The sequence below is a fragment of the Panthera pardus genome, unplaced genomic scaffold, assembly GCF_024362965.1.
Source record: "Panthera pardus isolate Hobbes unplaced genomic scaffold, ASM2436296v1 HiC_scaffold_16, whole genome shotgun sequence".
Taxonomy (NCBI): domain Eukaryota; kingdom Metazoa; phylum Chordata; class Mammalia; order Carnivora; family Felidae; genus Panthera; species Panthera pardus.
The window spans coordinates 146048013-146120101 of NW_026526721.1; the positions used below are offsets into that span (position 1 = coordinate 146048013).

General features: G+C 42.2%; 1 long non-coding RNA gene across 1 annotated transcript; it reads right to left on the minus strand.

Annotated features, from left to right (window-relative positions):
- Positions 1-1838: 1838 nt before the first annotated feature.
- On the minus strand, positions 1839-39530 carry LOC128777340 (uncharacterized). Its single transcript, XR_008422623.1, has 3 exons — positions 39475-39530; positions 18168-18464; positions 1839-2030 (listed from the first exon to the last, which is right to left on the minus strand). It is a non-coding gene; the product is annotated as an uncharacterized LOC128777340 (long non-coding RNA).
- Between the last annotated feature and the right edge of the window lie 32559 nt (positions 39531-72089).

Here is a 72089-nt window from a genome sequence, read left to right on the forward strand (position 1 = left end):
TGCCTTCCCTTGAGAGGATCCGAATTCCATAAATCTCCCTGGCAGGTTCCCTGGGGGCACGGGCAATTCCTACTTCCCCACCTACGATAACCATCCCACCTTCCAGTTCATGACTCCCTGCCGTGAGCATTTCATCCTGGCTTCTCGGGTCTCCTCGTTCACACCTGTTCGAATATTGCATGGCTGTCTCGGTCCTCGAGGGGTACACACCCAATTGTTCTTGTCAGGGAATATCTATCCGCAGTTCCATAGAGCTGCATTCCCACAACCGTTTCCAAACTTCAGGAAACCCTGGGGAACCTATTCCCATCTCCTCCCTGAGATCACTTACCTTTTCTGGTCTTAGGGCAGTTATATAGCAATCCCTTCATCCAGAAGGGGTAGCTAAATGGATGTGCTTCTCCTATCCATTCTTAGATACATTTAATCTGGCCTCCAAAGTCTCATGCTCCATTTCCTCTGTGCCTACACTACGTGCTAAGATCTTAGTCATTCTACTAAAGAAAATTTTCCCCTCTTCACCTTAATCAACTATCTTCCTTTTTTTCCCTTTTATTCTTCTACTGGCTCTTAATTTGAGAGTATGATCAATGCATGATTTAAATAATGTCCTTCATTTCCCGAGCAAACTTAATCTCTAAAACCAAAGTGCCATGGACACAGACCTTTGTGATTGCCTTTTCTTTGGAAATATAATAATTCAGTTATATTTTTTCTTCAACCAAAAGATTTCCCATCCCTATTCAGTAAAGACCCCCATTTAAGTTTGTGATGTGATTCTGTAGCCTGGCTCTCTAAAATCTAAAATGAGATCCCACACATGTATTTAATAAAACAGAACCTCTCCTATAAATTCCTACTCTGACCATGACCCTACCCTGGGGTTAAAAGGAAAACAGGTGGACATAAGTTTTGATCCAGTTCTGCCAGTTTATTATCTGACCTTGCAGCTAGAAGATGTCCTCCCTAGCCTGGAAGCGGGCCATCACCAGGAACTGAATCAGCCAACACCCTTTTCCAGCTGGCATGCCCATCCATCCCCCAGCTGCAGCAAATGTTGCCATTAATAGCTTACCTGAATAACCTTTGCCAGAGAATTGCACTTGGCTAAAGAGGGCCAGCTGGCCAGGAGCTGCCTATAAGTTGACACAACCAAAGGGGGAGGGGAATGATGGCAGAGAACTGACTAACAAGGGGTAAATGATACTACTACTACTAATAATAATCCCCAGCCCCTCCCCTGTCTCAGGGTGAGACAACCTTCTGGCACTCTTTATGCCCCAAAGCCTACATGAATCAAGGCCAAGCTACACTTTTTCCTGAAATGATGGCTTTGTTTGAATCCTTCCCCTTCCCAGCCCTGCTTCTTCCCCTCCCTTAGAGGTTATTCCTGAAGAGCACTCCCTCAATAAGTCACACGCACCCAAATCTCTGTCTTGAGTTCTGTTTCTAGGGACCCCAACCTAAGACACCTGCCAACAAATTACCTATTTTAAAGGGTTCCTGGTTGGCTCAGTCAGTTAAGCATCCGACTCTTGATTTCGGCTCAGGTCATGATCTCAGTCCGTGATATCGAACCCCATGTCGACAGCAGGGAACCTGCTTAGGATTCTCTCTTTCTCTCTCTCTCTCTCTCTCTCTCTCTCTCTCTCTCTCTCTCTCTCTTTCTCTCTCTCTCTCTCTCTCTCTTTGCCCCTTCCTTGCCCCTCCCTCACCCTTCCCCACCTTCCTCTGCCCTTGCTCACCCGCCCCTGCTCATGTGCCCTCCCCCACTGGCTCACGTATGCTTTCTCTCTCAAGATAAATAAATATTTTAAAAATATATTTATGTATTTAAAAATTACCTGTTTTAAGAGTACTCTTTCCTGAAAGGACAAGCAGGTATTCCAATACCAACACCACAATCTGGAATTTTAAGCTGTTCATGCTCCAGGATCACTCATGCTCCCACTGGAGATGCCTTTGTCTTCCTGCATATTATTGCTGTATATCAGTTAGAAGCTTCCGTGAGGCCACATGGTCTGGTAGCACTAACAGAAACCGGAGGCAGAAATTGATTAATTTCTCACTCCATCGAAGTTTAACCCATCAGGGATCTCAGCACATACCTAAGGGATTTTAAGATTAGGTTGCATTCTGTGAGCAAACATGATAGGAAAATACTGATCTGCCTGGCGTCTAACAAAAGGTATCTCTTCTGGTCCCCAAGTTTTGCCCATGTAGAACTGAACTACTGAAAGTATGAAAAACTCCAGATTTCTCCAAGAAGTGGGAATTTGGAGAAAATCAGCACAAGTCTTCAGATCTTAATGTCATAAAAGAAGCCCAGTTTCTGTTATAAATGAATGTCCCATCAAGAATAAGTAATTGTAGGAAAAGCAAAACCTTGGTAAATGGTGTGTGACAAATAGCCCATTTCTTCAGGTGTGCATGCAAGCGTCATTTTATATAAATTAAGAATAGAACAACAAATAAAAAAAAAAAGAATAGAAGGAGGTAGTATAGATATTATGTTCAAAATGTCAGAAACGGACAGAAAACAGCAAAATGGGGAAGTCAGGCAGTAGAGGAAAGAATATGAACAAAAGAAAGTAAACAACATACAAAAACATGCCTGTATTTTAGCTAATCAGAATGGGAACTAGGGAAACTAATTTGTGGAAATTACCAAGGCTGGACACCAGGGAGAGAAATTAGGAGAAGGAGATATTCAAGTGCAGGAACCTAAAAGGATAGAGTACCATCATAGGGCCCGAGAGACTTCCTAGAAGAGCCACTTCTGGCCCAAAGATATGCCAAGAAAATGGCCCACCACATCCTTGATCTTTATGTTCTAGGAGGCAAAGAAACACCACAAAGTGAGGATGAAGTTCATAAATACAGTTCTTTTCAGTGGCCCAAAAAGAGCAGACTAAAAGTACTTTGAGAAATGAACTTTATCTTTAAGTGTGACAAAGCAAGGTTCCATGATTGTTTTGGGGATATCTGAAATTTGTGACTTCAAGGAGTTCTCATGCTGAGATTTCTCATCCTACAGCTAAATCATGCAAATGTAAAAACACAAATTCTGGATTAGACTGCCTGAGTCAAGTCCTCTGCTACTAATTAGTTGCACAAAGTAAAGGGGTTTAACCACTCCTAACTCATTTTCTTCATCTATTAATGAGAATATTTGTAGTAGGGATGTTGGAAAAATGAAACAAGTAAATACATATCAAGCAGTTAGACCAGTATCTGGCTCATGGTGAGTTCTCGGCTTATTATCCCTTGACACACAACTCCACCAGATAGCAGAGGGGACACAACAGCATTAAAGAGCTGAACTTTGGTTCTAGGCTTGGGAACCTTCCAGAAAAAGCAAGGCTTTGTCTCCTCACATGGTAGCAGGAAGGTAAAGAGACTTCTGTGAGCAGTCTTTAAGTTTGTTATGGGTTGACCCATGAGCTATAAACTGGTCAACTCAGTTGGTTTTTCATGTTCATATAGGCTAGGCTCCCATCTGATCTTATGTGTTTTTTTGCAGGTTTTATAGCATTTCTTCGAGGCCACAGACTTCATCCAATTCCTTAGCAGCCATGGCTCACATAACCATATTTAGTCTAAGGGAATTGGGCATTCTATAACCATACTACTTAAAGAATAATTCAGAAAGCCATTAGTCTCCAAGTAATTACTTGGGAAATGCAGCTCACATTTTTATACCCCTATTAACTATCAGGCATGCAGCAAGCACCAGGCAAGGCACATAATGTATATAAGTTCATTTAAGTCTCATATCAACCCTATGATGCCATGAGCTCCATTTTGCATTTGAATGTCTTTTCTAATTATGAGGACACGGAATACATGCTCATTGTAGTAAAACTGGCATAGCATCACTTCTGCTGCATTCTTTTGGTTAAAACCAAGGTTCACAGGGAGGGGAGTGCACAAGGGTGAGGATACTTACCCCGCTTATTTAGGATGTAATGTACATTGGAGGCCACTAAGTAACACACAACCACCCCCTGTGTCTGTGGCAATTGGTTCGATTTCTCCAGAGAATCAAATCAGCTCAGATCCTGGGCCTGGGATCCATTTCAACCCAATCAGTTTTGGTCAGAGAGGGAAATGGTCATAACACACACACATGGCCTCAGAAGCCATTCTTTCATCTGAAACTTCAGAGAGGGACAGTTCTCAGAAATGAGGGGAAGGACTAAAAGGATACCACAAAATAGATCGGTTACATTAACACCAATGAAACACAATAACTAAGTGCTTTACTCTATGATTCTGACTGTGAATAGAGTAAGAGACCAAAAAAGAATATGATCAATGCAGTACAAAATATCCAAAGAAATTTCACCGCACTGTTGTTATTCTTGTTACTGTTTTTATGGAGCTCACAACCTGGAATCATTAGTGGCATTTAGGTAGGACAAGGGGAGAAAGACATTCTATGTGGAACAGTGATGTTGGCAAAGTGGAAATAAGCAGTGCCTATAAGGGATGAAACTGGGACCGCAAAGCGCCCTACTGAGCAAATACCTGACATGATTCAGGACAATTTTTGATACATGGAGAACCCTCTCCTCCTTAAAGTCTCATTGCATTAAAGTATAGATGCCAAGAAGGTAGGAATCTGTATTTCCGGAGCGTAAGTCCTCCAGTTTTGTTCTTAAGATCACCTTTGGTATTGCATTAGTTTTCTATTGCTGCCATAACAATTTATCACAGACTCAGCAGCTTAAAACAATACAAATTCCTTGTCTCACAGTTCTGTAGATCAGAGGTCTGAACAGGCTCAGGTGGTTCCTCTACTCTTGGCCTCATGAGGCCAAAGACCAAGACATCAGTCAGCTTGGGCTTCTATTTGGAATCTCTCAGGGATAACCTCCTTTCAATTTGATTCACGTTCTTAGCTGAATTCAGTCCTTTTTGGCTATAATGCTGAGGTCTCTGTTTCCTTGCTCACTGTCAGCTGGGAGCCTCTGTCAACCCTTTAAGGCCACTTTCATTCCTTATCATGTAGCCTCCTCCACATTTAAATCAGCAATGGCACATCGACGCCTTCTTATATTTCAAATTCTCCAGTTTTCATGCTGCCTCTCTTCTGTCTCCAGCCAAAAAAAATTCTTTGCTTTCAAAGCTCATATAATTGAATCGGGCCCATCCGTATAATCCAGGATAACCACCCTATTTTAAATTCCATAGCCCTAATTATACCTACGTTTGCTATGTAACATGACATTCACAGATTCCAGAGATCAAGGTGCAGTCATATTTGGGGCTCCATTTGCTTATGACAGCCCTTCTAAGTTTCTTGCATTTCCATATAAATTTTAGGATCAGCTGATCAATTTTCACCCCCCAAAAAAGTTTCTAATGCAATTGTTTACATACAAAAAGCTATAGATATTTTAATCTATACAACTTGATGACTTTGCAACTAACATAATTTTTATTGAGACTGCATAAAACTGAGATCAATTTGGTGACTATTGACATCTTAACAATACTGATGCCTCCAATCCATGAATATAGTATATCTTTCCACTCATTCAGTCCTTTTTAGTTTCTGTCCACAATGTTTGTGAAGATATTTCATGCTGTTTGTTAGATTTACTAACAGGTATTTGATACTTTGGCTGCTTTTATAAATGATACTTTTTTTTTTTTTCATTTTCTAAAATTTTGTTGGTAGGCATCTTGTTGTATCACTTTGTATCACCAACACTTAACACAATACCTGGCAATACTAGGCACTAAATAAATGGTTGTTAAATGAATAAATGAATTGCCCTTTATCTGGACTCTTTTTATGGCCCTTGAAATTTAGTATCTCATAGATGTTTGTGTACAAATTTTGGTTCCCTTTGAGACTATGAGCATTGTGGGGTAGAGTTATATCTGATCCACCTCTCTATACCAACTTCCTAGTACAGTGTTTGATACATTGCAGAGGCTATTAAAGTATCCTTACACTGTAAATTAGTGACATAGAATATCTACACTCATCATGAAGTATACTCTAAAACCACCCTGCTACCCTATTCTTTTTTTTTTTTTTTAATGTTTATTTTTGAGAGAGAGAGAGAGACAGAGCAGGAGCAGGGGAGGGCAGAGAGAGGGAGACAAAGAATCTGAAGCAGGCTCCAGGCTCTGAGCTGTCTGCACAGAGCCTGACGTGGGGCCCAAACCCATGAACCATGAGATCCTGACCTGAGTTGAATCGGATGCTTAACCAACTGAGCCACTCAGGCACCCTAGCTGCTAACCCAATTCTTACAGAAAGTTCTGTTGTACAAGATATTATTGTTAATGGAGGATTCCAGGAAACATGTGTGGTCAATATATTCTTCTAGATTCTGAAATCTCATCTGTAGACCCTCTAAATTATGTCATTAGGTTAAGTCAGAAAGCCTGATGCACAAGATACATACTCCTTAGAGAACTCATTTTTCTGAATTGTGTTTGGCATTAGGTCATTGATCTGTTTTGAAAAACATAATAGAAAACAGCACTATGGAATTCAGTTTGTGCTAATGAGATAATGTTGAGAACACTGCTCTCTATATCATAAGGTATCTCTTTAATGAAGACCCACAGGAAATATTCTCTCCATTCCTACAACTGTGAATAACTGCATTTCCTCAGCAACTGTAACTTATGTATCTCATTAATTTTCCCACTTTGTGTTCGCTACTAGGAAGATCGCTATTAATTAATGGCCAAACTTTTGGGTTTAAGTATTAAACTTGAGAAGACAAAGTAGAACGTGAAAGAGAACTCCACTAGGGTGGAAACTCCAGCGAGCAGATGCAATTTTTTCTTTTTAATTCAAGCCTATATATGCAGTATCTATGTATTAAATAAATGAATGCTACATGGCACAACATGGTACCCTGAAAATAACGTACAATACAAAATACAATAATAAAGAAAGAGGGAGGAAGGAAAAAAGAGACTACAATGTTTGTAAAATCAATCAATTAATTAGTTATGAGAAATTTAATGTGACTTTTTCCCTAATGTTGAATTTTTAATGTATATTATCGTTTTTATTGCAAGATATTGGAACATTCATTAAGGCAGAACTTGTGTTGATATGGAAAGATACAACAAAGTGAATACGAGTATGTACTATATAAACATATTTTTGTTTTTTCAAAACAAAATCCACACGGACATTCGTGTATTTTTTCCCAAAGAGAATAGTCATAGGTACAAAGGGAAAACCGGAAGTTATGAGTACTATCCTACTTTCTGTATTATATTCTTTTGACCTTGACTTGTGACATCTCATAAGGGTAGTGACAGTTCAATGAAATTTGGCATGAAATTGATTTTTTCCTATGTTGCTAGTGGCAGTTTATGTTGGCAAACATATGGGTTGTCAATTTAACAATTGCTTATCTGAAACCATAATGATGTTCATAGCCTTTGACCAATTACTCCACATCTGGGCATTCATCTTAAGGAAACTGCTCCAACGAAGAATAAAAATTCATGCCCAAGGATATTCATCATTATCATAATGAAGATATTTAACAGTCCAAACCTAGTGGGAGTAAAATATTGAAATATCTTCCTTCTTTTAACATTTGTTTCTTTGTTGGATGGTATTTGAAGTAGAGCCTACAGCTTTTCAATCACTTTAAAGTATTAAAAATAAAAAAAAAACTGTCTTATTTAGGGGTATTAAAATGTTTAATAAAATCTGAATCAAAACTTTAATCTCATTTAATTTAAAACTCTTGGTCTGATCTAAACTTAGAAACCTGTGATAAAGATTGGGAGGCAGTGGTGGGCAGGGAGGTAGGGAGACAGCCTTTTCTACTTTTTGTTTTATTTCCCTTATCAGATCGCTGTTTAGGATGGGGGCTGGGGAAGAGAGGTAGAGGGGAGTGAAAAGTCTTACTTGACTAATATAAATCTGGGGTCAGAGCTGTGGGGGCAGGGAGGGGGGAGATACCTAAATATTAGTCACCCTGTCTCTTTATCCCTTTTGGAGGGTAACTCCCCACTCAGTGGCCTCCCACTACATTGTCCCAGTTGAGCACAAACTCTTGCTTTTGGGTTAGGACTTGGCACAGGCAGACCTCTTGGGCAGGATGCTTCAAAACAAGCTCAGTGGCTTCCAAGAGCCACCCTTCTCCAACCACCACTGAGAGTGCCTTTTGCTCCTGTGGCCACCCTCCCCGTGCTCTGACCTCAAGGGAAGATATAACTTGCCTCTCACCTTTAGATATTTTTAGGTATGGACCAGACACGGGACATGGCTCCAGGAGTTCCGTTGAGGCCCCCCTCATTTGGCTTAAGGTGTTGGGAGAGAGGAATGGGAAGAAAGAGCCCTCCTTCATCTCTCCACAGTCTCACTAGGAAAATCCCCAGTTCCTCTGCCTTCCCATACGTATAGAATAGAGGTGAGTGATGCCTTCCCAAACACATAGACTAGAGCTACCTATGGGGGACAGAGTTAGTCTTTTGGATCTCCCTTTAGGAAGCACCACGTGGGTGATATGGCACCTTCTTTAGACACATGGGCACTTCACGCTCTTTCACCCCAGCTGCAACCCTGAAACAAAAAGCATTCTTTGATACAATTTTATTCGTTTATCTACTACTCTTTTAAACCACTGAAAATTTATTCAGGAAACTTGAAACAACTTTCACAACGTTCTCAATACTTTATAACAGAAAACATAGTTCTCAGCAAAGAAAACTGGCCTTCAATGTTTTAAATGCGTGCAAAATGCCTATTATAGTTGGTGTTGTGGCGGACTGATTAATCAAGTCAAAATGCAAATCTGCTACTACCTAGAGAGTACAATAAAATGGAAATAATTCATTCATAAGATTCTAATTTATAAAACAACTCTACTACTTACAAAATACAACCCTAAGTATTATAATTCTTTCAAGCTTCAATTTGAACAAATGTACAATCACTTAAACAACAGCTGTTAAACTAAATAAGAATTCAAAACGTCTCTAAGAAAGTGACAGAAACATTATTAATATGATTGTCCTGGTTTAGACCTTCAGAAGGAGGTTCTTTGGAAGGCTGACTCATCCTTAGGGAACTCATCCCTTTGCGGCAGGGGTAAAATCCAGCTCTTGTTAAAAGTTACAGAGAAGGGGCCCCCGAGGGGCTCAGTCAGTTAAGCATCCAACCTCAGCTCTGGTCACAATCTCACGGTTCATGAGTTCAAGCCCCGCGTCGAGCTTACTGGTGTCAGCACAGAGCCTGCTTTGGATCCTCTGCACCCCCCTCTCTACCCCTCCCCTACTCACACATTCACTCTGTCAAAAATGAATAAACATTTATATATATATATATATATGTATATATATATATACACACACATATATATATACATATATGTGTGTATATATATATGTGTGTATATATATATATATATGTGTGTGTGTGTATATATATATATATATATATAAATATATATATATATATATATATATATAAGAATCACAGGAAACTTCTTGGCAGGCAGATGTTCCTCGGCACTAGCGGAGGTTATGAAGCACCAGGAAAATCCCCTGTGGGAAGTAGTTTGGGGACTTCATACAAGTTTCTTGGAGGAGACAGCTATTCTTCTCTCATAATATACTCCCATGGGTCCATTCCCAGTATGGGACCTTCAACTGGATGATGTGATTTGGGGAAAAAGCCTGCACCAACTTCACGTGCAGGTGGTAAAGAGGAATCAGGACGACCTACATTACCCAAAGCATCTTCAGGATGGGTCCCATCAGGCCCTACTTTTATTTTTTTTTTTTTCAACGTTTTTTGTTTTTTTTTTTTTTTTTTTTTTAATTTATTTTTGGGACAGAGAGAGACAGAGCATGAACGGGGGAGGGGCAGAGAGAGGAAGACACAGAATCGGAAACAGGCTCCAGGCTCTGAGCCATCAGCCCAGAGCCTGACGCGGGGCTCGAACTCACGGACCGCGAGATCGTGACCTGGCTGAAGTCGGACGCTTAACCGACTGCGCCACCCAGGCGCCCCAGGCCCTACTTTTAAAGATGTGGACCAGGGGCACCCGAGAGGCTTGGCTGAGCATCTGACTCTTGATTTCAGCTCAGGTCATGATCCCAGGGTCGCAGGATCAAGCCCCGTGTCAGGCTCCATGCTGAGTGTGGAGCCTGCTTAAGATTCTTCTCTCACCCTCTCCCCCTGTTCTCACTCTCCCAATCTCTCTCTCTTTCTCTCAAAAAAAAAAAAAAAAAAAGAGTTTTTTTTTTCCAATTAAAAAAAATTAAAGATGTGGACAGTTTCCTCAAAGCTCATATTAACCTAAGTGGTGTCCAATTTTTGACTCTGTCCTTATGTCCATTTCCTGGTGACCTTCATCCATGCTATCTTTTCCAAGGACAGCAGCCCAAGCTGCCATTTTCAGCAGCCATTTAGTCAGTGTTGATCTGACATTCCCTCTCCTGTAGAACTTTTTCCATCCATGCTTTAGACCACTGGTTCTGACATGATCCATGGACCCCTGGAGGGTCCCCAAGACTCTTGTAGGGAGGCTATGAGGTCAAAACAACTTTTAGAACCTTATGACTTTATAATACTAAGATATTATTCTCTTTTTTGCAGGTGATGTTTGCACCAATGATGCAAAACCAATGATGGGTAAAACTGGTGACCCTCTAATATGAATCAAGGTCAAGGCCCCAAACTGTATTAGTGGTCATTGTATTCTTTATCCACCTTGCAATTTCAGATTTAAAAAAATTGTTTATGTTTATTTATTTATTATGAGAGAGGGAGACAGACAGCGAGTAGGGGAGGGACAGAGGGAGACAGAGGCAGAGTATCCCAAGCAGGCTCCGCACCATCAGTGCAGAGCCCAACGTGGGGCTTGAACTCGTGAACTGTGAGATCATGCCCTGAGTTGAACTCAAGAGTCCGATGCTTAAACCAACTGAACCACCCAGGTACCCCCACAAAATAATTTTTTTTAAGTCAGCTCTACTTAAGAATGAACTTGATGAAGCAGAAACAAACCTATAAATTTTATTAAAATTTCGTGTTCTAATATCACGAAAAAAAAAATGGGGACAACACATAAAAGACTTCTGCTTCATTCTGAAGTGTGACAATTACCAGGAAGGAAAGCACGTGTACACCTGACTGAGTTGCAAGCTGAACTAGCCACTAGTCACTTTTTTCATAGAACACTATTCTACTTAAAGAAAAACAGACAAACGATACAAATTTAGGTATTTGGCAGACATTTTCTTGAAAATAAATTAAGTAAGCCTGTCACTTCCAGGACAACACCTGACAATATTTTTGTGTCAATGGTAAGATTCAAGTTTCAAATGAATATTACAATTCTGGAAAAAATTGTATCTGTTACATGAGTTTGACAGCTTCCCAATACTTAAAGAGCCCTTCCTGATAAAATCAGCAGTGTTATTAATGAGCATAACATTTTGAGATTTTATAATGAAATATGTCAACATTTGGAAGATTCAAATAAGTCAGTGAACCAATATATTTCAAGGAGCCAATACACTATGTCACAAAATCGTGCAGAGGTTAAAAAAAAAAAAAAGAAAAACCTATTCAAAGTGCAAAACAGACTAATTAATTTTAACCTAACAGAGCATGAAAATTTCACTGATATGATGTCACATTCCACATTGGAACTACCCTTCAACAAACAATTGTCAAGCTTTAGTAGGATAACAAAGAATATCCACAATTATCTATTAAAAGGTGGTTAACATACTCCTCCTTTTTCCAACTATGGATTTGTTTCAGATAGGATTTTTCATGTACTTGAGGTATGGCAACATATTGCAACATATTGAATGCGGAAACAGATATAATCCAGCTATCTTCTATTAAGCCAGACTTAAAAAAAGGTTTTTTTTAATGTTTATTTATTTTTGGGAGAAAGACAACATGAACAGGGGAGGAGCAGAGGGACAGGGAGACCTAGAATCCGAAGCAGGCTCCAGGCTCCGAGCTGTCAGCATAGAGCCTGACATGGGGCTCGAATCCACGAACCGTGAGATCATGACCTGAGCTGAAGTCAATACTTAACCGACTAAGCCAGCCAGGTGCCCCTATTAAGTCAGACTTTTTTTAAAAAATTGTAAATATGAAGGATAATACCAATATTCTCACTCATTCTTTTTTGGAAAATTTTGTCCATTTTTCTTTAGAATTTGTTCTTTCTTTTTAAAACGTAAAATGTAAATAAATGTTATTTATTTTTAAAATGTAAAAATGTAATTTATTTTTAAAATGTGTGATAATAAATACAAAAGTAACAAATAATTGTACAATTATTATGAAAAATACAATAATGTATAAACGCTATCCTTATATTTTCCCCATCTTAATTTCTGATACAGTAAATGTCAATGGATATAAACCCACGTAAGTATTGGGGTCCTCAATAATTTTTAAGAGTTTAAAGGGTTCTGACATCAAAACGTTCGAAAACCGCTGCTGTAGAGTCTTCAACCATTTGTTTCTGTTCACTGAGGAGAGTTTTTTACTCTTTCTATCCTTTTCATTCTTATGAAAGTAGTTTTGTGCTTTCCGGAAGATGGACATATTCATCCACACTTTTATTTAATGGCATCATTGAGTTGTTCTTTGCTCTCCTAACAGAACTTTATAGCTATCTTGGCTTCAGCCACTTGGTATTGAATGGCTTCTGATTCATCTTCTGGCAACTAAGCATCCTTGTGATGTGACCCTCATCACCTCTCACCTTAGACATTTAGATTTCTCTTGACTTTACTGTTTTACTGACAAGTCTATTTTTACCTCAAGAAGGAATGTGTTCCACTTTTTTTATTTGCTTCCAGGCTCAGCATTCCTGATAACTTGGCTCAAGGCTGGCCTCCTTCAACTGGGATTCCAGCACTTCAGAATCTCCCTTTTAATACTCCTGAGCTCAGAAATTTTACTTTTTCTTTGTCGAGGGCAGAAAAATTATGCCAGCCTCTTTCTCCCTACAAGTTCGGTTTTGTCGGCAAGAAAGACCATACCACCACCTCCCGGGTAGTGGGTAGCACCACCAAGGGCTGGAACAAACTCATCCCTTCAAGCAGGACCTTCAGACCTGCACACCATTGCCAGGATGGCCTGGGGGAAAGCTCTGTAGCCAACAACAGGCCCAATATGGCACCAGGGGCTGCCACAGAATAGCCCTGAATTGTCAGGGCCCTACTGGCTCAGCACCATAGAATGTTCCACTTGGAACATAAGTCAGTGAGAAAGAATCAAGGCAGGGTAGGGAGAACAAAATGACAAAACAGAGTTTTCCCACATTTTCTACATGGTGGTACACCAATCGATCATCGTCACTGGGGGGAAATGGGAGGTTCTTCATGGCTGGGAAATGGGAGGGCTGAGTGGTCATATCTTCCCACATGGGTGACCCCTTCCAGGACTGTTCTGCAGTGAAGGGCTCACCTGCTCATGCCAAGGGTCAAAGTTCCTCTTCTCTCATAGCCCTAGAAGCATGAGCCACCTGCAAAAGCCCCAGAGATTTCCATCAGTGTGGGAGTGTCCATATGTGCATGTGTGAGTTGAGAATACAAAGGGCCTTACAGGAGTTTTTGATAACCTTCATGATGGCAGACTTGTCTGTTTCTCCTTTTAGTGCCATCAATTTTGCTTCAAGTATCTTAGTGCTCTGTCATTAGATGCATATGCTTTTAGGATCGCTCTTACTGATGAATTGACCCTTTCGTCATCATTATGAAGTTTCCCTCTTTATTTCTGGTAGTATTCCTTGTAATGAGGTCTATTTTTCTGACAGTAACAAAACCAGACCAGCTTTCTTGTGCTCACTGTTTACATAGTATATCTGTGTCCACCCACTATCAACCTTTTTTTTTTATAAAGTTCGCCTCATGTAAACAGCATATAATTGGATATTGCTCCTTTATACAATCTGAGATTCTTTGTCTTTTATGTAGAACATTTAGTCCATTTACATCCAATGTCATTATTGCTATGGTAGAATTTAAGGTAGCATCTTCATATTTTTTCCTATTTCTTTTCTCTCCTTTTTCCTCTTCCTAATTTCCTATGTTCTGGGCTAGTCAAGTTTTGTTCTGTTGTTGTTGTTTTCTTTGTACTCCACCTTATCCCTTCTATTAAGAAATGATATGCTTTGTGTTACTTTTAAAGGATGGACCTAGAGATTTAATTGGAACCTTCAGTTATCACAGTAAAATAATGTCAAACTACGTTAGGAATAATTTAGGAAACTTACAACCATCTAGTTGTGAACGCCTGGCCTTGGTGAACTTGATATGTATGTCATAGTCCCAAGATACATTTTTATTTCTATGTTTTAAATGGTCAATAATCTTTTACAGACTATATATGTATGTATATAGACATATGTGCATTATACACATTATTCCTGGTGAGAAATCTGCCATCATTCTGTAAGGACTGTGTCTTTTTCATCAGGCTAATTTTACAATTTTCTCTTTCTCTTTGTTTTTCGAAAGTTGACTGTGTTTGCCTATGGTTTCTTTTGAATTTATTATGTTTGGGGTTCATGGAGATTCTTGGACCTATAGATTGTTCTCTTTCATTAGTTTGGAGAAACTCGTGGCCATTATCTCTTTAAATATTTCTTATGCCTGTTCACGGTCTCCTCTCTTTCTAGGACTCCTTCTGTACTTCTACTAGATCATTCGATAGTGTTCCTAAGGTCTCAGATATACTTTTCAGTTTTTCATTCTTACTTCCTGTTTCCAGCTTGCATAACCTCTGTTAACTTGTCTCTATGTTCGCCAATCCTTTCCAATACAGGTATTAAAAGCGATTCTGGTAGATATTTTTCACTTCTAGCATTTCCATTTGGTTCCTTTTAACATTTTCCTTGGTGTTTTGTTGTTGTTTTTTGTTTTTGCTGAAACTCTACTTGTTTCCCACACTCCCTATCTCTTCCACTAGATTCTTTAAGATATTTATAATAGCTATTTAAAAGCCCGTGGCTGCTCTTTCCAACTTCTTTTGGGCTTGCTGGGGAGCTCTGTTTGCCCTTACGTCAATTTCTTTACTTTGTTATTAAAACTTGGAAATTATTTAAATGACCAATAAGAAGAGAATAGTTATTTATAGAAGTGACAGGAAAACCAATACAGGACTTATATGCACTGATTTCTAAAATAGTTCTGAGGAAAAGGCAAATGCTTAACCTATAACGTTAAATTTTTTAAAAACAGAGCATGAAGGTATATCTAAGAAAAGTTATGCGAAAGGCTTTATATACACATGGACAAGTACTAGGAAGAAACCCCAAAGAAAGAAATATTTGAGCCGCTAACGTGGCAAGAACATGAGCAGCTTGGTTTTAATTTTTTGTTGTGATTTCCATTAATAATGCCAATCCTATCGAGTATGTAGTAAAGTACAAAGTTTAGACAAATCAGAAATAACAAGAACAATTTCTTCATCTACAAAAGATAACCCAGAGCAGAAAGGAGCCAGCTGGCCTTTTCTCCCCTAAGGCCCAAACAAAAAGAAACTACTTTAAAATCCAACGAGAGGACTGCGTTAGGAGCAAGAAAGAAAGGGCCTTTGGACTGTCAAGGTGGTAAAATGAAGGCTCAAATGAGAGCGTTGGAAAAGAGGAATCAACTTAGACAAATCAGATGCGCAATGGACCAGTCCTGCCCATGGGTTCTTCACTAACTGACAGTAATTCCATCAGACATCCCAGAGTAAACCGTCCTCATTTTCATCACTGTTATTACAGACTAGAACCGGTTACCAAGAGAAGCTGTGGAATTTTTTCCCTGAAGGCCATTTAAAATCAGATATAGACAACCACCTGTCTGAAATAATTCAGATCCTACCGTGCCTGGAGGTAGGGGATTGAACTCAATGACACCTGAAGGCCCGTTTAAACCCTATGACTTTGTGATTCCTGTGCTGACAGTATTATATAGAGAAGGCCTGATTCTCCAGCGTTGCTCCCATCTTTTCCATGTGCTCTCTGTTGACGCGATTTTCAGACTGGAAAGAGAAACTCCTTCTTGCGAGGAGTGGCTTCAATCCTCTCCCTGACATGAGGCTGAAATGTTAGTATTGCAAGTATCACGGGGGAACATTTCCCAGATGCAGTGGATCATCTCTTCTCTCCCTTCTCACCCTCCCAGGTGTCACTGTGCCTGGAGAGAATTCCCCGTGGCAAGGAAGGGTGAAGGCAGGTTGCGGAGGAAAGAAAACCCCGGGCCTAAGAAACTGGGTGAGTGGGCCTGGCAGGAAGGGGGAGGGGTAACGGGGAGGGGAATTTATGGAAAGTCAAGGACACAAAGCAGGCGTTTGAGACTGAAAATAAAAAGTCTAGCCAGCCCAAGTCGTGCGTGTGTGTATATGCATGTAGGTGTGTTTAAAGTGCCTTAGGACACAAAATTCTACACCGCCGAACAAAAGCTATTAATCTGACCACGGCCACTAAAAATATTAATGACGCCAGACGAAACGCTCCATAAGAAATCATCCCCAGCAGCCAGAAAGGGAGGACACTATCTATCTGGCAAGATTTCGTACACACCCACCTGGGATGAAAAATTGCCGGCCTACAAAAATAACCAAATAAACTTGTACTTTGTCTCGGAATTTCTCATCTCTAATCTGTCAGTGATCACGTCCGGGGGGGGGGGGGGGGTTCTCTTTCGAGAACTGCGTTTTGACCTCCTTTGCAATGTGATTTTCACCCTGAGAAGGGACGGGGCAGGCATTATGGAAAGCCCAGTTTCAGATCAGCATTAACAATTCATGGAGCTCGTCTCCAGTTCCACCTAAGGCGCAGGGAAGGACACCTGACGTGCAGCAAGGGCTTGTTCAAAGTATCTCCTAATCTGCTTTGAAATGCACAGTGGATTGGGGCCAACTCGAGGTCAACACCCAGTCCTCCTTTAGCGCCGGGCCTGCCGGCGATTCCTCCGGCAGAGGAAGTGAAAAGACACGACCCACTGCAAACCCACTGCAGCGCCCCGCCCCGGCAGCTGTGGGCTCTTTTGAAATGCAAACCTCGGGAGCGGAGGGGTTGGAAACTTGTTTTCTATTCAGGGCCACGGGCTCACCGAGGGGAAAAAAATAATCACCAAAAAGTAATTTCGGCTGAGTGGTTTACAAAGCGAGGTGGATCAAAGGTTAAACTCGCACAATTTAAATATTGGGAAGAGGGAATTTTAAACATGACTCATTAAACATACCCAATTTGGGAGAACGTATTTTCTCATTTCTCGGGTGAGGACGAGAGGAGGGGGGCTCTGGGCTCCTCCCAGGCCCCCAAACTTCCTGCAGGTAAAGCCTGCAGTCTGGCCAGCGCACGCGGGGACCACTGCGCCCCCCGACTCGCAACACCCTTCCGGCTCCTCCTGCTCTTCCTCCCACCCCCCACATCCCACTCCACGGGGTCATGTGCCAGGCAGGGCGGCCTCCTCATCTCAGACTTGGCTGGCTGCTCCTCCAGGTGTGGGCCAGGCCTGCTTTCGTGCCCTGGCCGCTATCTCTGCCTGGACAACCTCCCACACGCCCTCGCGCCTCCCCATCCGTGAGCACCTGACCCTCTCCCCCCACCCCCACCCCGCGCCCTTCATCTCCACCCAGACCTTCCTGCTGAGCTCCAGGCCCGTAAACCCCACGGGCGGCACACAGAGCCCCTCGGACGTCCCTCCACGCACCTTGAACTCGAAGCGCAAAGCCATCTGCTCGGTGTCCAAAGGCCGGACATTAGGAATCAGTCTAGAAACCTCCCGCCCCCTCACTCCGCGTCCAATCCATCTTCAAATCCTAAATCTCTCTCCTCTTTCCCCCCAAAGTCCCAGCTGCCAGCAGTGCAATAAGTCATTAACCAGTTCCTTTGCATCCGTTTGGCCCCCTCCAGCTCATTCTGTCCACACCAGCCAGGGGGGTCCTTCTAGAGGGCAAAAGGATGCAATCCAATGCTTTTCAAATAAAGACCAACGTCCTTATCGCGGCTCACAAAGCTGTGAATGACCCCCTTGGCACAATTTCGCGGCCTTGTCTCCGGATACCTTCCTGCCTCCCACAGCCCTAGCCTCTCCCCTGCCCTTCTGATCCTCTCTGGAAGCCCCACAGGATTTACTCTGCTCCACTCCCTGTCGGCACCTCCACAAGTGCCCATTTTCTCTGCTTGTACCTGCTTCCTCCCATGAATCTGCTTGGCGGATGTCTGTCTGTCCAGCCGCAGCAGAATTACCACTTCCTCAGAGAAATCTTGCTGCATCACCAAGGCCAAATGGAAACCTCCATGTGTCCGGCTTCCAAGTCTCCTTGACTTTGCATTTTTGTGGGATTATCCTACTTTCTACTTACAGGGCCATTCTGCATATTTAGTGGTTTGTCTTCTTTGCGTCGTGTGTCTCTAGCGCCAGGCATTGGCCTGCACGCAGGATACAGTCAATGAAGCTCTCCTGAATGAATGAATAAATGAGTCCTAGAAATAGAAATAAGATCATCAAAAAATAAAAGAAGCCTCGCTGTAGCCAAGTTACTCACAATTTGTGGATATTTATTTCTGTGAATTCAGTCAGATTCTCTCTCTCTCTCTCTCTCTCTTACTCATGTCGGAGTCAGAGACCAACTTAAACCCCCGTGGCTTTTTCACATTAACTGATGCCCAGCCCGCTAGGCTTCTGTGCTTAGGTAACTGGTAGTTCACATACACGTGAAGTTTTTATCTTTGGGGAAAAAAATAAAATTTTTGAAAACAAATGCTGTCATACAAGATATTAACTGTCCTCACCGGGTGTCATTTAGAAACACTGTAGTCATGATTTTCCTGCCTTTTTTCAGGTTGCTAATGGTCTCCTCACGTCAGCACCACAAGACCCCACAGTTAGCCCTAAAGGCCTCTTTCCCGGTGTGGCAGGTATAACTTGTCAACTCATCCAACAGCCCTTTCTCCCAACTTTCTATTCCTTGCTCTCTTTCAATGATAGAGGCTAAGAAAGCCAGAAACCCAATTTGTCATCAGCTTTCCTTCTAGCTGGTGGTGGCTAGTGAGAAATAAAGGAACACCTACAAGGAGGAAGGAATATAGGGAAATATTTCGCTTTAAAAAATAAAAATAAACCAAAAAACAAGGTCAACCTAAGATGTGCTCTCTTAACACTGATGACTCCATTACTTCTCCCTTTGAATTTGATTGTGATGCCTGGAGCTTTAGCAGCCATCCTGTGACCCTGAAGTGACAAGCATGAAGGCAGAGGGAACTGACCAAGATGGAAGAACTTCTGAACTGGCCTATTGTAGGTTCACAACCCTCTCCGGACTTTCTAGCATAATCTGGAAACAGCCCCCCGTATGCAGAGGGCAGGAAGATACCGAAGAAAGAGGCAGGCCACTCCATGTTGGTAGGTGGCAATTTTAATAACAGTGAAGGGAATTTACATACAAAGCCCTACCTGGGCTCAGTCACGTAGCCCCTGCAGGTGTTCTCAACACCACATCACCATCTCAAAGGCAATGTCCTTGGAGCTAACTCTGTGAGCTGGAAAGGAAAGCCGAACCCACCTTCCAAGTGGGGGTGGGGAGGAGCCTCCAAGTGCCCAGCTCCAGCTCACAGGTCAATCAGCAGTCACATCTTTTTTTACCATGTTCCCTTATACTTGTTACGTTTACCTTCAGCGTTCTTGTCAGAAATAACTGTTTCTGCACTATTAGCTGGTTTTTCTGTGATTGGCAGTCGAAAGTAACTTGAATGATAGAATAGGACCATTGAGCAACTCTAACCTTAGTTAGAATAGGACCATTGAGCAACTTTCAAGGTAGTTGATCAACCAGACACAATTCTAACCATAGTGAACTCCAACCCTCATTTTTCTTTATCCACAAAGCTATCGTGAAAGACTTTATTTCAAATTCCTTCCTCAAGTAAAGATACACAGAGACTGATATTTCCCCTCCTCTGATAGTTCTATAGGTTTACCCCGTAAGCATTGCTCTTGGCTTGAAAACAATATAGATAATAGACATATTGCGCTCAGATCCATTTTCTGTGAGATTTGATCTGGATTAACATTAAGCCTCTGAAGACCTTGTTCTCTGGCAACTTCATCCTTACCCTTTCTCGTAATTCGTTTTTGAAGTGGGTAGGTACTTTTTCCCTTTGAACACATAAAAATGGAAAACCCAACAAAACAAAGAGTAAGTTCTCCTACAGCTCCTCCAAGCTCTTTCATGGTTCTGTATCTTGAAAAGTCTTCAGAGGCTCTCTCCAGTCAAGAGAATAGTCACAGTATCCTCTGGCATTAGTTAGAATATCAACTGGGTTTCCGTGTCAAGGACTCAAAATAATAGTGGCCTCAATAAGAAAGGGGATTACTTCTAGCCTAATGGTCCAGCTGCTGGCAGAACGCATTGGCATGGTAGTTCCAGAGTGTCAGCCACCCAGTTTCCTTCCATCTTCCTTCTCTAACATATCTGGTTGGCTTGTTCTCTCAGTCCAAGATGGTACCCACCACATCCACATTCAGGGCAGCAAGATGGAAAAAGGAAAATGGAAGATGTCCTTTCCCTCAAAGGGCATGACCCAGGAATTGGCACTCATCGTTTGCATTCATGTCTAACTGACTACAGCTTAGTTGCATGGCCACACCTGCATGTAAAAAGGCTATTCTGGGAAGCCATGTGCCCCGCCAAATAGCAGGGCTTCTACCACTGGAGACAAAGGGAGGAGAGATTTTGAGGGATAATTTACAGTCTCCATCAGACTTCCCCCACAAGAGAAATCTGATTTCCTGGATTAAAGTCCTGGTAACAAACAAAAATGTAATAATCAAAATGAAATCAAGCCAAAGGCTGAAGCTGGCTCTCGGGCAAGACAGAGATCACTCACTTTAATCAGAGAGGCCCAATATTTTCTAAGAATTTTCTCTAGAATAGCAGTTCTCAAGTATGGCTGGGACCAGCAATATAAGTGTCACCTAGGAATTGTTAGAAATGCAAATTCTTGGGGCCTGCTTGACTGACTGAATCAGGAACTCTAGAGGTGGGGCTCAGTCATCTGCTCTTAATGAGCTCTGCAAAAGATTCTAAGACATATTCCAGTTTGAGAACCAGCACACTATAAAGTATAGCACTTCCTGGGTTCATAGCAAGCATTTATAATTCCTACAATAAGACTCCTGGTACCTTAAGAGTTCTTGGACACAGATAAGTAATAAACGATTCAGTTAAGGAAAAGTTCTGAGTAAATGGATTCCAAATAAAACATGTATCTTTACGTTGGGGAGTCTTTAATTCTTCCTAAGAAATACTCTATTAGAGGGGCGCCTGGGTGACTCGGTTAAGCGTCCAACTTCGACTCAAGTCATGATCTCGCGGTCTGTGAGTTCAAGCCCTGCGTCGGGCTCTGTGCTGACAGCTCAGAGCCTGGAGCCTGCTTCGGATTCTGTGTCTCCTCTCTCTCTCTCTGCCCTTCCCCTGCTCATGCTCTGTCTCTCTCTGTCTCTCAAAAATAAAATAAAACATTAAAAAATTTTTAAAAGAAGGAAATACCCTATTAGATATGTATGTATGTAACCTTTTCAAAAACAACAGTTATGCAGGAGTGGATTTAAAATCAAGAAAAGGGCAAATCTTCCTCTTACTATATCGTCATCATAAAGACACGGATCAGCTCTCTTTCTGATGCAGTCAGCATCATGGAAAGGACATCCAGCAAGGCATCTCGCCCCAAAGGAAGGACTGCTGAGGGGTCCACTAGGTGGAGGAAGAGGGGGTCTCTGAGGGCATCCCTCCACACAGTGCTTTTCTGGTCTAGCTCATGAACAATTACTTATATACCCAGTCTCCTTTCTCATATGGTTTTATTACCTATAAAAGGTACAACATTGTCTTTATAGTCATTTACAGCAGTTCCACTCAAACATTTGCAGGTGAATCACCTAGGGATCTTGATAAAATGCAGATTCTAATTCAGTAGGCCCGGACCCAGGTAGCAAGGATTTGTAGCATAACAGGATAAAGAATGGAGGCTGTTTCAGAAAGCCTCCCAAATGTAGCTGACGTCGGCATACGTGGGGACTATTCAAATTAAATCTTCAACACCTGGCAGGTTAAAAAAAAGAATAGAAAAGATGCTTATTTGCCGGGAGCAGTGCACAAAGAGAGGAAAAAAGGAAGGGGGTACAGGATGCTCATTCCCCCGATTGTTGTTCTACCCTTGCTTCCGGGACAGAACATCCTCACAGTGGGCAGAGCTGTTTTACCCTGGGAATCATTATAGTTGATGACAGGCATTCTGTGATGCATGCATTCAGTTAATAAATTCCTACTGAACCATGATTATGTGCGAAGGGGGTCAACTCGAGTCTCAGAGCATCACCTGAGAAGCGAAAAGGGCACCAGTATGGTCCCACACTCCGGCTAGGCTTTAGCTTCTTAGAATGCTCCCCACCACACCTTCTGTCCCTCAGAGCCCTGGCCTATTTCCAGAAAATCACCCTAGAAATAGGCTCTTACTTCTCATTGGACTGTTTAGTAGCTTTGCCTGACAAGGGCTTGCTTATATGTGGTTCATTTGCTTTATGCCACAGGAGAAAATGTTCTCCGGTTGGGGAGGTGTTTTGTCCAAGGGTGCCCCCGTGGCATCTACGTCCTCTGCTTATTTAGAGCTAGGGTTCAGCATTCCCTCCTTCAATGCAAAATCATTCTTTTAGCCCAGTGTTAATGACAGCCTTCAGTGTCTTAACCGAAAGATTAAATGTGCTTCTTCCTTTACTGTTCTTTAAACCAAGATGAACTTCTGGAAATTCCCCACACACATGCTGACCCTAGCTCTCCTTTCCTCATCTCCCACAAAAGAACATTAGGAAAACTCTAAGAACCCTTCTACTCAAGAGAAATCAAGAGACCATAAAGGCCCTGGGTGACCTGAACGTATGTTTCCAAGTCAAAAATCAAGAATCTGCCTGGAAAATGCAGAAGTACTTAGGGGGACAAAGGAACAGAAAATTTAGCAATAGGCTTGTCCTAAAACGTTTCAAATATATATTCATCTTATAATTGGTAACTGGAAGTGTTCTAGAGAGGACATAGGAGGGGGTAAAAGGGATACAGGAAAGGGACACAGAAAACACAGTGATTATATGCTTCATAACTGTATCACTCAGGATAAGCTAGATCAGTTTTTGAGAACTATTTTTCGTTTATCACCCTCCAAAGAAGTCTTTCTTTTTGGACATTTTTTTCTTAATGCCCCCCCCATGAAATTTCTGTACCACAGATATGCTATCTGTTTCTTATATATACTATAATAATATATATTAATGTGTATAATATATAAATATATTATATACTATATAAATATAATAATTATATATTATATATAACATATGTTATATATATATGATATATATATTCTATATATATCGTATATATATTCACCCACCCCAGGAACCAAGTTGCATCCCTTGTATGTGATATCCTCCCTCCCCCTTAAGAATGTATGGGTTAGATGCTACTCGGTAACAATCCCAAATCTTAGTAGATGGCTACAGCAAAGCTGTGTCTCACCCACATTCCCTATATATCACGTGTCAGATGATGGGGAGATGTTGCTCCCCAAATCTCTTATCCCCAGGATCCAGGCTGACAAAGCAACTACCAATTTCAGTGTTGGCAGATGCCAATGGCAGAGCGTTCAGGAGGGTCTCACACCTGTAATTAAATGCTGTGACTCACAAGACGCAGGTCACTTCTCATCTCGGGTCATTGGCTGGAAATACGCCCTATGGTCCCCCAACCACAAGGAGACCAGAAAGTTTGATTCTATTATATGCCTAAAGATAGAGAACAGGAGGAAATGGCAGGCAAAAGCCATCAAAAGCTCTCAAAACAACCCTGCATTTGGACAGCCCTGCTATGAAAGAGTGCACGTTGCTAAATATATACAGAAAGACTCTCGGGACCATAGGATGTGAATTTTCCTCGTCCGAGGCTCACCTGAGTTTTTGCCAGAATTAATCAACATAGATGCCTCCCGGTCTCTACCACCCTATCCGATGTCCAGTCCATTCATATCCCAAGTACACTGTAGCCACACACACCTCATTCCCCTCTTCTCTCACAACCATTTCCACTTCAATTCTCCATCCAGAGATCAAAAGTCAACAAAAGGAAGTTAGAAGCCTACAAAGTCTGTCTGTCAGAGAAACTCTTTACACTGCAAAATATTTCAACTGCCAGTACCTTCTGGGGAAGCTGGTGAACTAGACACAAATAGTTCAACACATTAGCAAGGGTCATCATCAAGGGGAAGCTTGAGGTAAGTGTTCAAGAAATACCTGATAAATCAATGAATGAAAAGCATAATGCCCTAAATCATACATTTTCCAAAGCCCCAAATAATACATTTTCCCTCTCGTTGTTGTTTTCCTTATCTTGATGTGGACCGTGGTACTCTCCCTCCTCCCGTGCTATGTTCCAGGCTTAGCTTAACAACAAACTCTGTTTCCATGCGGTCCTATCGTTGGCTTGACAACTAGGCTTGGAGTATCTGTGTTTATTGTTCCGCGTCCTCTTTCCTTCCTCTCTGTTTGCAGGCAAGGCCTTGTAACTGGCCCCTTCTCTAGATTGCCCCATTCCTCTGTTTGATCTGTGACGTTCTGGGTCTCATGTTAGCCCTCCCGAATTCTCCAGAAGAAAGGATCTGATGACATAAACGCCTTGACAGTGAAACAGTGACATTAATAAACAGAAAGTAATCGGACACGACTGCAAAATGCCAGAAACGTGTATACGCAAGAGCTGTGCAGGTCCAGCCAAGAATTGTTATGGGTTTGCTGTTTCTCATTTTAAAGTACACTAATGGAACAGGTGTTTAGCGGTCAGTATTAGTCCCCTTTCACATACAGTTATGTGAACAGGCACTCCTGATGCTGGGGTTTCACTGCTCTCAAAAACTATGAAATATGAACAAAAACAAATCAGCCAGTTGGTCCATATTTTGGCAGTTCAAGTGTCGAAGTGAAGGTGTGTGACTTTCAAACCAAAATATTTCCTTAACAATATGAAAATGTTATTGAAGCACCTCCTGGGACAGAGTTAGGGGCCAGAGTGAGGACATGAGAATAAGAGCTCGTCTTTCTGTTCTACAGTGGGGATAGAGTGAATAAAAAAAATACCATGGAGGGAAGGGAGAGGAGGAAGATGTCCCCAGGCCAGCAGAAAAGTTCTGAGTCAGATATTCTAGAACCAAGCCTCAGAAAGGGCAACTGAGACTTGCTCTGAACTATTTCTTCCTCTCTTCATCTGATATTCTTGACAAACAACAGATTGGAGAGGAAGAGTGAAAAAAGCAAAGAAAGGACAGGATCTTACTTTGCCCTTTCAGGGCAGGCTGCCTATTTGCCAAACAACACGTATTTCCTGAGCATGATAGGAGGCAGGCACTGCCCTAGGCACTAGGGATTAGTAGTGCACAGCACAGAAACAGTCCCTGATCTCATGGAAGTAACGTTTGCATGGAGAGGAAGAGACCAGGAAGAAGTAAACAAACAAATCAGCGAGGCAATTCTGTGTGATGGTGAATGTTAGAAAAGAAAACAGAATCAGGTAATTTTCTTTTTAACAATATGAGAGTAGTCTGTTACTTTAAGCAAAGTGGTCAGGTAAGATTCTTCTAAGGTAATGTCATTTGAACTGAGACATAAATGATGAGAAAGGAACGATAAGTACAAAGCCCTGGGGGCTGTAACGAGTTTGGCACATTCAAGGAACAGAAAGAAGGCCGTGTGCCTGGAAAAGCAGGGACGGTTGTGACAGAAGATGAAGCTGAAGTCTTAAGTTGACTCTAAAATTTTTTCTTATTGTTTATTTATCGTTGAGAGAGAGAGAGAGCGCCGGGGAGGGGCAGAGAGAGAGGGAGACACAGAATCCGAAGGGGGCTCCAGGCTCCGAGCTGTCAGCACAGAGCCCCACGCGGGGCTGGAACTCATAAGCTATGAGATTATGACCTGAGCTGAAGTCGGACGTCGAACCGACTGAGCCACCCAGGCGCTCATAAGTTGAATCTAAATCATGTGGGTCTTAGGGGCATCCGGTGGCTCGGTCAGTTAAGCATCTGTCTCTTGGTTTCAGCTCAGGTCATGATCTTGTGGTTTCGTGAGCTCAAGCCTCGCATCCAGCTCTGCGCTGGCAGCACAAAGCCTGCTTGGGATTCTCCCTCTCCCTCCTCTCTGACCCTCCCCCACTTGCACTGTTGCTGTCTCTCTCAAAATAAGTAAACTGTAAAATTAAAAAAAATTTTTTTAATAGTAAAATAATAATAAATCATGTGGGTCTTAAATTTCTGCATATATATATATGTATGTATATGTGTGTGTGTATGTATGTATGTGTGTGTGTGTGTGTGTATATATACACACACACACACACACACACACATAGTGTGGCTGTCACAAGTCAGAGTGAGGAGAGCAGGCATGGGTTGTCTCCCCTATGTCTACCCCAGCTGGTAAGTACGTTCTCACAACTAGTTAGTGTAAAAGAATCATTCTGTCCTAGGCCAAGTTTTCTAGAAGTAGTCCCTGAGACAAGGACTCACCTACAAGTGATTTACTAAGGAATTTTGCCAGGAAGAAACCGGTAAGGGAAGGTGGGAAAGCGAGAGAAAGATGAAAAAACTAAGGAAGGGAGGATCTTCAGAAGGGCTTAGGAGCCCTATAGTCTAATCCCCGGAGGCCAATCCAGGCAAAGTGGGTTCCAGTGTCCTATCTAGAGTCCTCTGAAAAAGAGCTATGGTGGTAACAATTGGAAGCAGAAGCCCCATGAAGCGTGTGTGTGTGCGCGCGCGCGCACACACACACACACACACACACACACACACACACACACACAGTAAAATCAGATCCTACAGGACTGGAAAGAGTACCTACATGATCCATTACACAGCCTAACCTTTCAAAATAAGTCTCCACCACCTACTCCCTCTGTGATCTCAGTGTTCTCATCTATATAATGTATATGATCATAGTTCCTTCCTTATGGGGTTATTCCAAAGATGTAAATAATGATAATGCATTTCATATTTTAACACAATACCTAGCATATAGTAGGCACTCAACAAATAGTATTATTTTTTTCATCTAATCAGGCATTCCAAAATTGCTGCACCAATCTAATGGAATATGTTCCCGTTTACTGCTTTCTCCATACTCATATGAGATCATAAAAGCTCCACCTATTTCCATAAATATAATGGCTTTATAATAAGGTCAGTTGGCAGGCTAGAGGATTAGCCTCAGAACCTTCAAAGAGAAACACAACTGCATTCCCACCTAATTATACATCAAGGCATCCTTAAGAATCTCTTCCTGCTGGGGAGGACTAGGAATATTCTTAATAATAACCAGGGAATGTCATTAGCTATCACAAATACATTTAGAAATCACAGCTGTCCAAAGACTTCAATCAAATTCTTTACATTTGAGTCCATTAAGGGTGATAATAGACTTGCTTCATGGATTCTTGGATATATTTCACTGCTTCCACATTGTACTTCAAATGTTATCTTACTTCCTAATAATGAAGGTACAGGTTCACTTCAGCAGAACTTTTCAAAACTTGATTAAAGGACCCAATGTCAAAGAATCTCTATTTAGCACTCAGTGGGACTTTGACCATCTAATCATGTTCACATGTCTTTTATCATCCCACTTCCTGGCACCAGCATTTTGAGTGGTTTCCAGGCTGGCCTTTTTCTTTCTTTCCATTAAAATGAGCCCAAAGACAAGCAAAGGATGACCTTGAAGTATGGGACTTAGAAACCAAACTCAGTACACACAGGGTTCTAATACAGCACCAGATACTACTTGGCTCAGGTTCTAGTTGGAAAGGAGAAGAATACATTCCATTCATTCCACTTCTTGTGTGTGTGTGTGTGTGTATGTGTGTGTGTGTGTGTGTGTGTGTGTGTGTGAGAGAGAGAGAGAGAGAGAGAGAGAATACAAGTGGGGGATGGGCAGAGAAAGAAGGAGACACAGAATCCAAAGCAGGCTCCAGACTCTGAGCTGTCAGCACAGAGCCCAATGTGGGGCTCAAACTCACAAACTGTGAGATCATGACCTCAGAGTCAGTCCATTAAGTGACCTGAGCCAAAGTCGGATGCCTAACCAACTGAGCCACCCAGGCGTTCTGAATACATTCCACTTCCTAAAGTCAACACAACCTATTTAGATGGAAATTAAGGGGACTTTATTAATGAAGATTGTTTGTGCAAAGTAGTTGTCTCAGACTTCTGAGTAAAGGTGGATTCTCCTTCATGGTTTCCTCCTTTTCCTTGCCATATCCCACTGAAATTCCAGTAAAGGAATAAAAAATTGTATTAACCCAAAATGTCAAATAGAGTAGAAGAGGAGAGAGCAAAGGAATGGAGTTAGAGGGAGGACTGAAAACAGAGCAATTAAAACCCACAAACAGAACTCTAAGAACTTCTTGTTTCTTCTTCTACCTGCCCCCAAACAATAGGAGCCGGGCAACCTACCATCCCTTCATCTCACCCCAGCCTGAAGCTGGTGTTTCTTCCCTAGGGAAGCTGACCAACACGGATATAAGACCTTTGAGACATGTGGGGAGCCCCAACAAACTGCCCCTTCATTACCTTATCATCTTCCAATGAAGCCCACCAGTGCAAAGGCCTCCTCCCACAACAGATAGCTTCCAGCCTGCTTTCTAGTGCCTTGCTCTCAGTTATATCTGGAAAACCCAAAGATGCCCAGTTATTACAGCAGTTTTCTGGCATGAAAGACACGAAAACAAACAGAATAGGAGGAGCTAAAAGAAACCGAAACAATGAATGAAACAGAAATTTTCAAAAGATCGATACTATATATCTTTAGATAGCCAGGTGAAGGTATTTCCATTCACGAAACAAGAATAAGATGTTAGTAAAAAAGTATCAGTCAACACACAATAAAAGGCTATCATTTAACATTTAAATGAAATTAAAATTTTAATGGAAAAGCTAGATGATAAATTCGATGAACTTACCTGGCAAGTAGAATAATAAGACTTACACAGAATGTAGAACAATTTTCCAAAGACATAGTAAATAGGAAGAAAAATAAAACAAAATTAAATAATCCAGGAAGCCCATTATCATATTAATATGAATTCCAGAATTAAACAAAAGAGGCAGAAAATGGGTAAGATTATCAAGGTCATGGTACAAGAAGACAATCCATAACTGAAGACATAAGTCTGCAGTTCTCTAAGTGACAAATACAGTGAATAATAAGAGACTCAACTGAGGTCATATCATCAGGAAAAATCTGAACAGCTGGGATAAATGAAGACTCTAAACACTTGCAGAGAGAGAGAAAATATGTCATATGCAAATATTGGAAATAAGAATGGCAACACTGGATGCCTCCAAATTTCTGAGGGCAATTATTTGCAATCTAAAATTCTATTACTAAGTCTAACCATCAATCAAGTACAAGAAGAAAATAAAGACATTTGCTAACATGAAAATGTTTGAATAAACAAACCTCCCATGCACACTTTTGATAAGAAACTACTTAATGTTTCAATAATAGAAAGAGGAAGATGTGAGTTCCAGAAAGATTTAACAAAAGAAGAAAGTGAAGGGAATTCCCAAACAGGTGGTGAAGGGAAGACTCATGATGATAACAGTGTGGAAGCCTAGAGATCAACCGTTTCAGATGGAATAGGAAGATAGAAGGCTATGGAGAGATTTCCAGAATGAAAAAAAATGGAACAGATGTGTTTAATCATTTGCAAACAAAATGTTGCTATCTTTAATAGATCAGTGAGAGCATTTTGGGGAAAAAAATAGAAGTCTATCGAAAGCTGAAGTAAAAACAGAGGCAACTGTGGTTGCCAGAGGTGTGGGTGCGGGTGGTTAAAATGGTTAAGGGAGTCAAAAGGTACAAACTTCCAACATGGCGATCATAGTTAATAACACTGTGTTGCATTTGAAAGTTGGTAAGAGAGTAAATGTTAAAAGTTCTCATCATGAGAAAAAGAAATTTGCAACCCAAATATGGTGATGGATGTTAGCGAAATATAGTGTGATCATTTTGCAATATACCAATATTGAATCATTATATTGTAGATCTGTAACTAATATAATGTTATATGTCAATTATAAATTATATGTCAATAAAAAAATTAAAAACGGAGGCAACTATTAACTCCAAGAAAAACAAAAATTGTATAAAAATGCAACCATAATATACTCCATTTCTCAGCAGTGAATGACATTTATGAATTGAAACAGTGTAAACTCCAACTCTTTATCAAACTAAGAATTGTGATATATTGGGTAGACTACAGAGACAAGTGAAAAGAAAACTAAGGAGAAAAGTATAAGTGAAATTCTCAACTGCCTAGCAGGAAATAAAAAAATAAAATTAAGAGGTAACAACATAAGAATATTATCTGACATGTGGAAGCATATATCATAAATAATTTCCAAAAAGGAATGAGTCATGCCTGGGTGGCTCAGTCCATTAAGCGACTGACTCTTGATCTCAGCTCAGGTCATGATCTTAGGGTCGCAGGATCGAGGCCCATGTCAGCCTGCTGAATATTCTCTCCTTCGCTCTTTCTTTCTGCCCCTTCCCTACTCACACTCTCTCTCTCTCAAAATAAATAAATACTTTTTCAAATAATAAAATAAAATAAAAAGGAATGAAAGTGATTATTTCTGGGGATTGAAGGTAGAAAATGAAAAAGTATTGAACAGAGGGCCACTTTTTTTGTAATAAGTGTTTTAGAACTAGTTGAATTGTTTTTTAGTATATACATATAAAACTTTCATAGAACTTTTTTTAACTGTGAGGAGGGAATAAGAAAGGCTGATGTGACCCATATATATGTGCGTGTATATCAACTTTTAATAATTTTGGTTAAATGATTAACATTGGGGGTGCCTGGGGGGGCTCAGTTGGTTAAGCGTTGGACTCTTGATCTCAGCTCAGATCTTAATCTCAGGGTTGTGAATTCAAGCCCCACATTGGGCTCTGTTTTGGGCTCTGCACTGGCCCTGAAGCCTACTCCAAAAAAGTATGTATATATATTTTAATGATTAACATTGCAAGCCAGTTGTTCTTTTTTTCGTTAAAGGTATGTTGTCAGATAAAATACAGGAGGCTCCGTTAAATTTGAATTTCAGATAAACACCAGAATTTTTTTCTTTAAGGATAAGTATGTCCCAAATATTCCATGGGACATACTTACACTAAAAATCATCCGCTGTTTATCTGAAATTCAAACTTAACTGGGCATCCTGTGTTTTTATTTGCTAAATCCGACAACCTATTTTTAAGGGTTGAACACATCTCACATCTGCCTCTGAGTCAGTCTCAGCTGCAGCTGCTGTTTTTCATCACATGCTCCCTCTCCACCATTTTCAGCTCCATCGTGACCATCGTTTCTCCGTGCCTGGTCACTCCAGCACCTCCAAGGCTCTTTTCATCCTGAATAGAGTACAGCCTCTGCCGTGCTGCCCTCAGCCAACGGGTAATGCAAAGCTGGCGGTGTTTCCCTTTACCGTCTGCCCTTTGACACTTGCCAAAATTACTAACATAGATTCTGCACTTTTGTAAGAGATTCAGTAACACCTGACACAGAGCACTAAGTATGACTCAGGATAATACAGGAAAAAAAGGAAAGCCTTCACCTGGGACCTTGTCATGGAAAACTCTAGTTCCTAGCTCACTTCCTTCTTCCTCTTGTTCCTCGCTCACCTCTGTGGTGCATTACCATCACATCATCTTCTGGGTGGTGAAACCAAATCCATCAGGCCTCCAGACCATGACTCCCCTCACCACTGCTAGGGGAGCCCAATTCCTACCCGTGGGGGTAGGCCTTACCTTTTGCCTACTAGTGGAATGTATCAGCACGAAAAATCCCCCAGCAGTGATAGAAATGTTTTATGTCTTGACTATGGTGATGATTACACCAGTGCACACGTTTGTCAAGATTCACGAGTTTTACACGCGGAATGCATGCATCGGATGATATATCGATGATACCTCAAGGAAATGGATTTTTGAAAAATATCCCCTAGCAATATTTTTCCTAAAGTGTGAGTGAATCATTCCGGAACCTAAAATAACACTACGGGGATTTCAGCAGTATGGGCCAGGCTTTGGCATTCCAAGTTTGGTTTCACTCCGGTTCTGGCCACCAGTGTGAAGGAGGCATGTGCCTCCTTCTGTTTCTTGTGGCGATCTAGCCTCTTGTGGGTACTTTTAAGTAAAGCACGAACACATGAATACACACACCGTCTTAGACATGGTGTAAGATAGTCCACCTAAATATCTTACAGAAAACAAAATTACTTAATAATCAACTCGCTATGTGACCTAGAGACATATGCAAGATGCCACTTGGTAGAACAATTTAATCAAGACAAAAGCATTGGCCTTGCTGTACAAATGCTCTCACATGTGAGGCAATATTGAAAATTATTACACAGGAGGGGTGGGGGATGGCGGGTGGAGATGTTTAATGTTGTTTTACAGGAATTGTCTTGGCTTCCAGGACCTTTCTACTCAACAAAGGGAAAATTCCATTTTCAGCTCAAACCCTGATCAGGAAATTATTCTTCCCAAAAAGGGGGGGGTGGGGGGGGGATGGAAACAGCTGAAAATTTCCTCACTCCTCCACAGCACAGAAAACACAAACAGGACAGAGAGGCCGGAAGAGGCTGAGCTCCACCCAGACAAAAGCCATTTCTGGATAAGGAATAATTTAGGGCCAGGCATTCTGCAGATAATGGAGGAGGAAAGCAAACCTCTTAAGCAAAGATTGGGTACTTAAAGTGACTCTTTTGAAAGCATGTAAACAAACTCTAACAACTTTCTATAAACATTAATAAATAAATGCTTTGGTACTAAAGAAAGAAGAAAGAAAATAACCTAATACCAAATCAAAACAGAGCGAAGGGTCTCCAGCGGGCAGAATATCTACAGAAACACAAAGGATTCTGATCACCATTGGAATCATATGACTAATTTGACAACGGTCTTGGGCACTGTGTGTGCCCAGAACCATTCTTAGGTCTTTTGTATGCATTTAATCCTACAACAGCCTATGAGCTAATACATTATTAGTCCTACTTTCCGCGAGCTAGAAACGGAGCCACTGAGACCCCAAGCAACTTGCACAATGAGTAGCAGAGTCCAGATGTGAATCCACCCTCCTCTGAACGTCCTGAACTTTCGCCACTATGCTCCAGTCCATTGCCACTGAGAGTACGTTCCTGGGACCCACAACAGCCTGAGTGTCGCTCTGGAGCTTGTTAAAATGAAGCATCTCAGGTGGCACCCCCAGACCTACTTAACCAAATCTGCATTTCAACGAGAGCACCAGGTGATTCTCCCCATACTGACGTCTAAAAAGCAGTGTCCCAGTCCCTTTCTGAAGGCAGGTCATTCTTAGTCTTATCTGATTCATATTTATCACCAGTTCCTTCTTGAGAATGTGGGAGAAAGGAATATCAGAATCTGATGTATAGAATTCATAATTATTTTAAATAAAGTATGGGGTTTTTTTTTTTTGCCGTAAGTGACACATGTGCTGCTCAGTTAGGTTCTTGCAGGTTGCAGGGACCAGATGTGCTTTTAAAGCCTTCCCACCAAGCACCCCCTAACAGCTGAGCCCACACCCCAAAACGGTCAGGGCGGGGCGTGGCATACCCTATTTTCTGGCTCTTTTCCTCACCTTTCTTTTTCCTGTTTTTTAAAAATTTTGTTTATTTATTTTGAGAGAGAAAGAGAGCACGTGCACAAGTTGGGGAGAAACAGAGGGGGAGGGAAAGAGATCCCAAGCAGGCTCTGCGGTGTCAGCACAGAGCCCAACAGGAGCTCAGTCTCAGAAACTGTGAGGTCATGATCTGAGCCGAAACCAAGAGTCGGTCGCTTAACCACCTGAGTCACCCAGGAGTCCCCCCCACCCCCCGTTTTTTGTTTTGGTTTTTTTGGTAAATAACTTGACTAACGCGTAATTTCATACTATTAGTTTCACCTGTTAAATTTACAATGCAGTGATTTTTTTTTTTTTTAACGTTTATTCATTTTTGAGAGACAGAGAGAGACAGAGCATGAACAGGGAAGGGGCAGAGAGAGAGGGAGACACAGAATCTGAAGCAGGCTCCAGGCTCCGAGCTGTCTGCACAGAGCCCGATGCGGGGCTCAAACCCACGAACCGTGAGATCATAACCTGAGCCGAAGTCGGACGCACAACCGACCGAGCCACCCAGGCGCCCCAACGATTCAGTGATTTTTAATAAGTTAACTGAATTTACTGAGTTCTACCACCATCACCATGATCCAGCTTTAGAACATTTTCATTACCCCAGGAAGATCCCTCCTACCTAGTTACAGTTAATGCCCTTTCTCACTATCAGCCTCTGTCTCTGTAGATTTGTCTATTCAATATTTTCTGTAATTGGAACCATACAATATGTGATCTTTTCATCTGGCTTTTTTCACTAAGTGCAACCTTTTTGAGGTTTAACACTATAGCATATAGCACTGCTTAATTCTTTTTACTCCTGAATTGTCCATTGCATGGAGCCATAGCCCCTCTTTTTATTATCATTTTTTTTAAGTTTGTTTATTTATTTAGAGAGAGAGCAAGTGAGCACAAGCAGGACAGAGAGAAAGGGAGAAAGAGAATCCCAAGCAGGCTCTGCACTGCCAGCACAGAGCCCAATGCTGGGCTTGGCTTGAACTCAGGAAACACGAGATTGTGACCTGAGCCGAAACCAAGAGTCAGACACTTAACCAACTGAGCCACCCAGGCACCCCAAGCCATAGCCATTCTATCGTTAACAAGTTTTTTAAAAAATGTGAAGCCTCAATATTTATCTTTAAGATTCACTCAAGTGTTGCACATGTCTGTGCTGGCCTTAGTAGAGAAATGCCCTACATGACACGTTAGTTTCCTTGAAATTGTTTAAAAGTAAATTGTCGTTCCAGCTCACCCTAGACTCCATCAGCTGAGATCCATAACCTTGGACGATGGTCGTTAACTGTAGGGTAGAGAGAAAGGTGTTGTCACATAAGTCTTTAATCATACAGGCCTTTAGTTATTCCCCAACGAATCCCTCTGTAATTTGCTTTGAGTCTCAAGATAAAGATACCCAGAAGGTACTGGTATAAAGGGATAGAAGAATGAGATGGACCAACATAAAATTGCAGTCAAGATTTTGAGGACCAGAACACTGAAAAATAAATAAATAAATAACATACCTCCATTAAAAATATTGCTCGGGGGGCCTGGGTGTCTCAGTTGCTTGGGCGTCCGACTTCAGCTCAGGTCATGATCTCGCGGTCTGTGAGTTCGAGCCCCGCGTCGGGCTCTGGGCTGATGGCTCAGAGCCTGGAGCCCGTTTCCGATTCTGTGTCTCCCTCACTCTCTGCCCCTCCCCCGCTCAAGCTCTGTCTCTGTCTCTCTCAAAAATAAATAAACATTAAAAAAAATTTTTTTTAAATATTGCTTTAATAAAGAATTTTTCCTGCCACACAGAACAAGTAGCTAGCTACCATATACCCTAATACCCAAAAGCTTACTCTTTTTAAAAAAAAATTTTAATGTTTATTTTTGAGAGAGAGAGAGAGAGAGAGAGAGAACGAGCGGGGGAGGGGCAGAGAGAGAGGGAGACACAGAATCGGAAGCAGGCTCCAGGTTCTGAGCTGTCAGCACAGAGCCCGACATGGGGCTCGAACGCGTGAGCCGTGAGATCATGACCTGAGCCAAAGTTGGACGCTTACCCTATTGAGCCACCCAGGTGCCCCCAAAAGCTTCCTCTTAAAGGGAAGTTCCTCCTTGTGTGTTCTAAAGTCCTCATTATTGGGGCGCCTCGGTGGCTCGGTCGGTTAAACGTCCGACTTCAGCTCAGGTCATGATCTCACAGTCTGTGAGTTCCAGCCCCGCATCAGGCTCTGTGCTGACAGCTCAGAGCCTGGAGCCTGCTTCAGATGCTGTGTCTCCCTCTCTCTGCCCCTCCCCTGCTCATGCTCTGTCTCTGTCTCAAAAATAAATAACAACTTTTAAAAAAAAATTTAAACAAAAATAAAGTCCTCATTATTGACTTTGCCAAATCGTGGAAGAGTCCCATAGGACTGTTAATCAATTTCACAGATAATTAACTCATTGTTCCCTAGCTGAGTTTCTATGAAAGCACCATCAAGTCAGCCAGCGCAAAGACCTTGGCTTCTAACACCATTTTCTAATAAAAGAAACCAGAGTTCCTTGGAGATATAGCTGATTCTAGGACTGGGGCAGGAAATACACGAGCTGATCTTGGAGCAACGTGTAGTCCCAGAGAGTAAGAAAGCGTTCAAAAAATGATAATAACGAGGATGTGTCAGAGGGATGTAAGAGTCAACCTGAAAGCACTCCCAATGGCCAAAGCTGGAACAATTGGAGAAACAAAATAAAGTAGTGTAGCATTGAATTAAAGCCCAAAAGGCAAAATAAATATCCATGAGGCCATACTAAGTGAATTATTGAATGAATAAACAAGGGAGGGAGAAAAGGCAATTTCCTGTACAGAAACACTCCAAATGCGTTGTGTAGATACTTCTCCCTTAAGGAAGCAGAACTTAGCCCCCATCCACCGAGCGTGGGCTGTATTTAGTGGCTTGCTGCCAACAAGTGGACTATGTAAAGGGCAGAAAAAAGTTCTTTCCCAAAGCACTGCCCTGGCCAGGTGATCAAGGTTAACATCATCAATGATAAGTCATCCTGAAACTCTGTACCCTTTACACCATGTGATGAGAAGACAAGTTTATTTCCTTGGTCTTCCTCCCCACCATTACCCGCCCCCCCCAAAACATAAGCATTTTCTAACCATGAGAAAAATAGCAGACAAACCCAAGCTGAGGAACATCCTACAAATTATCTGATCAGTACTCCTCAAAACAAGGAATGTGTGAATGTCTGAGAACCGTCACGACCAAGAGGAGCCTAAGGAGACGTGACAACTAAACGTAGTGTGGTGTCCTAGATGGGATCCTGGGATCAAAAAAGGACATTAACTAATGAGGGGACCCTGAGTGGCTCAGTCAGTTGAGCGTCCGACTTTGGCTCAGGTCATGATCTTGCAGTTCATGAGTTGGTTCCCTGCATTGGGCTCTCTGCTGTCAGCACAGAGCCTGCTTGGAATTCTCTCTCTCTCTCTCTCTCTCTCTCTTTCTCTCTCTCACTCTGCCCCTCCCCCACTTTCACTCTCTCTCCCTCTCTCAAAAATAAATAAACATTAAAAAAAAAAAAAAACAGATGGGCGCCTGGGTGGCTCAGTCGGTTAAGTGACCGACTTTAGCTCAGGTCATGGTCTCACGGCTCATGGGTTCAAGCCCCGCGTCGGGCTCTGTGCTGACAGCTCAGAGCCTGGAGCCTGCTTCAGATTCTGTGTCTCCTTCCCTCTCTGCCCCTCCCCCACTCGTGCTCTGTCTCACTCTGTCTCTCAAAAAATAAATAAATGTCAAAACATTTTTTTTATTAAAAAAAAAGAAGAAAAAACTAATGAGATCAGAATAAAGTGTAGAGGTTTGCTAACAGTGACGTACTGATGTCGGTTCCTTAGTTGTGACAAATGCACCGTAGTGATGTGAGATGCAAACGTTAGGGGAAACTGGTTGTGGGGTATATGGGAACTTTCTCTGCTATCTTTGTAACTTTACTGTAAATCTGTACTATTCTAAAACAAAACATTTAATTTAAAAAGAGAAAACAAATATAGGTTACAACCAGAGTTATTTCCGAAATCTCTCTACAGGGAAACATGCAATAAATTAGCCTAACCACCTACAAGCAGTCGAGATTATCTGAATAGGATCTTCTTCATTCTTTTTAAGGAGCCATGCACTGCCCAGGGTGATGTCATCTGTAGCCAAAACCTCCGAGCTACATAATGATGGCTCACAAATCCATACAGTTACCTATCCCCAAAGTACCTATTCAAGGACCCAAAGCTGGACAATGTTTCCGTGTAGCTGTCTCCCTGGCCCCCCAAACACATGTGACAACAAGCTGTGGCACACAGAGCTGTGCATCGTTGTTGGCTATTACGTTAATGGTTCAAATAACCAACACAGACTCATTTTCAGGAAGGCTGCTTGTGAGTTCAGCCTTTTGGCTGGCCCCAGGGATTTGCTCAACCTCTAAAATGGAGGAATGTATGTTAAAAACCATACGTGGAGGGTCACGTGGGTGGCTCAGTTGATTAAGCGTCCGACTCTTGATTTCAGCTCCAGGCATGATCTCATGGTTCGTGAGCACGAGCCCCGCATCGGGCTCTGGGCTGACATGTGGAGCTTGCTTGGGATTCTCTCTCTCTCTCTCTCTCTGTCTCTCTCTCTCTCTCTCTTTCTCTCTCTCTCTCTCCCTCTCTCTCTCCCTCTGCCTCTCTCTCTCTCTCTCCCCCTCTCTCATAATAAAGAAATTTAAAAAAAAAAACATAAGTGGAAAAGGTCCACTTGCAAACAACCCAGTCACTCCTAAATGGTCAGGACAGTCCTTGGGAGTAAACATTCAAAATAAACTGAAGCGGTGTGTGTGTTTATGTGCGTGCTGGTGATGATGTGGAAAGTGGAGATTATGAATAATGTCAAATTCTTCCCGAAGGCTCCAAACTCAGGAAGTTGGGACCTAGGCTGGTCCAAGGATGGGAATTTGGGCTCTCCCTTGGAGTTTCTTTCTGTCTTTCGTTCATTCTTCCAGAACCTACCATGAACCTGGTCACCATGGCCTCCTGCCTGATGCCAGGTGGCCCCTCAACAGCCAGAAAAAAAGAAAAGCAAACGGAACCAAAGATGAAATAAATCAGGTCCAGAACTACCTACGTGTAAAAGTTCAAAGGTCTTTCCGTTATCTAACAGTACCTGGCCTATAGTAGGTGCTTAATAATTATTTGTCAAATGAATGAGTGGGCACATCAAGGCTTTCCTAGATACCAATACCTGGAGGAGGAGGTTAGGGCCCAAAGGCAAACTCAGGAACTATTCTGAAGACGTGTCAGAGAGGGAGTTAGTTATCTTTCCTATTTTTTTGTGACTACTGACTTTGCCCCACACAAGTCCAACCACCAGTGAAACAAAAATAAATTTACTATTTCTAAGCAGGCTGAGGGAACGGCTTTTGGAATGATAACATCCAGAGTGAAATACAGAGCCTTTCTACCAAACACGCTTATCCCGGGGCCCCTGTGGAACGAGGCGATGGGCTGAGTGCAAAGAGCTTGTTCTCAAGCCAGACATCAAATTAAGTTCTTATTATGACGTTGTTCCTGTGCTTTCCCAGTCTCTCTGATCGTAAATTAGCCGAACAAGAGCAAAACATCCTTAATATAAACTGAATGATCATTTGTGAACAAGTCTTCAAAGGCAGAGTCATCAGCATGATGTTTTAGAAAAAGTGCTGAAATAAGAATTAGGAGAGAAGCATTCTGGCACCATTTGTACCTTTCAGCTCTTGGTGGAACGTTAGGTGGGTTATTCCACTTCTGTGACTCCCTTTTCTTTCCTAAAAAGAGAGAGCAGAGTGAAGAGTTAGACACACTAGCTCTAAGGTCCTCTCGGGGTCTAAATCATATCATTCGAAGCGTATTACTCTAATAATAATAATATAACAATAGTTACTCATATGGTGTATTTACTGCACGTCAGGCACGTTCCATACAGTTTTTGAGTATCGTTGCATTGAATCCTCACAACTGTACAAAGTAGGTATTATCATTCCCATTCTTGGGTGAGGACACCAAATCACAGAGAGATTAAAGTTCCCAAGCTGTCCTCACTCTAAGGGCACAGTTCTCCTATGTGTGTATTTCGGTGAACAGAACGTCTTGAAAAGGTGGTCACCAGACCAGAAATGTCAGTATCATCTGTGAACTTGGCAGAAATGCAAATTCTCCACCCCACAAATTCAGAAGCTCTGGCTTTGGGGCCAAGCAGTCTCTGCGAACAAGCCCTCTGGGTGATTCTGATGTGAGCCAGAGTTCGACAACTGCTCACGGTCCTGCTCCGTGACTCTTGGCAGAGGTGATGGTAGAAACCAGGAAGTGTAGAAAGTGATGGCTGAGACATTCTCCCAGGTCAACTACTCCAGATGAACAAAGGGTCCCCTAAGCTGAAAAGGACCTTAAGAAAACCTACAAAAGCAGGTCACTTCTGCAGGCTGGTTACCTCTAGAAGACATCATCTGCCTTTAACATAGCACTTCAGTGAGCAAGGATTAAGAAGAAAATCCATTTTTTCCTCAAAATATTGTCCCTGGCCATTTTTTTTTTTCAAGTTGAGGTATCTTCAAGGCATAGTTCTGTGTTTCCAAAACGCTAGCCGTGGACTGCCATTTGACTCCTCTGGAGAAATCCAGCTAGAGCCACGAACGGATGCTTTGATGTCTTTACCTCCAACGGACAGTCTCAGACCCAGCATCCGATGTTCTGAAAGTGGTAGAAAGCATCTTACGATTCTCTTTTCGCTCTTTGGGCCCAACAATGTTGATTCAGTGGCTTTTTTCTAAGAGGCACACCGGATTGTCAGCTTGCTTTCTTTAAAAAAAAAAAAAAAAATCTCCAGGCTAAGATATTCAAATTACCAAACCAATGGTATCATGGGAGACCATTATAAAATCCTCTCCGAGTTAAGTCTGCATGCCTCAAAGAGCAAAAAATTAATATACTGTCGTTACACAGTTGAGAGGGGAAATTAATTTATACAGAAACCTTTTCTAAGGCATGTTCACACTGCCTGGATACTGCTCCAAATGGGAGCATTATCTGCCTTCCCAAAATAATACACCATATGCCCTAATCTGGCAGACACAAAGATAATTACATGACTCTGGCAGAGCCAATATGCTTGCTAATAAATGGGAAAATGAGGACAATGCAAATCAAAGTTAAGTTCAATGGTTATTCAGAATTGTGGTGGGGAAGCTACCTGCTACAATTAAACATTATGACAAGCAGAAAATGGGTCTCTTGCACAGATTAAAAGACCCAAAGCTGCTGTGAGATACCCCTTGATATCAAGGAATACTAACGGACCAAGTGGAGCCATTTGTGGGCATGTGTGGTAGTCTCATACGTCTCCAAATCATAGGGCAACTCCCTTTCTAATAATCCGCTCTTACAGGGATTCAATGGGAGTTCTTAAAAAAACCAAAGCTCAAAATGATTAATTCAAAATTAGCTCAAAAGTCACACAATTATCTGCAATTTTAAAGCAAAGAAAATCGGGGCGCCCGGGTGGCTCAGTCAGTTAAGTGTCTGACTTCAGCTCAGGTCATGATCTAACAGTTTCGTGAGTTTGAGCCCCGCGTCAGCCTCAGTGCACTGATTGTGCAGAGCCTGCTTGGGATTCTCTCTCTCTCTGCCCCTTCTCCACTGGCACTCTGTCTCTCTCTAAATAAATAAATAGTAAAAAAAAAAAAAATTTTTTTTTTAATAAATAAAGCAAAGAAAATAAAATGCAAAACGTGGTCTGGGAGTTGGATTCACATCAACACAAATCTGCTCTTGATGTTATGCCCCCAAATCATGGAAAGCTCTAGCCTATAGTCAAAGATCACCATCTGACATCAGCATACTCTTCAGCTCTCTCTTTTTGAGGCAAGTGATCTTTTTTCTTCACTATTTTCTCATAAAACTACTTGGAATTCTTGTGTCTCAGCTTCTGGGTCCCAACATGCACTAAGAAGTGCTAAGAAACTATAATTATCAGGCCTCACTCCACTGGACTATGTATGAAAGATGTGGATAGCCACCCCCTGAAAAGTGGTGCTCCTTTTAACTTGGAAAGCATGCCATTTATGTTGGAGAAAATTCTTTTCCTGCAATTTTCCCCTTTATCTTTCCCCACCGATATGCCCCTTGCCCTAATCTCAGCAAGCCTTCCTATGTCCCAGTGATAAGAGAAACATTGGCTTGAGGGACCTAGAACCATCCAGAATCATAACATACCAGTGGGGTGAGATATTGGGAACATGGCGGGTCCTGTGTGACCTTCTAAGCTGAAGTGCCTCTTGTCAACCATGGGGAAAAAATCAGACATTAGGAACAGGAACCCTTGGAGAAAAAATCCCTTCTAGAATGCTAACGAATAAGGTCCCACGAGTCACTCGTGCCAATTAAATTCCAGGAGAAAGACAGTGACAGATGTGGGGGTGCCAGCAGATTTGAGCTCTGTCAGTAAAAATACCTTCACAAGGGAGATTGCATTGTAGAGAGGAAGACAGCAGTGATGAAATATTTACATATTTATACATATCTAGACATCAACAAGCTTGCCAGATTCATTCGGTGCATTCTAAGGAGTAGTCCCAGGGAAGAGAGAGAGAGAGGGAGAGAAAGAGAGAGAGGGAGAGAGAGAGAGAGCCCTTGATGAAGGGATGACCACAGATTTAGGAAACCAGGCAGAGGCTAACCATAATCTCCATTCCAGGAGGGTACCCATCACGTCATTGCTTCAGGGCTAGAAGCAAAGAAGAGATTATTACAAACCCAGATATGCCTCTAATACAACATCTCCTAAAGCATTTTCCCCACTATTCCCGGGGGATGATGAGGGGGAGGGGTGCTTCACTGTCAACTAAACTTGGGAAATGTTTTATTCTTAGAGACTCAAGGTGTTCACAGGCTTAGTAAAGGCTCTGGAAAATCCTGCAGTAAAGGCAGGTGTTAAATGTCGTTTAACCCAACATTTCCCCAATTCTTTGGTCATAAGAATCCTTCTATGCACCGGTACCTACATCTTGTGGAATCCAAATTATCCTTCATCACACTGTGTAATATAGTAAAATTTAATTAGGAAAAATTTCATTTGCTTATTCAGTATTTTAATGTTGAATTAAACAATAGTGCATTTATTTTCCAACAGTCTAGCCTAAGACAAGTTCATTTGAGAAGAAGGAAAAAAAAGGAACAGGATTGGAGTGCTTCTCAGGTTCCGTTTGATTTAAATCTTTTTTTATTTACCATTCTTGCGCCGGAGGCTAAGGTCAGACTTCTTTCTATAAAGACAAACATAAAAGGCACAACCACACTAGAGGTCATTCCCTGACACTCTAAAACAACAATAGAAGGATTGAGGATAGTTCTCTCGGGGTGGGGGAGCGGGGGGGGGGGGGGGGGGGGGATTATTCCTGAGAAGTGACTGAGTTTGATTGATTTCTGGTCTAGCTTGTCCGCTTGCCATGGTTTCGAACAAGATACTTAACTTTTTAATAAAAAGGAGTTGCTGAGCTGCTTACCCAAGTTCATTCCCACTTACAACAAATTCTGAATGTGAAACTATCAAAATTAGTCCTCCTGGCCACTTTCCCCACTCCCACCTAGGGCTGACTTCCTTATTAGCAATCCAACATGATTCACCTGCTTTCACCTACCAACCAGCTCTAGGCTAGTTACACTCTAGAACTGGCCCTAAGTGCAGACTGAAACGCAGAGAGGCTTCCTTGCTGAGGCAGGAATGACCTTTGTGCCCTCAGTTTCTCTAGGATTAATCAGTTATTGCCGCAACGATGCCACATCACAAAGTACCCCAAAACTCAGTGGCTACAACAACAGACACATATTTCTCGCACAGTTCTCTGGGATGGCTCACTCTGCTTCCGGTTGGCTGGTTTGGCTCCAAGCTGTGAGTTGGGCTCGGGTTTCTTCATTCTAGGTCTCAGGCTGAAAAGGCAACAGATGCTTGGGCATTCTTCCCTTAGAGTGGATCACTAGAGCATAAGAGGGTATGCCCAATAACCCAAGCACACGTAAGGTCTCTGTTCTTATCATCTCTCCAAAATTCCGCTAGACAAAGAAAGCCATGCAGCCAAGCCCGACATTAATAGGGTGGGAAAGTGAGGGAGAGAGGAGTGAATAATTGCTAAATGATAGTTCAAACTACATCACACGTCTCTTCCCTTGCTTCTCTTTGCTCTATGTGTCTTGAGGTCCCCTCACCCCTAACTGCTGGCCTGGCTTTCAGCAGTCTGGGTGATTTTGATCACTCGTATACTGCCTGCTCTCTAACTTTCAAGGGGTCTTCTAGGAGGCCGGCCCAATGAATGAGGCTGGAGTGGAGACATAGAAGGCAAAATCGGATCAAGTGCGATGAGTAGCGTAAGGAATCCAAAGTGGAACCAGAATGGGTATAAGCCCTCATAATAGAAAGCTGCAAGATAACAGGGGGAAGCCCAGCCCCACCTTCCCGGCTGGAGGGTCCCAGCACAGAAGATAATAAGAGATGAACCTCAGTGGTCAGAAGCTGAACTGACCCTGAAACAGGATGGAAGCTATAGAGGCAAGGAGACTGAGCAGGTTCTGCCGGCTGGTTTCTGCTTGGCCATTAGAGTCTCACTTTGGACTGTCCCAAGCCAAATTTGTTACTGTGACCTATTGTCCCACCACAGGGCCACGGCACCCTCCCCGACGGTAGTAAGCTGGTGGTGGTCTCCCTCAACTCCTCACTCACCCCCAGGCATCGGGGCAGATGCAAGAGGTGGTTTTGAGTCCCTTGTCCCAGCCTCGGCTTAGCCCTCCCTGTGATGAGGAGACATGGCCCAGAATCCTCCCAAATGATTTCCCCTTTCCACCAAAGCCAGTGGGTCCCAGACTTTATATTGGAATCACCTACAGATCTTCAAAAAGTAGCTCCTACCCATAGGCCCTCTGATTTAATTGGTTTGGGGTACAACCTGGGAATCAGAGTTTTTAAAAGCTCTTCAGATTATTCCTTTTTTTTTTTTTTTTAGAGAGAGACAGAACAAGTGCAAGTTGGGGAGAGGAACAGAGGGAGGGAGGGAGAGAGAGTGGGAAAGAGAGAGAGAGAGAGAACCCTCTCAATCCCATGACCCTGGGGCTCAATCCCATGACCCTGGGATCATCACCTGAATTGAAAATCAAGAGTCAGACACCTCAACCAACTGAGCCACCCAGGCGCCCCATCTCCTCAGATTATTCTAAGGAGTGACAAAGTTTGGGATCCACCAGTCTGAAAACCTAATCTAGCCAATGAGACTGTAAGTTGGTGTATAGAAACCAGAGAGACCCCAGTGACTCTGCATGAGCAAACGAGGGTCCATAACCCCTGATTCTGAAACCCAGAAGACTCTGAAAACTGAAAGTTTTTTTTCAAAACTCCATGGCGGCAGAACCTGACCTGACGTGAACTCACTTGGTGGCAAGACTTGACTCTTTATAGTCTTTATTCATCCTACTTAGTGTGAATATTCACGCATTTTGCCAGGAAAATATTAATGTGTTTAATTACACAGTGCTTTCCCAGACCCTGCTGGAGTTGTTACATAACACAGGGTACGTGTACCTTTCTACTTTCTGAAATTTCTGAATTCAGAAAACAAATGTGTGGTCCCAAGGGTTTAGGCTAAAGGAATGTGAGTTTACAGAAGGAATATGTGTTTTTGCTCCTTGGATATAAAGAGCAGAAAGGGAAAAGAAAGGGATAAAAGAGAGTAAAATGACCAAACGACATGGCCCTTGTGTGACTTACATATAAGTGTCCAATCTGGGTGGATTAATTAGACAAAAGGACCGCCTCTGGCTAAACACAGCCCTTCAATAGGGCTCACAGCTTGACAAGCAGATCACAGGCTGGATTTTACCCCCACTCACCTCCCTTGGCCAGATTCTTTTGTGCAGTGCACAAACTACACAACCAAGCAGGTGGCCTTGCCAAGCAATTTTGATAGCAGCTGGAACCTAAGGTATCGAAATGGGCAAAGCTTTTTCTAAGCACAAGGATGTCTAATATTCAATGTTCCGTTGTCTCTGTCAACGGAATGAAGTTGTCTCTGCCTCCCAAACCTGGGGCGAAGCGCATCAGAAGCTTTGGGGCGAAGCACATCAGAGTCCCTGCATGGGTATGTGCATGGAAGGGCATGTGTGAGATGGCATGCACAGGATGGCAGCATGGGAGGGCCAGGTTTCAGAAGACGGGGCACTGGACCTTACACAAACTATTAAAGGGGTTTAAGCTATTTTCATCCAACTATTAAAGTACAGCGTCTAGTGTGACCTCAGCCAGTGTCTGGGCTACAGAAACATCTCACTAAACATGGAAATGAATGTAAAAGGAAGAAAGCTAGGAGCGATTAGGTGATTTGCCCAAGTAAAAGTGGTTAAAAAGTGGCAAGGCCAGTAATTCAACCTACATCTTTCCCATGTCAGAGCCAATGCTCATAACCACCAGTCTGCACCTGCCTCCTCCTTGCAGCTGTCACAGCACTTGCCATGACGTCTGGCATATACGTACTCAAAGGCTTTCAGCAAAAGCAAAACCTGGTGCCCACCCAGCACTGCATCTGGGGGGATCTTGTCAAAGCTATGCCTTAAAGCCAAACCATAACAAACACCCTACCAGATGAACACAAGCGTGTGAAACACTTGACTGGCTCCTGTATACCTACCTGCCTCATTCACATTTATATAGTCTCCCGTACAAACTTCAGCTGTATTTTCAGGAGAAGTGTTTTGTTTAGGGCATTTCATTCCTAGGATTCATTAAGCTACATCTCCAGTGGTTGCTTAGAACCAAAAAAACTTCTCTTGTACTAGGCAAAGCTAAAATTATCCACGGCATCGTTCATCTGCTAAGGTGGTTTCCATTACCCACAGTCTAATGAATATGCAACAGATCACAAGAAATTCAGCCAATCCGGAGCCAGCAGTGCCTTGTCCTGTGGCCAGTCACATACGGGGATGTTTGTTTAAATTATCAGAACTCAGCAACCAAACTACACTGGTGATGGATATGGCACTTAATAAGCAATACCAATAACATCATCTTCTTTCTGCTGTGCTAGTTATGTTCTGTTTTGGGATCTGGAGCCAGCCATTAAGTTTGTGAAAATGTGTTGGGCTGTACATTTATGATACATACACTCTTCTGATTGTATACTGTACTGCAGTGAAAAGTTTCTAAAACACAAGGATCCAGTCTATACAATATGGGTAAATAAAAAGAATAAACTGAGAAAAAGTGCGGTGTTCTTTTCCAGGTCTAATGTTGTTAATGGAAGCAGATGCCGTGGCAGGGACTACATTTCCCAGAATCACTTGCTCGAGCCCTTTTCATCCCCAAATGTAATGCCTGGAAGACAACGGGAGAGGAAGATGATGTCAGGAGCTTACAGGACTTTACTCATCATCTGCATTTCTCAGGATTTCAGGTAAGCCGACCGGATTTCATTTCAGACACTACGTAATGAAATGCAGAGCTAGTTTTAGGAGTTATTATTTACTAATCAATTAAGTCAGGAAGTTGTTTAATACCCCCATGTGTCTTATTCTCACCAAGAGAAAATGAGCAGAAGTAATATATCGCACTTCTAGGCCACAGTGGCTAAGATATTGTGTACTTTCTCTCCTTTTTCCCATCTCCCTAATGGATGAACAAGATTCCACTGTCCTAGAGCACAGCAAATCAACAAAATGGAAAGCTTCCCACTGACCAGGAACAACCATATTGGATTTTTAGTAACCTATAAATAAAATTCTGTGGCATTAAGCCGTCAGAATTCGGAGTCTCCTTGTTAAGGCAGCTAGCATTACCCTAACTTATATACCTGCCCGAAATCTGTTCGCTCCTTCTTCTTGACTAATGGAACCCTAGTTTTGGGTTTGGGGCTTTTTAGGTTGACAATGTGTCCCCTTAAAAATACTAACCTCGCTATATTTCCTTGCAACTAGGCCATGTGACTCCAGTCCTGGTCAATGAGATATAAATGGAATTTGCTGGCTATGACCTCCAGAAAAGTCCTTGGAAAGATTCAGCTGTATCCCGCGTGGAGCAGAGGCATATTACGTGACATCCAGCAGCCATTACACAACCATGAAAGCATGCTAAAGACGGCCATGAGCACCTCTTATGAGAACCACTCAGTCAAAAAGTAGAAAACAGCCACTCCCCACTCCCCAGAAATCCCTGGGGTACCCTTTCCTGATCTCCACCCCTTTTCTTTCCCTAGAAGTAACCACTATCCTGTTCAGTCCTCTTATTTATGGCATTCCCCAATCCTACATGCATGCACCCCCAACACACATATTGCAAACATTCCTTTCCAATGGCATTTGGGTTTAAGGAGTAGGGGACACAAATGTCCTCATGGCAATGACCTAGTGATATCCTCAGTCCTAGTCTCCTCTAAGGGTGTATGCCATCTTCACAAGAGAGAGTATCAAGACCCACAGGTTGTACGAGCTCTCTTTTCTGCCTCAGTGTCTCCTTCTCTTTCTGCCTCCTCTGCCCTTAAACCACCTCACCAGAAGGGACAGGCTTCCTATTGTGTCATATTCTCCTTCTTCTCAACTCCAGCCTCAAGACCAAGCCTTAATAGGAATAAATATTTCTTTCTTCACTAAATAGGAGAAACTCTAGGAAGGCTGACTTTTGCTACGCTACAAAAAGAACTAAAGGAATTTAGAAAAATCACCCTTCTCAATAATGCCTAATGCTGGAGTCTATCTCTTGCCAAAGAAGTCAAGAACTTAATCTTCCCTGCCTAAATCACTGCCCCTCCAGGCTGGTAGTTCAAGGAGAACTTAGTAGCTTAAAATACAACCATTTATCCTGCTCAGGCATCCGCAGGTCAGCTGGGCAGGTTCTTCTGATCTCAGCTAAGCTCACTCATGCGTCTGCAGTCCAGCTGTGGATTGGCTAGTTAGCTGTGCCGATCTTAGCTAGGCTTTCCCTTACATGCCCAGGGGTCATTTGACTATCAGCTGTTCTACAAAGGCCTTGGCTGCTCCATATGTCTCATCTTCTGACAGGATAGCCTGGCCATGATCTCATGGCAATCACAGAGGAATAGAGAAGAAAGCAGAAATACACCAAAAGCTTTCTCCAGCCTCTGTATCAAGTCTGCTAACATCCTACGGATCAATAAAACACGAAGCCCAGTTTCAAGTGATGGGGAAATAGATGCCCTCTATACTGAGAGAAACTACAAAGTCGTGGATTCAGAGAGGGTTAAAGAGTTGGTACCATCAATGCAAATGATCTACCATTTCCACCAGTTCCCATTTGCTATTGACTTAGGACAATTTCTCAGAACTGCCAGACTGTCCTAAGAGGTTGGGTCAAAAGAAAGCCCTCAGGGGGCGCCCGTGTGGCTCAGTTGGTTAAGTGTCCAACTCTTGATTTGGGCTCAGGTTGTGATGTCGCGGTTCGTGAGATCGAGCCCCATGTAAGGCTCCAAGCTGACAGTGCAGAGCATGCTTGGGATTCTCTCTCTCCCTCTCTCTCTCTCAAAAGCCCCTCCCCAGCTTGTGTGCATGCACGAATGCTAGCTCTGTCTCTCTCTCTCAAAATAAATAAATAAACATTAAAAAAAAAAAAAAAGGAAAGCCCTCAGGCACAGAATTACAGATACTTAGAGTACCACAATGTTGGCAATTACTGGAATGGTGAGTGCTGAGGGAATGTGGGTATCAATCTACAGTTTGGTGGGTGGTCCATGATGGAACTGACCTATCAGATTCTCACTCAGGAATTCGTACTGGAGGTCTGGAGAGATGTGACAGAAAAAGAAAAACACGCCAATTAACAGGACATAGAAAAATGGAGTCTCTCTGTCTAGTTCTAGGCTACAAAACCTAGAAATATGCATTTTATAACAAACCCCCTTTTCTTGAAAATACCTCAGTGTACCTTTGTGTGTATTTTGATTGCCAAAAATGGGCCAAATTCTCCATCTCTCCGTGTATCCATGACCTTGTGCAAAGTGATTTTTAGGCCTTCCAATGAAAAAGTCTATCAATTTTCATAACTTTTGAATCTTGTTACCTCTTTGGCAATAACATACAATAAAAATGATAGCGATCCAGTTCCAAGTCTGGATCTCACGAGGTGCACAATTCCCTTCTCTTTTTTGGATCCTCACTACCACCACAAAAGAGACGACTAGAGAGACCGTGTGAAGAAAACGAATCATTTTTGCAATCCCAGCCAAATTTATCCCACAGCCTCCAGTGCAGCTGGCCCTTAAGCACCGAAGATCAGCAGAGGGGTCTGCCCAACCCACCACTGATCACATATACCTCAGGGAGCCCAGCCCAGCCCAGAAAAATTTCCTAGGCAACCCAAAGGATTTTTCTTCTTTATTATTGTTAATATCGTAGATTAAATTGATTTTTTAATACTAAACCAGCCTTGCTATTCTCAGGACAAACCCCATCTGGTTGTGATGTATTACTCTTCTTATGTATGGCTGGACTCAATTTGTTAATATTTTGCCAAAGATTTTTGCACCCGTATCGTGAAGGTTAGTGGTCTGTGTTTCCTTTTCTTGTACTCTCTTGGCCTGGTTTTTGAATCAAAGTAATGCTGGCCTCATAAAATAAATTTGTAAGTATTCCCTCTCCATCTGTTTTTCTGGAAGAGATTTTGCTGAAATGGTGTTATTTCTTCATTAAGTGTCTGGCAGAATTCACCAGTAGAGTCGTGTGGAATGAGAGTTCTCTTTTTTTGAAGGTTTCTAAATATCTATTCAATTTTTTTAATAGATACAGGACTATTCAGGTGATCTATTTCAGGACTATTCAGGTTAGTTTTGGTAAATTGTGGTCCATGTCTATTATTGAATTTGTGTGCATAGAGTTGATCATAGTTTTTTCTTATTATGCTTTTAAAGTCTGCAAAGACTGTAGTGCTATCCCCTATTTCATTCTTGATATTGGTAATTTGTATCTTCTCTTTTTTTCCTGCACATTGTAGCTGCAGGTATATGAGTTTTACTGATCTTTTCAAATAATCATCTTTTTGTTTCATTAATTTTTCTTTTTGTCGTTGTTTAATTCATTCATTTCTGCTTTTATCATTATTATTTTCCTCCTTTAGCTCACTTTGAATTTTTGGTGACTTCTGTTTTTTTGTTTTGTTTTGTTTTGCTTTGCTTTGCTTTTACTGGTTGCTTAAGGTGGAAGCTTAGATTATATATTTGAGAATTTATATCCTTTTTAATATGTGCCTTTAATGTCACAAATTTTCATCTAAATACTGCTTTACCTGCACTACCTCCCACTAATTTTGATATATTGTATTTTCACTTTCATTGAATATTCACCTTGAGATAAATAAAATAATTTACCTTGAGAGTTCTTCTTTGACCCATAGATTATTGGCAAGTGTGTATTTAATTTCTAAAATTGGCGGGGGGGGGGGTGGTTTCAAGTATCTTCTGTTATTGATTTCTAGTTTAATTCCATTAATGTCAGAGTTTATACTTCGAATTATTTCAGTTCTTTTAAACTTGCTAAAGATTGTTTTATGATCAAGGATATAGTCTATCACGGTGAATGTTCTGTGTGCAATAATTTTTCTTGCTCTGAAGTCTGCTTTGTCTGAAATTAATATAGTTACCCAGCTTTGTTTTAGCATTAACATGGTATAGCTTTCTCTATTTCTTTGTTTTTAATCTATCTGTTTCATTATATTTAAAGTGATTTCCTATAGATAACAGAGAGTTGGGTCTTTTTTTTTTTTAATCCATTCTGACAGTCTCTGTCTTTTAATTGGTGTATTTAGACCATTCACATTTAAAGTGATTATTGGTGGGGGTGCCTGAGTGGCTCAGTCGGTTGAGCAACTGACTTCGGCTCAGGTCATGATCTCACGGTCCGTGAGTTCGAGCCCCGCATCAGGCTCTGTGCTGACAGCTCAGATTCTGTGTCTCCCTCTCTGTCTGCCCCTCCCCCACTTATGCTCTGTCTCTGTCTCAGAAATAAAGATTAAAAAAATGAAGTGATTATTGATATAATTGGATTAATATATACCGTATTTTTAACTTTGCTTATTACACATTATAACTTAATTTATTGCCTTTGTTGTTTGTTTTCTTTTTTATCTTGTCTTTCCCCTTTTTGTCTGCCTCCTCTGGTTTTAATTTTATGATTCCATTTTCTCTTCTCTCTTAGAACATCAATTATATATATTTTTTTAAATTTTAAAAATTTGCAACAAGTGGGCCAGGTGGGTGGCTCAGTCCATTGAGCATCTGACTCTTGATTTGGGCTCAGGTCATGAGCCCAGGGTGGTAGGATCAAGCCTGTGTCAGGCTCCATGCTAAGCATGGAGCCTGCTTGAGATTCTCTCTCTCCCTCCCCTGGCTCTCTGCCTGGTCTTGCTCGCTCTCGCTCTCTCTCTCTCTCTCAAGTTAAAAAAAAAAAATTGCAATGCACATTTACAACTAATCCAAGTCCATGTTAAATTAACACTGTATTGCTTTACCTGTGTGCAACTACATAATAGAGTATTTCCAATTCTTCCCATGCTTTGCAACGTTACTGCCGTTCATTTTATTTATCGTAACTATAGTCATCCAATATCGTCACTATCTCTGAAAAAACTACTCTCTGATATATCAATTAAGAATAAGAAAAATAAAAATTTTATTTTACCTTTATAATTTCCCCTCTAACACTCTTCCTTTCTTTATGTGAAGCTGAGTTTCTTACCTGTATCATTTCCTTATCTCTAAAGAACTCCTTTCAACATTTCTTACAAGGAAGATCTGCTGGCAACCAGTTGCCTCAATTTTTGCTTGCATTCAACATCTTTATTTCTCCTTCACTTTCCAAGGAAAATTTCACTGGATACAAAATTGTAAGTGGGTGGCTTTTTTCTTTCAACACTTTAAATATTTCACTCTATTTTCTTCTTGTTTGCATTGTTTTTGAAGAGAAGTCTCATCGTTGTTTCTTGATTGGTCAGGTGGGTTTCTTCCTCTGGCTTCTTTTAAGATTTTCTTTGTCTTTGATCTTCTGTAGTTTGACAATGATATGCTGAGGTGTAATTTTTCTGGCATATATCCTGCTTGTTGTTCTCTAAGCTTCCTGGATCTGTATTCTGGAGTCTGGCATTAATTCGGGGAAATCCTCAGTCATTGCTGTTTCAAATATTTCTTCTATTGCTTTCCCTCTTTTCCTTTTAATATTCTCATTTTGTGTATGTTACACCTTTGGTGATTGTCCAACGGTATGTGCATATTCTCTTCCATTTGTTTTCCTTCCTTTTTTCTCTTTCCTTTCCCACCTGGGAAAGATATTGACATATCTCCAAGCTTACTGATTTTTGTTGTTGTTGTTCAGCCACATTCAGTCTACTTAGGAGTCCATCAAAGGCATTCTTTGTTTCCGTGGGTTTTTTTTTTTCCCAACACTTTGTTTTGATGCTTTCTTAGCACTTCTATAGCTCTGCTTACATTACCCATCTGTTCTTGCATGTTGTCCACTTTTTCCATTAGTGTTGTTAGCATATTTAGTATAATTTATTTTATTTTATTTTACTTTAAGTGTTTATTTATTTTTAGAGAGAGAGAGAGAGTAGGGGAAGGGCAGAGAGAGGGGGAGAGAGAGAATCCCAAAGGAGGGTCTTCACTGACAGCATATGCGGGGCTCGAACCTACAAACCATGAGAACGTGACCTGCGCCGAAATCAAGAGTCAAATGTTTAACTGACTGAGCCACCCAGGAGCCCCTACTATAATTATTTTAAATTTCTGATATGAGAATTCCAGATTTTTTGATATCGCTGAGTATGGCACTGACATTTGTTCTGTATTTCCAGGCTGCATTTTTTTGGTGCATCAGCTTCCTGACTCCTAAGCAACACCACCTTCTTCTTCTTCTTCTTCTTCTTCTTTTTTTTTTTTTTTTTACATTTATTCATTTTTGAGAGACAGAGAGAGAGCACAAGCAGGGGAGGGGCAGAGAGAGAGGGAGACACAGAATCGGAAGCAGGCTCCAGGCTCTGAGCTGTCAGCACAGAGCCCGACACGGGGCTCGAACCCACAGACCACGAGATCATGACCTGAGCCGAAGTCAGATGCTCAACCGACTGAGCCATCCAGGCGCCCCAGCAACACCACCTTCTTGCTGTTGCTTCTCCAGCCACTCTAAGACTTTTACAACCAATTCTCTGCATTAAATCTCTCTCTGTTTGGAGTATCTAGAAAGGTTTATGTTTTCCTATTAGATATTGACTGGAAGAATAAATGGAGTAGGACCCTCCTATGCGGTCCCTGGAGTGCAATGCATGGGCAGCAAAAAGAATTCTCATTAATGCAATTGAAGCAAAATGTATTCAGAAATATGTGGCTCAGGGAGCAGCAAAGACATAAATGTCATCACACAGTTCAAATGAGAAAAGGAAACAAAAGTTTTAATTCATGAATTTGCTGGTGCTCTTATCCTATTCCTAACTGTTGTTTAGCCTTAACATGATATACGCAGCTATTAAAATTAAATGTGGACCCTATGCCATCTCCTTTAAAAATTGTTTTAAATTGATGTCTTTCAATAGGTGAATGGATAAATAAACTGTGCTACATCTGTACAATATCATATTATTCATCAGGAAAAAGAAAGAAGCTCTCACACTATGAACAGACACGGAGGCAACTTGAAGGCATATTACTAAGTGAAAGACGCCAACATGAAGAGGCTAGATACTGTATGATTCCCAGTATATTCCTTCGGGAAAAGACAAAACCATGGAGACAGTATAAAGATCAGTGGTTGCCACCGGGTTTGGGGAAAAGGAGGGATGATGAGGAAGAAAACAGGATTTTTAGGACAGTGAAATGATTCTGTACGATAGTATAATGGTGAATACATGTCATTATACATTTCTCAAAACCCATAGAACATCCAAGAGAGAGAGTGAACCCTAATATAAACTACAGTCCTTGCTGATAATGATGTGTCAATGTTGGTTCATCAGCTGTACAGATATACCACTCTGGTGGAGGATGTTGATAAGTGGAAGACGGGGCGCCTATGTGGGGGCAGAGGGCATACGGGAACACTCTGTACTTTCCACTCAATTTGGCTGTGAACCTAAGTGCTCTTAACAAAATAAAGTCTATATATTTAAAAAACTAATTGTTACACTGAGAAGGACATTGCACAAAAATGCTCCATTTAGGGATAAAGCCATTGGTTTACTAATCCACATAATAAGAGGAAAACCAACATATTCTCACAAATTTCCTCTTTCATGCATTCCCACGAAAGCCAAAGAGTTAAAGCACATCAGAAATAAAAACCACTGGTTGTATTATCCAGCAAGTAGGACTATTCCTTAGGCAGATTTTTAAATCTTCTGTTCTGTAGAAATTAATCCTTCCACAAATATCACAGAAACTGCAAGCTTAACTTGATGTTTCTATAGAGAAGGAGAAAAAGGAACATAGACCAACATGCATACACCATCTCGGAATGCAGCCTCTTGCAAACACAATCACATTTGCTTCTTCACGCTGAATCAAGATCACAGAGACACGCAGAAGTGAAATTAAATGAGGGCACAATAACAATCAATATGCCTGCGTAGTTTATTATTTGTGCCAGTCTGGTAAAGTACATTACACTCTAAAGAAAGAAATAATAATACAGTTGAATGACAGTATATTTATTGTTTATTGCAAGAACAATTTATTGCTTTAATACCACGAAACTACATCTTATAACTGTTCTTTAAGTCAACAAACAAAAACAAAACTTTTTCTTTTTTTACAATCTGACCTTTCTCCAACTTCATCTATGCTTCTGTCATGGCTGATGCTTGTAAGCAACAAAAGCCGGATGTTAGGCAGGTCACAAAATCCTTTGGAGGGCTGGACAACCAGGCGTGAATGCGCTTCTAGAAACGGTTCCCAACACCCTGCGGAACTAGGCTGGTGAGGAAGCTGTTGCCACCACGGTTGCCACCCAGCAAGAATTACGCAGTTTGAACCACTGTCACATCCATGCCAGGAATTCTACCTCACAGTCTGACCTCCAAAGAAAGAAAGCAAGTTCACCATGTGTATTAGTCAGGGTTCTACAGAGAGACGGAATGTATGTGTGTGCATGTGTGTGTGTGTGTGTGTGTGTGTTACTGGTTTAAGAAATGGGCTCATGTGATTGTGGGGTCTCGGTAAGCCCCAAATCTGATGGGATAAGGTGAAAAGGAAGAGTCGCAAGTTCAAGTCCAAAGGCAATCCGTTGGCAGATTTCCCTCTCGCCTGGGGTAGGTCGGTTTTTCATTTTAGTCATGCCTTTAACTGATTGGATGAGCCTCATACTGGAGAGGAAAATCTGCTTTACTCAAAGTCCACTAATTTAAATGTTAATCTCATCAAAAAAAAAAAAAAACCCTCACAGAATAACGTTTGACCAAATATCTGGGTACTGTGACCCAGCCACGTTGACATAGAAAACTAACAGTCACACCATCCCAACATTTTTCTGTCACCAGCTTTGGGGCAATGTTTGGCAAAATCATATTTGATTGGCAGAGTGAATCAGTGGGGGTCCAGGCAGGAGAGAGATGGCATATTTAAAAGGATAATTGTAGAGGTTTTATTACGAAGACAGTTTGTCTCGGGGCGCCTGGGTGGCTCAGTCAGTTAAGCATCCGACTCTTGATTTCAGCTCAGGTCATGACCTCACAGTTCATGACTTCAAGCCCTGTGTCAGGCTCTGCATTGTCATTGCAGAGCCTGCTTGGTATTCTCTCTCGCTCCCTCTCTCTCTGCCCCTCCTCTGCTCACTCTTTCTCTCTCAGAATACATAAATAAACTTTTCAAAAAATTTTTAAAAACAAGAAGACAGTTTATCTTGATGTGGGAAGAGATGGTGATGTACCCAAGGACTAGCCACAGGGGGAAACCATTACTGCACCTACATCTGAAGGTCCAAGGGGAAGGAGCTATTTCTAGAACAGCCGGTAGAGATAGCAAAGATACTAAATAGTTGTTCTGTTTTGTTTTGTTTTGTTTCATTGCAGAGCTTTGAAGGAATTTATTGAGAGCAGCTTTCATGTACCAAAAGGGTGCTAATCTTTTCTCTATCACTGGCAGGTTCACTGCTGGTGGTCCTTTAATTACCCCTAGTTGCTAGGCCAGACTGCAATGACCACAACAGCCACAAGGGGCAAAAAAGTCACCGTTGTCTTCCCACAAGACGTTGACTTTCTGTCCCCCATATTCACACACTTGGTTTCAGTATGAAGTTTCTCATCTGTATTGCCCACCAGATTGGCAAGGTCATCAATTATGTCCATAACTCTGACATTCCTACTCTCTATTCCTGAAACAGTAGCAAGAGTCAGAACACTTTCTTGGCATTGATGGAGCTGGGGAAATCAGTGTTCCACTGTTCTTTTCTTCCTCTCTTCAGTCTCCTCTTATTGCCTCCCATTGGCTAAACCCAATCAGAAGCCAGAGGCAAGGAAACCTTGGCAATGTGGTCCATACAGGTCAGCATTCTGGGTGGGGGAAGGGTGGCAGGGCAAGTAGAGAAAGGTAGAGAGTGGATTTAGTAGGACAAACAGGGGAAACCTGCCACCCAGAGCCTAGATCACCCGGCAACAGATATGAGATGGACCAGGAAGGTGAGAGCCAGGGACACAAGACCTGCCTTCTCCCTTCAGGGAGCAGGATTTAAAATGAAGGAAATTTCCAAAATATAGGAAAAGTGTTCCAGTGTTACTGGGTAGATATAAACAAGACAATCGTCCCCTTCGAATTCCATCAATTGGGTACATAGAGGTCTTCAAACAGTAGTCACTCCTGTGGTACACACCTTTCTAATCTTAGAAAAGCTGAAAACAACAAGGACGCCTCCTCATGCACAGATCTTTCTCTGCTTTTCTAAAACATCCCTTGTTCTGGGACTCCTAACACTTCACACCTTCACGCAGGCCTTCATCCCTGCCCTGGGAGGAGATTGGAAATTTGCTAGTGTTATCAGAGAAAAAGAGACAAGAAATAAACACCCTTGCACAAAAACAAAATGTTTCATTTTCAGCAAGGGGACTCTAAATATATAATTCAGTACCCAAATCTCTGATTTAATCTCAGAAATATTCAAAGTCAAAGGGCATTGGCCTGAATCAAGGAGAGACTCTGAAAGGACATATAGCAGGCTCCTGCTATCCTCGTGGTGGCTTGGGTGATGAGTCACCAATCTGTGGTTCGGGGGCCACGGAAGCTGGCACCAGCTCTTCCTCCAGGTGTTTTCTAAAATCACACACACCTATGCAAATACAATCTTAAACTCTAAAGCTTTCATCCCAGAAGCCATGCTTATAAAAATAGACCAAGGTCAGAAGTTGTTATTGGTGGCTTAGGGTCAAGTCTGCCCTGCAAAGGTGTGCTGTTGGGCCTGCGTGGTATTATCCTGCACTGAATATTAGTTTTTACTTGCCAACGTTTGAAAATTGGGAAATTCAAAACCAAAATTCAGATTGTCAGCTGCTCTTAAAAATCAAGATGCTCTGGGGGCGCCTGGGTGGCTCAGTCGGTTAAGCGTCTGACTTCCGCTCAGGTCATGATCTCACCCTCTGTGAGTTCGAGCCCCACGTCGGGCTCTGGGCCGACAGCTCAGAGCCTGGAGCCTGCTTCAGATTCTGTGTCTCCCTCTCTCCCTGCCCCTTCCCTGCTCGTGATCTCTCTCTCTCTCTCAAAAATAAAATAAAAACATAAAAAATATATTTAAAAAAAAAAAATCAAGATGCTCTGAGAAAACTGGGCCCATGTTCCAACATGGCAGCACTCAGTAGGAGCCGAGACCTACTTGACTCCTTTTGCTGGGACATGTGCTCTCCAAGTTATCTTCTTTTGTCCCCTAGAAACTAAGCTGACCATGAGTGACGAACTGTCATCATAACTGAGCCTTTGTTTCTCCTATAGTCAAGTTAGAGAGAAAAATATTTCTCATATACGTCCATCTCAAAGTGTGGGGGAATTAAAGATAGACTAAGAGAACCATATGTTTTGAGAAAAAGGGGAGGAAGCCTATTTTTGTGCTGATGTGACCCAGCCTGCTTCACTCACTGCTTTTGGCATAGCCCCGAGTGACAGATGGGACTGTGATACCAGGTGTGACCCTAGCAGCCTCCTTTAGACCCATGTTAGCCTCTCAGTTCCTTACTTGATTTTACTTGCTTTTCAAACCCTACACATAATTTGTTTTCATCCAAAATGCTACATGTCACCTGTAAGAATAGAGATGTGCAGGGCGCCTGGGCGGCTCAGTCGGTTAAGCGCCCGACTTCGGCTCAGGTCGTGATCTCGCATTTCATGAGTTCGAGCCCCGCATCGGGCTCTGTGCTGACAGCTCAGAGCCTGGAGCCTGCTTCGGATTCTGGGTCTCCCCCTCTCTCTGCCCCTCCCCTGTTTGTGCTCTCTCTGACTCTCAAAAAATGAATAAATGTTAAAAAAAAATTTTTTTAAAGAATAGAGACGTGCAATTTCATTCATTATCCAGTCTGAATTCATTATCCAATTACGAAAGCCAATTATATAGGCAAGGTACTTTGCTAAGCACCAGAGATATAGCCATGGCAAAGACCAGCATGATCTTGGCCCTCAGGGAGCAACCACTCTCTGTCCAACTCTTTTCCAGAAATAAATTGGAGGGTATTACTACGTAGAAATCTCATTTTTCAGTGAGCAGCTTCATAGCTTTTTCGTCAGCCTGCGCTCGTATTACCCGAACGTATTACGTATGGGTACCATACGTATTACGTATGGGTACGTATGGGTACCCGAACGTATTACGTATGGGTAATAAGGGTTGCTCTCTGTGAGAAGAAATCAGACAAAGAGGGACAGGGGCAAAAATGATTTCCCCTGACTGGGCTTCAAATGTTTTCACTACTGTATCAGTCAGGATGGGCTGTTGTGCTGTGGTAACAAAAGACTCCAAGTCTCAGAGGCTTACTTCCTGTTCACGCTGCACGTCTCTCCCAGGTCAGCAGTGGTGTTCCTCCAGGTCAATTTCATACAGGGACTCAGGCTGACAGCCTCTACCTGTGACCTGGCCAGTACGCAGCAGAAGGAAAGAACTGTGGCAGAAGTGAGTACTACTTATCTGCAAGAAATTGATAGTTTCCAATTTAGAAAACCAAATAATATCGCACGGGAAGAAATGGACAGCCCAGGGTCAGATGCGGCCCCTGGTTCCTCGCAGCAATGGCCCTGGCCACGTGTTGGCCTCACAGAGCAGCCGGATGCTCACACTATGTATCACAACCTGCATTCCAAGGTCAAGTTTCCCCTGCTTGCTCATCATCGCGAAGTGACTAAAACAGGAAGCCTAGAAAATTGTTGGGGGGCGGGGCGGGTATTAAATACCTTCCTGACTTAATGGATTGATGAATAATAACTCCTAAAATTAGGTTGCGCTTCATTACATAGTGTCTGAAATGAAATCCAGTCAGCTTACCTGAAACCCTGGGAGATGCAAATGATGAACAAATGTCTTTAAGCTCCTAAAATTGTCTTCCTCCTCCTCTGTTGTCTTCCAGGCATTACAGATGGGGGTGGGAGGGGGATTCATTTCCATTTGTATAGCCTCTCTTTTCCCACAGCTTCCAAGAGCACCCACAGGTTTACAATCTTAACCATCAGAAAGGTCTTAGTTCTTTCTTCACTCCCTTAGAAGGAGATAAAGATTTGGGGACTGAAAACTATAATTACTTCCCACCCATGCTAACTCGTACCTTTTCTTTCCAAAAATTCACCAGTAGAATTTATAAAATACAGATGGGAGAAGGCAGCCATGTGATTCCTAAAGATCTCTGGGCAAGGGCCAGAGGACTGTAAATACATAGACGCCTTGCAGAAGGGAAAGGAATCCTCTAGTTCCCGGACAGGAAGGCACTTAATCCCAATAGGGACTGGTGAGGAATCCTGGAAGATGATTCCTTTGCCAAGGAAGGTGAAGGAAACCTGAGTCTTTTAAAGCAATGAACTATACCTGCAGACTATCTGAGTTGCAGTTGATTTTCCTTAGTTTGCTTTCAGCCCAAAGAGACACAAATTAAAGTTCCCCAAATTATTCTACTACAAACCACTAAATGTTAACTTCATGGGAAAACAGGATTAAAAATAGAAATACTGTTATTATGGGTCTGAGACCCTTTTGTCAAGATCTGAATGTGGGAGATCAAATGTGCTTTCCCCAAGGTAAGCTTCTTAAGCCACATGACCACTTCCTCTCCCACTGATTTCCAAACTCAGCGAGTGTTTACCAAGAATCCGTGGGCTGAAAAATGACTTCACATGCAGAATGCACCAACCTACGAGGCAATGAAGCGCTTGCCCCTGTCCACCTCGGAGAGGATGTACACGCAAACAACCCGGCCAAATGAGCAAGCTCCCATGAAGTCTTAGATAAAGCCCTCCCCTCAAACGTGAGGAGATTTGCAGTTTCCTTAGCACGAGCTTATTCACAAAGAAACTTGGGAGGAACCTTGAAACGAAAGCCTACGGGTCACGTGGAAGATTTTCTCAAAGCCGTGACGTCAAGATGGCCTTGTCCTGTGCAAAAAGTCACAGCTTCTAACATGGAAGTGCTACACTCAAAAAACAAAAAAGGTGGGCATACAGTCTACACACAATTAAATGGTAGGCAGTAGAGCTACAGACACAGTTCCCATCTTTCGTGGAGCTCACAGTCTCTGAGGAAGGATAGACAGTTGTTTGGAAACCGGATGAGCACAGTAAAAGGAGAGGGACACGGGTCTCTGGAATATATATAGAAGAAAGACATTTAATTTGGGCGAGTCAGAAAAGGCTTCCTTGAGGAAGTGGCTTGGGAGCTGAGACCGAGATTTGTGGAATATTCAGTAGAACATATGGCAGCTCCGATCACCCCCCACGGGGATTCTCACTGTTGTCAGCTCCCCCCCCCTCTTCCCGTCCTCGAAGCCCCCACCAGGCATGGCACCTCACAGTCATCAAAGCTCGGCATTGAACCACCCACCTGATTCCATTAGGCAGATGATGAGGCAAATAAATGGAGAAATCGGCTGAGGACTCTTTTCAATCCAAAAAAGCTTAAATGGAAAACCCCAAAGTTTACTTGTTTGCTAGATACTAGTTTACCACCATCACAGAAGAGAGCTCCTTTGGAGTCTATATATAAGTAGGTGGTCCCAGACTCCTGCCAAGACCGGGGGAACTAGACCTTCCCACGGTCAAGAACAGTGCACCCTTCTTTTTGATAGTCTTTAAAAGGTAATGAGATAGGAAAGGACACTGTCGCTTTATAAATGGAACAAGGAGGAACTTCTTGTCAATCGTTTGACAAAGGTATTTGCAACCTTTCCTCCAAGATTGGTGCAAAAAGAAAGAAAAATAACAGCAAGTGTTACCAATAGTTAATATCACTCTTAGATTTAAAGATAAAATGGGGCGCCTGGGTGGCTCAGTCGGTTAAGCGTCTGACTTCAGCTCAGGTCATGATCTCGAGGCTCTCTCGAGCCGCGCGTCAGGTTCTGTGCTGACAGTTCAGAGCCTGGAGCCTGCTTCGGATTCTGTCTCCCTCTCTCTCTGCCCTTCTGCCGCTCATGCTCTGTCTCTCAAAAATAAACAAACATTAAAAATAAATAAAGATAAAATGTACATTGCTTTTCTTAAATGTCATGCTTCAGCCAGAACGAGAAGATTTGATCCCATGGTTTTCACAAATGAGCAACAAACTAGTTTAACCAGCAATAATTGAACCGGCAACCAGATGCAAGCAGTTTGATCCAACTGACAAGGCTGGATACGGAAAACTCTCAGCCAAATGATTACAAGTAGGACAGCTGCATGAGTATGAATGTTTTGCCTTCTGAAGACGTGTGGTCCTAAGAGATAAAAATGTTCTTAGATATAATTCTCATAATTAAGCTGCCTGTTTCTTCTGGGCTTTATTTTAACGACATGTGGTGTCTTCCTCATTAGCCATGCAAAGAGAACTTGAGATCAACCAAAGAAGGTCATGAGCAACCTCAACTCCATGCCCAAAGTGTATGGTCCTTAGCGTTGGTGGGACAACTGGTGCTACTTGTCCCCATTCTTCTGCCAAAGCAAATTACAACAAGTTCTCTTTGTTGACCTTGAAGGCATTCCATCAATTAAAACCACCTTAGCTGAGACACCTTTCTTATTCAGCCAAGAGCAGAAAGACTTGGGGGGTGGGGAAGGCCTTGGCTACAGAAAGCACTCAAAGCACTCGCTCAGCTCCCAGAGATTCTTTGGTTAGGGAAAGAGGCCACTTGGGGTGCATCATTCCTGGGGCTCTGTGGTGTGTGTTAACAGGCAGAAGGACTTCAGAGGAGATTGCTTTTGGCCTTTCTTTGAAATAAATGTAACTATAACTTCGAGTTTGGGGATGTACAATATAGAAGTGAACTCCTGGGTAATCTCACATGTTGTGATATATTCGTGGGGTGGGAATAAAAGTCTATGAGTTACGTCTTATTCTTCTAGGGAGAAATCCCTTGAGGAAATTATAGCAAAGCAATGAGATTCTTTATTTTGTGTTCTGTTTAACAATAAAAAAACAACTCTTCTGACGGTACCATTGTATATTCTGATATTTTTGTCCTGAGGAAGCTGCACCTTGCCTTATTTGTAATGTGACTTGAATGAGTGTTATGTATTTCCACTATCCATATGATGCAGGGATGTTTACAATGTTCCTACTAGGGCTAATATTCATCAGGTGAGTCATTATACTTTATTTCCTCCAAATATTAATAACGCATTTTTAAAATTGATTTCTCAATTATGAATCGGGGGGCTCAAGTAAAATACAATGAGTTTTCAACATGTCAGTTTTTAGCCTTCTGTGATTTGTGTTAGCTTCAGTCATTCTTCCAAAGAATATGCCTACAAATTCATTGGATGACCTATTACATTCCTTTCCTGACCTCTCCTTGCCCACCAACACCAGAAGAAAAAAAATCCCCAAAAAGCCAAGTTAAAAATATAAAGATTAGCTGGTAGACTGTCAACTTTCCAAATGTCAGTGGGAGAAATGAAAAACTGCAGACTGATTATTGGTAGAAGTGGGGACATACAAAATGACCCCAATCTATCTAAAGGACCATCTTTTGTCTACCTTGTGCCAGACCTGTTTGCAATGATCCCAGCTCGGATTCCATTGGCGATATTTACAAGTCTTTGCTGTTTATGTAATTCTCTTCTTCAAATTGACTAATGGTCCTTCCTTTCCTCTCTTCCACTCTCTCTCTCCCCATTCTCTAGAGGTTTTGGCTCTGGGAGGAACATGACTGAACTACTCAGAAGCTTTTTCATGGCTCTAAAAAGACAATCTCTTAAACTTTCACACGGGGAGTTTTCCTTTATGATACATTTAAATTTATTAGTTCACCATTACGTTCATAATTATCCACATTTTCTAAGTACTTGTGATTTTCTCTTCTTTAAAGATTCATAAATACCTCAAATGCTTCAGCTATTTTATTTATCACTTTCACATGGATGGTGTTATACTTGGCACAATGCAGCATTAAAAATTTCCCTAAGAAAACATACAAGAAATATCATTCTTCCTACCCTTTGATCTTCCCAAAGATCTCTCAGTTTAAAATATCCCAGAGAAGAGCCCTTTTTTTGATTTTCCCTTCAAATCATAGGGAGGTTGTCTCCAGGAACAGGAAAGGGAGGACAGAGGTTGTCTCCAGGAACAGGAAAGGGAGAGAATAGGGTAGGAGTGAAAGTTACTTTTCACTTGTATTAGTTCTCTATGGATTATGACAAACTTCATGGCTCAAAACAATACATAGTGAGAAGTCTGGTTTCGATCCACTGATATCTTTACTCAGGGTTCCATGAGGCTGAAATTAAAGTGTCAGCCAGACTTGTTGCCCCCTTGGAAGCTGTGGAGAAGAGTCTGCTTTTCAGCTCACGTAGGTCATTGGCTGAATTCAAGTCCTGATGGTTGTAGGACGGAAGTCTCTGATTCCCTGCTGGCTGTCAGCCAGAGGCCCGTCCTGGAGCCTCCAGGCTGCTGCATTCCAGACGGTCCCCTCTTGCCACACTTGGTCCAATCACGCTCACTCTTGGAATCTTTGGGCCTTCCTCTTTGGCAGTAGATCTCCAATTCCGGCCTGAGAAAATTCTCTGCGTTTTAAGGGCTCATTTGATTAGTCCAGGAAAATAGACAGTCCAGGAAAATCTTATCTTAAAGTTCATAAACTTAATCACATCTGAGAGTCCCTTACACCATGTAGCATATTCATGGGATCCAAATATTAGGATGCGGACATCTTTAGGAGGGTGCCTTCTTCCATCTGTTACATCGCTGTGTATTTGTTTTTCACATTTTGAATTTGTGCCATGTATGTGTGTTATCTATCCCCCCCAAAATTAATTAAAATAATAGAAAAAGACATATGGAACAACATGGCAACATTTGTGGAAGTCGCAGCGTATTTGCTGAGTGCTTGCCGAGTGGCAGACTGTTCAAGGTGCTGTATACGCATCACCTAACTTCGTCATCACAACATTATCGTCCAGACTTGACAAATGAGGAAACCAAGACCCAGAGGGCTTAAACGTTTGCCCAGGGTCACACAGCTAGCGTGTGACAGAGTCTTGCACACCCAGAGGTGGCTGGCACCCCCGGAGCCTGCGTCTCACCCCTACACGGCCAATCTGCCAAGCGAGAGTTTGGGGAAGCACTGCTCTGACTCCCCTCTCATCTCCCCCTCTTACACAAGTTTCTCTAGGGGAAGAAATGACTGGAGGAAATAGCTCTAAGTGCACTCTGTTTTATGAGAGCCCGGGGAAAGCTTTCTGGTTCTCACAGATCAGCACGCCTGTACAAGCCACATCCCTGCTGCCCATCCCCAGGTGGGTGAGGCGGAGGCCAAGCTAGGAAAGGCTTGCGAGAGGGAGGCATCGGGTGCCATTTTTGGAGGGGCAGGCAACAAATCACTTCCCTTAGTCTACCTGCTTCTAAGTACCAGGTGTATATACTACCCCCAAAGACCTTGAGTGGCTGCCTAATGTTCCTCTGCGGCTTCTTGCCCCAGATCACTTCTCAGTTAAGGAGAGCCTCCGTTTTTCCTAAGACCAAGAGAATCCCAGGTCTACCTGAGCCCCAAATGGCAGAAGGGGGCATAGAGGGCAGAGAACAGAGCCACCACACGCCCCCCCTCCGGATACACACTTTCAGGCATCCTGTCTACTGCGTACGAAACTAAGCTCTATTTTTCCAACTATACGAGTACTACACATCCGCTGAAAAAAAAGTTACAGACTATACAGATGAGCAAAGAGAAGGAATTAAGCTAACATATATCTCTGCCAACAGAAAGCCACTGTAATATTTTGGTGTATGTGCCTCCAGATGTCTATATGAGTGTATATGTGTTTGCGTTGTCAGGGAGAGAGAGGAAAGAGGCAAAGAGAGCAAATTGATTTCTCTTTTTTTTTTTTTAGGTAGAATTGTCCCACATATAGTTGAACACCCTCTTATTTACATTTGTTATTCTTGGGAACTTTTTTTTATGTCAGAAGACGAGTTTCTACACTGAAACTCTTTTATGGTTCAAAGGGGGTTTTTGAAAATATTTTTAAATAAGCGACATATATTCACTGAAGAAAAAGAAGAAAACACAGATGAGCAAACTGAAAACGTAATTCCACCATGTGGAGACCACCACTGCAAACATTTCCACCTTCGTTGTTACTAAATGCACATTCTTCTAGTTCTCCAAATTTGAACGCTGTTGCCAAGAGTTTGCTAGACAAGATTTTGCTAGACACTCTTTTGCTAGACAGGCAGCAGCAAACGTAAGAGGAGCTAAATCTTTGCTCACGTCCTTGGTTATTTTTTAAAGACTGCTCTAGAAGAAGTGTTAGGTCAAAGGACATGTATGTTTTTAAAGCCATCGATCAATATTGCCAAATTGCTCTCTAGGAGAGGTTGCAGCAGATAGGGGTCTTTTTCCAGTCCTCCTCTTCAGTTTTTAGTAGCATAATTTTTTTTTTATGTGTTAACCTAATTTATTTTATTGTAGATTTGCACTGGCCTCAAGTATTTTTATATACTTTAGCTTTCCTTTTTTTTAAAATATATGAAATATATTGTCAAATTGGTTTCCATACAACACCCAGTGCTCATCCCAAAAGGTGCCCTCTTCAATGCCCATCGCCTACCCTCCCCTCCCTCCCACCCCCCATCAACCCTCAGTTTGTTCTCAGTTTTTAAGAGTCTCTTATGCTTTGGCTCTCTCCCACTCTAACCTCTCTTTTTTATTTTTTCCTTCCCCGCCCCCATGGGTTCCTGTTAAGTTTCTCAGGATCCACGTAAGAGTGAAAACATATGGTATCTGTCCTTCTCTGTATGGCTTATTTCACTTAGCATCACACTCTCCAGTTCCATCCACGTTGCTACAAAGAGCCATATTTCATTCTTTCTCATTGCCACATAGTACTCCATTGTGTATATAAACCACAATTTCTTTATCCATTCATCAGGTGATGGACATTCATAATTTGGCTATTGTTGAGAGTAGCAGCATAATTTTTATTTTTTTTTATTTTTTTTAACGTTTTATTTATTTTTGAGACAGGGAGAGACAGAGCATGAACAGGGGAGGGTCAGAGAGAGAGAGACACAGAATCTGAAACAGGCTCCAGGCTCTGAGCTGTCAGCACAGAGCCCGACGCGGGGCTCCAACTCATGGACTGCGAGATCATGACCTGAGCCGAAGTCGGCCGCCTAACCAACTGAGCCACCCAGGTGCCCCTAGCAGCATAATTTTTAAAAATTCTTTCAGGCCTATCCTTTAAAACATTGGCAACTTTTCCAAAGGTTTTGGTTTGAGAGCACAAGCTCTGATATCCTTTCTGGAACACTGTTTAATCAGATCCTGGCCCACCACGAGAGGCAGATACGTTTTTAAGCAAGAAAAATCATTAAATACATAGAAAAGAAGTATGAAATAGTAAGAGAAAAGATTCAGGTGAAGAAAAAAATGTGATGTTACTTTGAAATTTTTTTCCAGAAGAAAATAGAGTTATCCTTGCTTTGATTTTGTTTTCCTTAGCAACCAGTCCCAAGGAATTCATTTGTGACTTCAAGACTGTGGTGTCCAATGCCAATATAAAACCCCTGAATAGGCTCTGACATCCCTTTGGTGAACACCCTCGTGCAAAGAAATGGAAACACAGGAACATCCCATCCTTTCCCCTCTTGCTCGGCTCGTCAAACGACAAAGCACCTGTTCGGAAGGTTCATCATTAAGACACTCAGATTCTGCCTTTTGTGGGTCTGCTTTCTGTCAAAGAACACATAATCCGCCACATGGAGCTCAGTCCAGCGAAGACATTGGCCCGTTTCCAGCAAGTATCTGAGAAATTCTATTTCAGCCGCTAAGTCTCCAGTTTTAATCAACTTGCAAATCCCAGTCACCCCCAGCAGCGAGCAATCACCATTAGGTCTGATGGAGGCGGTGATCGTGTGTGTGACCCCGGAAGACCTCTCTCCATGAGCTAGCACTTGGAAATCCCTGGGGACACATTGTCTCCCATTAAAATTTCACCGGTTTCTGAGAAGACATCTGAATAAAGGAAAAGATGTCCGGGTGCTGGAAGGGCTGCTAACCTGTGGCCACCCGAGGCCGTGTCTTTTGGGCCGGACACTGTAGAAGGGAAATAATTACCCAGGAAATAGATGTGTATTCTGTGCCTTCGTGCCATCAGATGCCTGGCTTGACCTGAGATTTTTTTCCCCCAGCAGCTCCAGCAATGGTAGCTCTGTACCAGCCACTGGAGGGTAATTGATTCCTTGGCTAATTTGACTTTGGTACCGGCAGCTGTTTGGAGGAGATACGCACCCAGAGCCTCCAGTGTCACCCAAGCGGTTAAGCGTTTTTGGCGCCATCAAAAGCAGACACCTACCTTACCCGGCAAAAATCTGTGTGTGCCCAGCAGAGGTCCAGACTGTCCGTTCCAGCAGGTAGAAGAGGTCAGCTCTTAACCATGGCTCGCAGAGCTCATTCGTTCTGGATGAACGTCCGCATGTTAAAACTACGTACCAAGTAGAGAATTGTTTTCCGTCGTAACATGAATCTAGAAAACAATGTGACAGGACATACCACTTTATATTATGAGTGAAAAAAACAAAAAACAAAACAAAACACCACACACACTATTTCTGCTTTCAAGCGTTAACGTAAAAGGAGAGGACAGAGGCAGTCAAAATTTGCTGTTAGAAAATGAGATCTTCCTCCCAAAATTGCCAGAGCAGGTTTCCTAAAACACTTTTTTGAAAATTAATTCTCTGTATAAAAACGGTAATTGAATTCTAACGAAGTTCCATTTTTTTTAAAAAAGATAATATTTATGCTCTAATTTAACCTAACAAAAACACCACAGGCGTTTCTTCAACTGGGTCAGAAATTAGGAAGTTGTCAAGCACACCTGCCCACGATTTAGCGTCTCCTTGCTTCATGCCTCTCTGAACAGCAGGACATGTTCAGCGTTGTCACAACGCTACTTTCCTGTGCTTTGCTACGCGAGCATCTTCCACCTGCATTATCTTCCAGGGTTTATTCTCCTATCTTGCAAAAAAAACACAATTGCGCCTACCTGTTCCTCTATGTACAAAGATTCCTCTGATAATTTTTATTATTCCATAAAGTCCCGATTCCCTTTAGTCGATTCAACTTAAGCTTTATCTTAAGCCTAATGCCGGAGATACCTGCATAGTGTTTCTGCTTGGGATGTGGAATCTGTTAAACACTGATAAATAACATCAGGCAAGCTTTACTGCCACATAGTCTGATGTGATGATGCAATGCATTGCTACTGGCCACGTGCGCTCTGAGGAGTCACTGACCCTGTCCGTGCTCCGCGGAAGCCAGAGGAGCTTGAGAATTTATGCCACCATCTCTGTACCCCAAGCTGATCCTTATCTAATAACCGGGAACATGAAAATCCAAGGTCAAGGTAACTCAGACACAATTCAGGTTTCCCCGATGGGATCAGGCTAGAGATAACCTCCATACGGTTTTGCTTAATTTCACCCGGGCTGGGTTTCTTCCTGTTTCCATTACCTGTTGCTTACTACCCCTAACCTTCTGTTACGTGGTACACGACAACCCCAAATTGTTTTCTCTTGTTGTGTAAAAAACACGCCCAAACTTCAGTGGTCTATTGCTGCGTAATAAACTACCTCAAAGTTCAAAACCATGATCCTTTTATTGGCTCATGCGTCTCCTGGTCAGGAATTCAGACGAGGCACAGTGGGGATGCTTGGGGACATCAGCTGGGAGGGCTCAAGTAATTGGGGGTTTGGCTGGGATGGTGTGACTGGCATCAGATGTCCCTGTCGGCTGGGTTCTTCAGTTTTCCTCCGTGTGATCTCTCCATGTCACTAGTTTGGATTTCTTCATAGCTCAGTGACCTCAGGGTGGCCAAGTTTCTTACGTGGCTGGCTACCCTTATGGACAAGAAGTTGCTGGGCCTCTTAAAAGAGAAGCCTGGAATTGGCTCAGCACTGCTTCTCCCCCATCTGTTGGTCAAGGCAGGTCAGGAGGCCAGCTCTGATAGGGGGAGAAACAGACCCCATCTTGGAGAGCGGAGTGGCACATGCAAAAAGGAGGAAACGATGGGAAGGCAGCCACCCTTGGAAACCGGCGACCACACCCCGCTGCCCTTCTGGATCATTCCAGGATTCTCCTGGGGGCACTTTCTAATTGCAACCCTTGCACACAGATGCTCATCTCACCGTCTGCCTGTAGGGAACCCGACCCTAAGACAAAGGTTATTCCAATCCAAGGTTCCAGTCTCTTCTCCCAAGAAGCTCGTCAGTGCGAGCACAGGCCACACCCAAGTCTCCATCTGACGTGCGCAGAACCGCAGGGGATCGCAGTTTGAGCTGCTTATTATAAACACTTGAGAGTAAAAAAAAAAAAAAAAAAATCAGGTCCTACCAACCCCAGAGATTCTTAATTAGTTGCACTGGAATGAGACCTACACATGGTTATTTTGGGTTTGGGTTCTTACGTTTTCTTTTTTTCTAATTTCCCACAATAATTCTAATGTGCAACCCAGGTCGAGAAGCACTGTTCTAAGTGGTTCAAGACATGCATGTTCAAGCTTAATATGTGTGTCGGGGGCGTGGTGGGGGGGAGGGAGGATTTATATGCCACAAGGTGTCCTATGAAGAGGAAAAAACGAACCGTTGACCAAATCACCTCTTGCCTTGGAAAGAAAATCTTATCACTGCCACCAAGTAATGCGGGCTGCAAATCCAGTTTCCAAGTGTGGTTGTTCTAATTTCAAGTCTCAGAGTCGACTGGCTTGTTGTACATGTCTTGGCCGAATAAAAGTCATGCCTCACCTTACAGCATATAGCATAGCAAATGTGACTCCTAAATCCCTCTGGTGTTCTTTAGACACAGTAGTACCTAGCTTTCTCTTCATGAGGGACAAAAAACAACCTTGGTTTTATCAATGCCTGAGTTGGAAAAGACACATCTTCCAGGGCTATTTATTAAGCTTCCAGGGCGACATCTGCCCATTAAAGGTCCATAGTCTAAAAGGATGGTTCAGAGCATAAAGCATGAGCAGACACCTTTCCTGGCTAATTCCACAATAAATATGACAGTATTTCCCCTTTTTCTTCTTGGCTCATCCTGTTCATCTTTAAATGATACAGAGGACAGAGGAGGCAGTGTTCTTTCTGTTATTATATTTTCTCATCAAACTGTACCCTTATTCCTGATTCTCAGTTTGGTTCCTATAATCACTGGCTCTTATTCTATAAAATTTTGTTTTTTAATTAGCCAGATAGAGATCGATGTCATACAAAATATGTGCTAACGCAGAACTAGATTCTGTTCTCGCATGCACGGATGCCAAGTGAGAAGAGAATCTGCAAACACAGTTCGAGGGAAACTTGATCTCATCCCAGAAATAACAGCCTCCTCTTTCACGGGAAGCAGCAATCTTGAAACATTGCCTTTCAACACGGCAAGTCCCCTCCCCTCAGGAACTTTAACATCTGTGAAATGAGGGTATGTCTTATCATTGTCATGGTTTCATTGGCTTTTTTTCCTTTACGGTGATATATAAAATGATGGTGCACCTTAAAACTGATAATGCCTCTGTTTAGATGAAACATGGGCAATCCACATCAGCTCAGCCAAAGAGAGAACTGAATGGATTTCAAGTTAAACGCAAGCATGTGAAAACAAAGAGAAAAATTTTGAATTTCCTCTCTGCTGTAGCCCCTTTTGGGTTCTTTCAGAAGCAAGCAGCTCTA